General features: G+C 42.1%; 2 protein-coding genes across 3 annotated transcripts in view; both read left to right on the top strand.

Annotated features, from left to right (window-relative positions):
* The window catches only part of prep (prolyl endopeptidase), a 21,576-nt gene extending 14,094 nt beyond the window's left edge, over positions 1 to 7,482 (top strand). The window contains exons 11-15 of the mRNA XM_029734220.1: positions 180 to 316; positions 2,288 to 2,382; positions 2,468 to 2,599; positions 2,831 to 2,987; positions 4,877 to 7,482. Coding sequence (XP_029590080.1) covers positions 180 to 316; positions 2,288 to 2,382; positions 2,468 to 2,599; positions 2,831 to 2,987; positions 4,877 to 5,171 — 816 coding nt within the window. The 3' untranslated portion in view covers positions 5,172 to 7,482. The remainder of the gene's footprint in view (positions 1 to 179; positions 317 to 2,287; positions 2,383 to 2,467; positions 2,600 to 2,830; positions 2,988 to 4,876) is intronic.
* Positions 7,483 to 19,973: 12,491 nt separating this feature from the next.
* On the top strand, positions 19,974 to 60,572 carry lin28b (lin-28 homolog B (C. elegans)). 2 transcript variants are annotated; one of them, XR_003871899.1, is made up of 5 exons: positions 19,974 to 20,207; positions 20,885 to 21,075; positions 41,548 to 41,738; positions 59,232 to 59,823; positions 60,545 to 60,572. XR_003871899.1 is itself a non-coding variant. In XM_029734219.1 (4 exons), exons 1-4 carry the CDS (start codon positions 20,198 to 20,200, stop codon positions 59,521 to 59,523), a joined length of 684 nt encoding a protein of 227 aa, XP_029590079.1. In that variant the 5' UTR covers positions 19,974 to 20,197; the 3' UTR covers positions 59,524 to 59,895. The 2 variants fall into 2 exon arrangements, 1 of the variants encoding a protein (XP_029590079.1); XM_029734219.1 differs by lacking the exon at positions 60,545 to 60,572 and having other exon boundaries at positions 59,232 to 59,895.
* The last annotated feature ends 11,517 nt before the right edge of the window (positions 60,573 to 72,089 follow it).

The raw sequence follows: 72,089 nt of genomic DNA, 5'->3' as shown, positions 1-72,089 counted from the left end.
ATATATCGACAGGAAGGAGCGACATTTTTCTTATGTGTAGTTTTATCTTCCGTTGTTCAGCGCCTCTCCTAAAAAGTTAATTTATTTAGATGATGATCTATACAAATACAAACCACCAGAAATGACTGATACCATGTATGTGTTTTCACACCAACAAGCCCCTGTATCTGTGTGTCCAGGTATTCTACCCTAGTAAGGACGGCACAGAGATCCCCATGTTCATCGTCCATAAGAAGGGCCTGAAGTTGGACGGCTCTCACCCTGCCTTCCTCTACGGCTACGGAGGGTTCAACATCTCCATCACTCCCAGCTACAGGTACCACCACCACCTGGTCCCACCCCCAGCTACAGGTACCACCACCACCTGGTCCCGCCCCCAGCTACAGGTACCACCACCACCTGGTCCCGCCCCCAGCTACAGGTACCACCACCACCTGGTCCCGCCCCCAGCTACAGGTACCACCACCACCTGGTCCCGCCCCCAGCTACAGGTACCACCACCACCTGGTCCCGCCCCCGCCCCCAGCTACAGGTACCACCACCACCTGGTCCCGCCCCCAGCTACAGGTACCACCACCACCTGGTCCCACGCCCCCAGCTACAGGTACCACCACCACCTGGTCCCGCCCCCAGCTACAGGTACCACCACCACCAGGTCCCACCCCCAGCTACAGGTACCACCACCACCAGGTCTCGGCCCCCAGCTACAGGTACCCCCACCTGGTCCCGCCCCCCCAGCTACAGGTACCACCACCACCAGGTCCCGCCCCCCCAGCTACAGGTACCACCACCACCAGGTCCCACCCCCAGCTAAAGGTGCCGTCACCAGGTCCCGCCCCCAGCTACAGGGTCCCGCCCCCAGCTACAGGTCCCACCCCCAGCTACAGGTACCACCACCAGGTCTCCCCCCCAGCTACAGGTACCACCACCACCAGGTCCCACCCCCAGCTACAGGTACCACCACCAGGTCACGCCCCCAGCTACAGGGTCCCGCCCCCAGCTACAGGTCCCACCCCCAGCTACAGGTACCACCACCACCTGGTCCCGCCCCCAGCTACAGGTACCGCCACCAGGTCCCGCCCCCCCAGCTACAGGTACCGCCACCAGGTCCCGCTCCCCCAGCTACAGGTACCCCCACCAGGTCCCGCCCCCCCAGCTACAGGTACCACCACCACCAGGTCCCGCCCCCCCAGCTACAGGTACCACCCCCACCTGGTCCCGCCCCCAGCTACAGGTACCACCCCCACCAGGTCCCGCCCCCCCCAGCTACAGGTACCACCACCACCAGGTCCCACCCCCAGCTACAGGTACCACCACCAGGTCTCGCCCCCAGCTACAGGTATCGCCACCAGGTCCCGCCCCCCCAGCTACAGGTACCCCCACCAGGTCTCGGCCCCCAGCTACAGGTACCGCCACCAGGTCCCGCCCCCCCCAGCTACAGGTACCGCCACCAGGTCTCGGCCCCAGCTAAAGGTGCCGCCACCAGGTCTCGGCCCCCAGCTACAGGTACCGCCACCAGGTCCCGCCCCCCCCCAGCTACAGGTACCGCCACCAGGTCCCACCCCCCCAGCTACAGGTACCACCACCACCTGGTCCCGCCCCCCCAGCTACAGGTATCGCCACCAGTACAGGTACCACCACCAGGTCTCGCCCCCAGTACAGGTATCGCCACCAGGTCACACTGGATGTATCATTCAGTTACTACATGTAATGATGTCGCTTTAATCTTGATTTCTTCTTTTCATTTCCTCATGAAATTGTACTTGTTTACTGCTATACACACAGTGGCTTCCGTAAATATTGGGACTGTGAATATTTGTCTTCTTTTGGCTCTGTACTCAAGCACTTTGGATTTGAAGTGATACAATGCCTATGAGGTTAAAGTACAGACAGTCAGCTTTAATTTGAGGGTATTTTCATCCATACCGGGTGAACTGTTTTAAATTACAGCATTTGTTGTACCCAGTCCCCCCATTTTAGGGGACCAAAGGTATTGGGACAAATTCACTTATGTGTATTAAAGTAGTCAAAATTTTCGTATTTGGTCCCATATTTCTAGCACACAATGATTACATCAAGCTTCTGACTCTACAAACTTGTTGGATGGATTTGCTGGTCGTTTCGGTTGTATCAGAGACAGACGTGGTGTCAGGGGCAGACGTGGTGTCAGGGGCAGACGGGGTGTCAGGGACAGACGGGGTGTCAGGGACAGACGGGGTGTCAGGGACAGACGGGGTGTCAGAGACAGAATAAAGGAAGTAAGGTGATGTTAAATGTTGTTTCCCAGTGTATCACGGCTGATCTTTGTCCGACACATGGGAGGAGTCCTGGCTGTGGCCAACATCAGAGGAGGGGGGGAGTACGGAGAGACCTGGCACAAAGGTAACACACACAACCCCTCTCAACTCAATTCCCTCTGTTTTACACACTTACACTCACACATTGATCTCTGTGTGTTTTTCTCCAGCGGGCATGCTGGCCAAAAAGCAAAACTGCTTCACAGACTTCCAGTGTGCAGCAGAGTACCTCATCAAGGAGGGCTACTCGTCCCCCTCCAAACTCACCATCAACGGAGGGTCCAACGGGGGCCTGCTCGTAGGTACGTTGCGGAATGACGACATCACTTTTTCTTGTTGATGCTTTTAGTCATTGACCTGAAAATCAACCCTGACACTTTCCTAAGCTAACAGTTTTGTTGACATCGGAATGTCTGTGTATATACAGCGGTTTTGTCTTACTGTCTTTGTATCTCCTCGTGTGTGTGTGTGTGTGTGTGTGTGTGTGTGTGTGTGTGTGTGTGTGTGTCTGTCCCGCCCTCTGCCCCCCCCAGCGGCGTGTGTGAACCAGCGGCCAGAGCTGTTTGGCTGTGCCGTGGCCCAGGTGGGCGTCATGGACATGCTCAAATTCCACAAGTTCACCATCGGCCATGCCTGGACCACTGACTTCGGCTGTTGTGAGGTCAAGGAGCAGTTTGACTGGCTCATCAAGTGGGTGCTAGTGCTACACTTCCCTAAGCCTAGCCTGGTTCCAGATCAGTTTAGCTTTGTAGCCAACTTCTATGGTGGTTGTCATGCCAGTAACCATAGGTGTTCGCTACACAGCACAAACAAATCTGGAACCTGGCTACAGTTAGCCTGTTTGGGATATTAACATGAATCTTTCAGTATTCCAGAACCGCTTGATTTAGTGTAATTCCAAAAGTGCAAACGTCAGGTGCAGCTATTTGACATACAGTGCATTCGGAAAGTATTCAGACCCCTGGACTTTCTCCACATTTTGTTACGTTACAGCCTTATTCTAAAATGTATTAAATAAAACATGTCCTCATCAATCTACACACAATACCCCATAATGACAAAGCGAAAACAGGTTTAGAATTTTTTGCAAATGTATTAAAAATAAAGACACCTTATTTACATAAGTATTCAGACACTATGAGACTCGAAATTGAGCTCAGGTGCATCCATTTTCCATTGATCATCCTTGAGATGTTTCTACAACTTGATTGGAGTCCACATGTGGTAAATTAAATTGATTGGACATGATTTGGAAAGGCACACACCTGTCTATATAAGGTCCCACAGTTGACAGTGGATGTCAGAGCGAAAACCAAGCCATGAGGTCGAAGGAATTGTTTGTGAGCGCCGAGACACAGATCTGGGGAAGGGTAACAAAATAATTCTACAGCATTGAAAGTCCAAGAACACTGTGGCCTCCATAGTTCTTAAATGGAACAAGGTTGGAACTCCCAAGACTCTTCCAAGAGCTGGCCGCCTGGCCAAACTGAGCAATCGGGGAAGAAGGGCCTTGGTCAGGGAGGTGACCAAGAACCCGATGGTCACTCTGACAGAGCTCCAGAGTTCCTCTGTGGAGATGGGACAAAATTCCAGAAGGACAACCATCTCTGCAGCACTCCACCAATCAGGCCTTTATGGTAGAGTGGCCAGACGGAAGCCACTCCTCAGTAAAAGGCACTTGACAGCTCGTTTGGAGTTTGCAAAAAGGCACATAAAAACTCTGACCATGAGGAACAAGATTCTCTGGTGAAACCAAGATTGAACTCTTTGGCCTGAATGCCAAGCGTCATGTCTGGAGGAAACCTGGCACCATCCCTACGGTGAAGCATGGTGTTGGCTGCATGATGCTGTGGGGATGTTTTTCAGCGGCAGGTACTTGAAGACAAGTCAGAATCGAGGGAAAGATGAACGGAGCAAAGTACAAAGAGATCCTTGATGAAAACTTTCTCCCGAGCGCTCAGGACCTCCGACTAGGGTGAAGGTTCACCATCCAACTGGACAGCGACCCTGAGCACACAGCCAAGACAATGCAGAAATGGCTTCGGGACAGGTCTCTTAATGTCCTTGAGTGGCCCAGCCAGAGCCCGGTCTTGAAACCGATCAAACATCTCTGGAGAGACCTGAAAATATCTGTGCAGTAACGCTCCCCATCCAACCTGACCGAGCTTGAGAACATCTGTGGAGAATAATGGGAGAAACTCCCCAAATACAGCTTGTAGTGTCATACCCAAGAAGACTCGAGGCTGCCAAAGGTGATTCAACAAAGTACTGAGTACTTATGTAAATACATTTACATTCAATACATTTGCAAAAATGTAAAAACTGTTTTTGCTTTGTCATTATGGGCTATTGATTACCTTTTTTTTTTTAAATCAATTTGAGAATAAGGCTGTGACGTAACAAAGTGTGGGAAAAGTCAAGGTGTGTGAATACTTGAGGATTGCACTGTATCTATTTGCTCCATGTTTGGTGTATTAAAACCTGTACACAATAGTTTTACCGTACATCATCATCCCTGTAGAAATCTGTCAGTGATGGACGATCATCGTCCCTGTAGAAATCTCTTTTTCTTCTTCCAGGTACTCCCCGCTCCACAACATACGCGTGCCCGAGGGCGAGGGCGTCCAGTACCCCGCCGTCCTCCTCCTCACGGGTGACCACGATGACCGCGTGGTCCCCCTACACTCCCTGAAGTACATTGCCACGCTGCAGCACGTGGTGGGGCGCTGGTCGGGTCAGAGCAATCCACTGTTCATCCACGTGGACACAAAGTCGGGCCACGGCGCCGGAAAGCCCACCAGCAAGGTCATCCAGGAGGTGGCCGACACGTACGCCTTCATCGCCCGCTGCCTCAGCCTCTCCTGGGTCAAATGAAGAGGAGGGGGAGGGGGTGGTTCCCTGGAAGTCTGTTTCTAGGGGAAGTGTCTCAATCGGTGTCTTAGTTTCTTACTCGTTCTCGTTCTTTTTTGTATTTATAACTAATCTTTTTGTTCAGCTGTTCTCCTTCCCTCCTCTCAACGCTGCTGTGGACTTACTCATTTGTTCCTGAGCAGTAATCAATCTCTTCCTGCCCGTTTGTCTGGCCTGTATTAACCACACCTCTCTCTTCCTGGTTCTCCCTTCCCTGTGTAGGCTTGCTTTGGGCATGGGCTCCAGGTCAGCCGGACTATACAGTTACCCCTCTTATCCCCTCCACCCCCATGGGCCAGCCCCAGGACTTACCCCCCCGTCTCCACCCTCACCTCACTTATAAGCGATTCACTATATATATCTAGAAGAAGGAAAAAAACATCTCTGAATAAGCTTTGTTGTACAGTTAAAGGTCAAATCCACTGCATTTAAAACAGTCAGCAATAATTTCATGAATTCAGAGTTTGTGTAATTTTACCGAGGCTGAATATATTCCTTCCACAACCATATGACCCACTAATCATTTACATTATTTCATCAAAATAGTTGTACCTGCTTTATTTTCTTCTATAATCACTAATCTGGCTTTCAGGTTTGTCTATAAAAATGTACTTTTTGTTACAAATGTAACCAGAACCATGCATAATGCACATTCACTAATAATGTAGCAGCCATTCTAGAAAATGATCACTGGTCTCATATTACAATCTCTCAAGCACAAGCCCACATGCTAGTTAGTAGCCAGCTAATATTTATATTTCTAGTTTAGCCAACTTGGATCTAGGTATAATTTCACTAGCTCTGAATTCAGCTAACAAGGTAGAACAGTTGAATTGTTATGAACACAACCTTCTGTCCGTCTCCAACTGTTTGAACAGCGTGCTAGCCTGTCCACTTTGTTCAGATGTTGAAATCAAGTGGTCTACCTTATTTCTGAATGAGAATGAGATGACAATTCCTTATAATTATTTTATGCTTATTGCACATTTATAAAACAGACTAGACAGCTAGTGTAACAGTCTTTATTTGACTAAAATACTCCTAGCGATATGTTGTACCGTAATGCGTGCACGACAAACTGAGCATTCATTTTCAGATGAATGTTCATTGGTAAATTTGTTTTAGTAGTGTCTGCTCTGCTCAAAATCTGAGGAGTTGAAACATAAACAGGGTTTCATTAGAAAGGTTCATTTCTCCTCTATTACAGTAAAATAATTCTTCCATGTGTTGTGGTGTCCATATGACCTATTCTGTTGGACCGAACCTCAACTGCAAATAGTGAGTTGAAACCGCTTGTCAGAGAGGAAGAAGAGATCTCTCATCTTTGTTGTGTGTGGCAGGGGGAGGGGCTTGGGAGAGAGGCGAAACGACAAGTGTCACTCCAATCTCCAAGCCCTATGTGCTTATTTTGAACCTAAGCTTGTCTTCTGCCTTGCCACCTTTGGGACGACGACTCCCATTGTTAGGGCGGAGACATGAGCATCTAGTCATTATATACAGATCTCTGGTGTAAATGTACACAGCACAGAAGGAGTGAATGAGACCAAAAAGACATGAGAACAAGACGACATAAACGCTCATAAAAACAAAGAATACGAAAAAACTTGGACCAGCCTCAGGACTTACCCCCCCCTGTTTCCACCCCTCACCTCTCTGGCCCCAGACTCCCCCACCAACCTCAGGACTTACCCCCCCCCCTGTTTCCACCCCTCACCTCTCTGGCCCCAGACTCCCCCACCAAACCTCCCTCTCTCCCCCATGAGCCAGCCATAGGACTTACCCCCCCCTGTTTCCACCCCTCACCTCTCTGGCCCCAGACTCCCCCACCAAACCTCCCTCTCTCCCCCATGAGCCAGCCATAGGACTTACCCCCCCCTGTTTCCACCCCTCACCTCTCTGGCCCCAGACTCCCCCACCAACCCCAGGACTTATACCCCCCCATTAGCCAGCCCCAGGACTCAGCTCTTACTCATGAGTCATTCTCTTCTGTATTGTGGCTCTAATAGGTAAAGCCTTGTTAAAGTGTTAGTTCAATGTTGAGAGATGGGTGATACATGGTTGGACTTAACTTGAACTGTATCGTTTTATCAGCCTAGAGGTCAAGGATCAAGTTGTTGTTTTGTGTTCAGGAGGACTAATGCAGAGTGTGTGTCTGACTGATATTAATTTCTACCTCTTGGCATGCTGATTGTTAGTTTACCTAATAAAGGGACATAAACAACAACAATGTACTACAATGCCACAACTTCAATAAACCGTTTTTTTTTTTAACAGTGCTTTTTTTTGTGTTGTAACTCGTTACTTATCACAACACTTTATGGACCTCGGGTATAAACCTCTAAAATGTATCCAACATTTCTTGGCACATCATCAATTATTGTACTCATTTGAAAATATCTTCCATACAGTCATTATGAAAATGCTAGTCTGATGAATGAAATCCCTAGGAGATTCACCAGGGACGACTGGAAACACTACCATAGTGAGATGTTGTGTTTGTTACAATCATTGGATAGTTCATACTATAGAAAGCAATAGTAATGGCGTCTTTTTGTAGGCTGTAACTCCTCCGTGGTTCGTTGGACAAAGCCTATGGGGAGATTAATGGAGTTTTTCGCTAAACTCTGAAAATAAGGTCTGTGGTAAACAAACACAGGCTTAGGAGATCTTATACATTTTGTTCTATGAGATGAACATCACTTTTTGTGAATTTTCTGTTTCCTATCTTATAAGTTAGGATCTGTTCCTTGACTTCTTCATATTCTCAGAGGCCTGAAGATATGGGGCACAGTCCTCTGAGCTGCTCCCAGGTTAGCTTTTCCTTTTCTGCTGCTGGGGCGACAGACCCAGGGTGAGTCCCCATCACTTCATTTATTTAGCCGGGATCGTCCACTCAGTAAAACTTGCCAGTTGCGATTGGGTTCGATTCCCACGGGGGGCCAGTACAAAAATAATAATAATAAAAGAAAATAATAATACATGAAATGAAATGTATGCATTCACTACTGTAAGTCGCTCTGGATAAGAGCGTCTGCTAAATTACTCAAATGTAAAATGTCCTCTTCGCTCCTCTCTGACTCCAGCCCCGCTATGAGCGGATGGAGCTGCCAAAGCTCAGGACAGAGCCCAGGAATCACTGTGTCTGTAGAGTTTGAGGGCAGGCAGTTAGTCAGGGTATTCTACCCTGTTGTGAGCTCCTCTGCAAATAGTGTCTGACTACAGGTCTGAGGGCTGGTGTTCTGTTCCTTCACCACTACCACTAGTAGTATTAGCAGGGAGAACCAGGGCAGTGAGGATGCAGGGTTAGTAACCAGGACAGTGAGGAGGCAGGGGGGTCTGGGTCGCCACAGCAGGGTTAGGGTTAGTAACCAGGGCAGTGAGGAGGCAGGGGGGTCTGGGTCGCCACAGCAGGGTTAGGGTTAGTAACCAGGGCAGTGAGGAGGCAGGGGGGTTTGGGTCACCACAGCAGGGTTAGGGTTAGTAACCAGGGCAGTGAGGAGGCAGGGGGGTCTGGGTCGCCACAGCAGGGTTAGGGTTAGTAACCAGGGCCGTGAGGAGGCAGGGGGGTCTGGGTCGCCACAGCAGGGAGCAGCTCGGACTGCACACCCTCACCCAAGAGGCCTCTGAATTGTTGAAAGAGTTTCTCTTAGTATTTAACATCATTTTGAATAAATATAAAGTAGATATCTTAAAGGCCCAGTGCAGTCAAAATTAATTTTCTGTGTTTGTCATATATTTATATCGTACAACAGCGGATGAAACTAACACTGTAAAATTGTGGATTTTTTAAAAATCAATGTTATTTCCTGGTTGAAAATACAATCTACACAGAACATTCTAATCAGCAGGTTTGCATGGGCGGGAGTTTCTGCTTTCCATGATGACCTCACCATACTGTAAATTGGTTAATAGACCAATAAAAAAGAGAGTTCCAAATGACTGCCAATAACAGCTAGTTTTCACATCCCAACTCCCGGACAGAATCTGATGTGAAAGAAACTGGAATGGTGGAAGCAAATGCCTAGTAGAACTCTACTATATTGATTTCACCTAGTCTGTGTTTTCACATCAGTGCAGATGAAGGAGATGAGGCGAGAACATAGAGAGGACTCATTATGGATATAATCCATTTTGCCATGAATAGTGCCATTGAGGGCTTCCACCATTTTAAGTAGTTGACTGGGTGGGTATTCTTATAAGTTGGGAGCAATCAGATGATGAAGAAGAAGAAAATGTACCACTTTTAAAATGGAGAAAGCCTCAATGCCCATGCTGTCACTGACAATTATTGTATGTGAATAATTTGTCAAATGTTATTTTGCTCTGTAGTGTCTTATATGCCCATGGGGGGCTGGGCACCGGCAGGTGTAAGATACTTAAATACATAATATCAATCATAAATAAATGCACAGATACAAAGATGAGTTCTCTATGTATCTCTGAGAGAGAAGGAAGCCATTTTGGAAAATGGCCGGTAGGAAGCAATGTATTGTGTATGGCTTCTGTCAGACATTAGATCTCCTACATGTTTCTAATGTTTCCAGGTTCAAACACTTTGTGCTCCTCTAGCGTTTCCATCTACATTTTCTATTTAAGAATGAAGAAACTACAGTCAACATTTGTCACTAGACCTTTCGTTCATGGAAACACTGAAGAACTGTTGACTGAAGTGTCGGTTAGAGTTTTTATTTTTTTTCAAATACAAGATGTGCAAAATTTGATGTAAATGTTTGGAACTGTTAAACTCTACATCAGAACTGGGCTACTACACTTTTTGGATCTTCTGAGATCCCTTACATTTTTACCAGCGTTGGAGTTTCTTCATGTTCAGTGTTTTTCTCCATATACCTGGAAATACACACTAAATTTCTTTCAAGTACATTTTCTATTAGCCATGGATGAATGGTCACTAAGTCCTTTCTCTTGTCAAAACCCCACCAACATCACAATCCTGGATACTTCTGAAATTGTTGTAAATAGATGGGATATACTGTTCAATGCACCTTTCCGTATTTTACACCCACATAGTTTAATACTGATTAAAAAAAACATCAAATATATCTGTGGGACTATTACATGGAACAATAATACAATGGTTTGTTGTGGGAGTTACATACTAGATCAGAAGCTCCAGAGAGAAATAGCCCAAAATGTCAACAGCATGCATGAGGGAATTTTCTTAATCTATGTGGTTATATTAATTCACAAAAACATTCTCATGAAAATAGCAATCCATTAGATCCTAACTGAAAATATGTCACATGAAACAGCTCCATGGTTTTATGTATTTTATTTCACCCTTTATTTATTCAGCTGAACCTCATTGATATAGAAATCTTTTTTTCAAGGGAACCGTAGCCAAGAAGTAGCATAAGCAAGCATATAAAATACAACCACAAAACAAAAAGAAAGACAATGATTTTACAGGACACTGCAGCATATTATAGCAATCTGTAGAATATCATTCAGTGATTAGATACTGTTACATAAAACATGTATTCATTTCATTTCCATCTGGGCAGTTATTGAACACATCAGCACAAAAGAGCATTCTTTAAACAAGTTGACAATTTAAATGGTTGTAATATTTCATTTTTGTCTTTTTTTTTTACCATAATTTGAATGAATCTAATGTGTTTGATGGACAAAATTGTAATGTTAAAAGGCTTCAAATCTCATCACTTTTTTTCAACTTATAGCCTTGTATTTCTTCAATTATCCCAATAGTGTGACATTGGCTTTTATTTTCAATTTTAAAAGCACAATTAACATGCATAAACAGGTATGACAACCTATATCCAGGCATAGCCTACAACACATACTGTAGTTACAAAAAGTCTATCAAAACATTATGGCAAATATGTGAATTTTCCCATGTCATTCTGATAAAACACATGTTTTCATGTAATCTTATGTGAAGTTAATGTGATAACATGAAACTACACATGTAAAGTCTTCCAAAAAAAATTGAAATCATGTGTTTTTTTTTCTGTAAACCAAACCTACTCTTTAATAATTGTTCATTTGCAGTGTTTGAAGAGCATATACATAATTTCTATTCAGATTGTTTTGTTTAATTCAGGGTGATTTAGCCTATCACTCCTGCTCAAATTCCATCAGGTCTATACACTGTTTTTTTATACTTTGACTCTCTTGACTGATGTTCAATGCTATCTGATGTATCACTACTTACTGGTAGTGTATATTTAGAAACAAATATGTGAACGAATACTGGAATGACATTTCTGGCATGCTTGTGAGCAATGTAGATTTTTTTTTATTTTTAAAGGGTAAATAAATTAAGGTCTAAACTTCTATCATGTGTGGAAACAACTTTTTTTCAGCAATCTTAGCCTATATTTGTGTAGTACAAACTACTTTTAGTAGTCCTTTTTAAGTATTATTTAGTGTTGCTAAATGCTAAAATGAGGTGAAACTTCACTGAATATGTATTAGTGGTAGGCCTAAAACAGACTTAGTACAACACTTGGCCTGAGTTAACCATTTGAATGATATTTCAAGATCAGTTTTTCCACTCTAATAATACATGATTTTTATAAAAATGTATTCCCCACGGTATGCTATGTATATAAACATAGACATTTCATCTAAACCGAATTTAATATATTGAACATATAAACATGTCAGATATCCATAAAACAATTCGCGCAAAATGGCAGTTTATAGATAGCGTTCAAAATAGTAATTTCTTGTTTTAAGAATAGAAATGGTTGAAAAAAATGACAAGGTTACACACACAAAAAAATAGTTCAATAACATACATTTTCATGAAACTTGAATAAGCTTAACTTTTGACTGGGATGAAGAGACAAGTTTAAATTCATTCATGAATATAATACGATTTCGAACCGATAGTGATTTTTAAATTGTCTCATTCATGAATTATCTGTCATACAGACAGGGACTACTTTTTCTCAACGCTTAAATGGCGGACCGTTGTAACAGTTCCCCACCACAAGATGACGCATGTGAGCTCAGTAGCCCGAGGATGTCGCCTACACTCACCCACATGTTACAAACGATCCTTCTTCATTAATAAAATAAATACACAAAACTTTACCAATTAAATCGAAAGATATAAGTTTAAATATTCTACAAAATGTACCAGACAGTGAGCGCGCACAGGCGCCCGGAGAGAGGGAGTGAAAAATCAGCGTGAAGCAATAAAAAAATAAAATGTTTAAGTCACCTGGGCCTTTTTGTACTGTAGGCTACCTAAAACATGATAACTGAACAGTCAGTCAACCGCGGACTAAAGGTTACAGGCCACACCGCTCAATAACCCATGACAGACATGTAAACAATGCAGTGTGCTTGACACCAGCACAAAAAGCGAACATTAAAGTTATAGAAGAGGTATTTTATCGAGACCTAATTGAACATGCGAAATAATCTTAGTGTCTGGACTAAATGAAAAATGGTCTATCGGACTAAAAATAGCCTGCCAAGAAATCATGAGGCATGCATGCTGCTGTGAATGCCCATGATAAGCCGTTAGGAGGCGCTATTCTCTCCAATAGGGCCTACTAAAGCTGAGGGCCTCTAGACTCTAGAGGAGCATGCGCCAACAAGCGCTGGTCCAAGACCAGTTGAGCTGATTAAGTCATAGTGTAATGAGATTGGGACAGCAGATCCCAAATCAGTTGATAAACCAGGAGACTTCACAGGCAAAGGCCATATCTGGCTGGACGAGGACAATGTGCCTGATCAAATTCCTGTGTGAAGTGATTTTTCTGAGGTAGCATATATTTTCATTTGTGGAGGGTTCACACGCAAAAAAAAATCTGCTATTTTATTTATTTAGGCAAACTGTTTGTTTTTGCTCTTGTTGCCTCTGAATAAAATAGCATAACATACATTTGAAAATGTATGTGTTAATTTAGGTTAACGCATGAGTTTTCAGTGCACCAGTTGTCATTTTTTAAATGCAGGTGCTCCGTATACTGGGGAGGGGAAGGAGAGGTGTGGGGATCGTTATAAGACTAAGAGGTGTGCTTGTTGGGGGAGGAGGATTATGATGAAATCAAATGTATTTACAAAGTCCAAAAATATTTGTCAGAGTTCTTTACGATGAAACCCAATTTATAGTTTGTCAATATGTAACACAGTAGCTAGCAAAATGGCTTCCCTGTGTGTAATTCAATTAGTGTTTATTTTTGTTTGTATACTGCACTAAAGTTGCATTTATTTTGGAGCATGCAGGACAAAGTAGGTTTGCTTATATGTGAATTAGACTTCAGAGCAGTCTGACTGCGGGTTGGAAGCCTTTTTGCCCGATTCCCCCAGAGAATCTTTAATCCTTATCTGTGGACCTGCTGGCACTCTGATTGTGTACGGCATGAGGGACCATTCAGGTACTGATATAAATTGCCTGTGGGCCTTTGTGGGGAGAATTCTGAGGTGTCGGGAACTGGAACTTGCGTTCTGACCCGGATGTGTTTAAATTTAGCTTGAGATTTCCCTTTCGGGATCAAGTTTTAGGTCTCACTTAAAGGTAGACTTTGATGATGAGATGAAGTTGCCACGAGCAGCACCGCAGATATTGAGATGATGACTTTGCTCTCGTACGGTCACACAGAGTATCTGCGCATGTGTATGGGGGTTCGCTTCACGATGCAACAACATCGGTAGCTACGGGACCAAAACAGCGGCGAAGTGTAGCCTCACGCTTCAACACTCTTAGTTGTTGCGAAAATTGACTCGCTGTGTATACGTCGTGCATGCAACGTCATCTCGCTGAGACTACCTTTTAACATACTAGGCTATTTAAGAAAAACTCCATAAGCACTATAAATGCTTCATAAATCATTGAAGCAAATTCATAGATAACGGGTGATCTAAAGGTCCTCATATTTAGTGCTTTACCAAATAGCATAAATCATTTTGCCATCATTTAAAGGGGCAACCCTTAATTGAAACCATATAAATACATTTTCCCGCCTCTGTTTCAGTAAAAAGCTCAGGGATGTGTCTGGAGAAATATAACCCCTCTAAAATTCATAGAGCTAAGGACTGACCAACATTTTATAGTTTGAACCATGTTTTGAGGAAATACAGGTTTTGATTACATTTGCTTTGTTTACAAACATTGAAGTAAAAAAAGGTTCTGATGTGGTATGATAGTTCAGCTATGTTTACGAGGCATTTCTAAGTTATCAAAACCCAATGGGTATTTTCTTACTCCAAAAACTGATGTACCAACTAAGGATTGCCCCTTTAATGTAATATGACATCTAACTGTTATAATGGGTTTATGAGGACTTCATCAACCTTTTCAAAGTAGTTTGCTTTAAATTGACTTTTTTCCCCCCTCTGGCTGTATCAGGTAGATGTCTGGGAGTTGCCCAGAATGGACAACATTTAAAATGTGTAAATTCAGATAAACCATGTTTCTATCTTTATACTGAACTCCAGCCGACCCTTATAGCCACACCTACTCCCTATAGCTACAGAGCTAAAAGGATAGGTGTAGCCTATCAGAGGACACGATGAAGATAATGCCATATTGTTTAAGCCTATCCAATCCTACAGATCTTCATGTAGTAGCCAACTGGCAATGAGTTGACTTGGACATTTAGAATTGTATGCAGTAAACATCTGTCACATACTAGTTAACGTAATATAGACCTTCAGGGATACAAGAGGTGGGATTTGTGCAGGGGGAAATGTGACACTAGTGCTTGCTGAATTGAAACACCTAGTGTCTGCTTTTGGAACACTCTATAATTAAAAAGGCAACACACTCCATAATCAATGTTGCTTGTATGGCAAATGTCTCCATTTACCTTTGACACTGTGTTAAATTGTAGTGCCATATAATAAAGGGTGTTTAAAGGAATGTTTCAATTGAAACTGTAAAAGTTCCTGCTGTTTATTATTGCAATCAATGACATGGCCTATATTGATACTTGATGAAAAACAGTTTCTGAGCAAAAAGGCTCTACCACTTTTACATTCAACCATCGGAGTCTTTGTAAATACCTTTTTTTTTTTAACTATCGACTCGTTCTCATGGACTGTCAGTCATTGCATCCATAGCTCCATCCACGAATTTAAGAGTTGTTACATTTCCCCAGGCCCCACGTCTGAGTGCAAGGGTCAAGCTGTTGAAATGACAGATTGTGCCTTAAAATAAAGGTTGTGTCTTATTTCCAACTGGCCTATGTGTTGTTTTCAATTCTTTGTAGTCATTGGCGTTTTAGTTTAATGTATTAGCCTAAACCCTCACGTCTACCTGGTAGGGTTGTTGAAGGAGGGTGTTTTCTAAGATATGTTAGGAAAGCTGATAACATAAGTCAGTTAGTGCACGCGCCTCCATTCCAAGCTATAAAACACTATTTTTTTTTCATGACAAAATAATATAAATTAATTTGTAATCTAAAAACCAGCATAGCTTTATGTTTTGAGGAAGAAATCAAAATGACGTAGGCCTACGGTTTGGCTTTCGTCCTCATAAATATTTTAGGTCGTGTAGGCCTATAAGAATGGAAAACACTAGGCTAATTATTAATGTATTAGAAACAAACAAATATTTTAAGACTATCACTGTTACCTTGTCTGTCAACAATCATTATTTCCTCTGACAAATTCAGACAAATCTTCAAGGCTTATCCCGCACGCAGGTCCACTTAAATTACAGTGTCTATAAAATATTCAGCGATGGAAAGTCTGCTTCATCCGCCCGGTAAATAATCTACCGGCAACCGGCAGATAACCAGAAATGCCATTGTAAATATGCCGGTACCGGTAATCGACGTGCATGCTTGAATTCAGTCCACTTCTTTTCGGCCGTAGCCTATGAGCGTGTGTCACTTTGACAGTTTCATTAGTTCAGCACAACAATACAATCAAGTGGACAAAGACATTCGATCAGAACGACGGGTTAATTTGTCCACAGCAGCACGTCTGAAGACAGAGAAAGACGAGGGATGACAATGGCTGTTCCGTCACTCACAGGTTAGTGAATGATCTTTCGGAATATACATTGGTAGACCTTATAGGCTCTCAGCAGAATTATGAATGCTGTCATGGTGAACACACCTGTTCAACACGGCAACAGTTGGGTATAATCAGACTCAATGTGGTCGATATTGTCACCACTTGGAAATGCCATTCCATTGTCCTCTATAGGAATTGTTAGCATATTTAACATTGAACTTCTTGTTTTAGTTAACTAGAAAACAAGATGCATTATTGGGTAGTCCTAACAAATAGGCTATGCATTCTATTCTCAGATCAAACTGTTCCGGTTCAAGGTAGTTTAAAACCAAAATGCATGTATTTTTCCATGCATTTGGCTGTTTTTGTTAGGTACCTGAAGGAATTAATGAAAACATTCAAATCAAACAAGCTAGCGCGGTTTAGCCTATTTCTAAACAAACGTGGACATAGGAAAACAATTACTGACCATACCTATATTTTTACAATAAAATGACGAGAATTCGTGCACAGGCGCTATTCTTTGTTCTATGCCAGGTTTCTGTAAATAGTTGGGCTTTCCCAAGCCAATTGCGTCTTTCTTGCCGGGGGCGGAGAGAGGCGCTTCTCACTCATGTTACCCTCTGACGTCACTGATATTTCATTCAAGTATTTGTCGACTTTGTGTTCTCCCATTTAACATTTATCTCAAATCACATAGCAGCATATGTCGTTGAATGACTAACTCTTAAATAAACAACAGAAAATGTAGTACATGTGATTCATACCATGTGATTCATATAGTTCACACCACTTTCTAGAATGGATTTGTCAATGGGGATTTTCAGATGTCTCTTAAATGTTTTGGGCGTTAGCCTACTCAAAGTAAAGACGTATCAGTTTAAACCTTTGTATAAGTATCCCCATTTGACTCTTATGTGGGGATACTTTGATTTGAATTGTGTAAGCCTACAATTGATTAATTTAGGCTATTCAAAGAATTTCCATCTCTATTGTAGTCTTAAATCCTAATACAGGAAATAGTTCAAATTGATTGCATTTCAAATAAATAACTCTTATTAGAACGAAAAGCTCGTTTAAAAACATTTCATTTAATCTAGATAGCTAGGGTTGGTTTGCTCAAACAAAACACCTACAAGTATGGGCGTTTTACAATCCTTATACTTTACATTTTCGTTTATTATAAACGTCTCTTAACGAATGTTACAAGTAAGACAAGAAGAAAGGGACTTTCTTACATGAAACAAAGTAAAAATGTGCATGTGATTGAAATGTTTCCCAGGTAGACAAAAGTAAATAATCTCATTGAAATAAACGCATGATTAGCTGGTAGGCCTATGTCCTAAACAAATTAAATGAATAAATAAAAAAAACAAAAAAACCATTTACCTTTTGCTTGTGAAATGCTGTTAGACTCCCCAACACACATTTCCTTCCAACAGCCTGGCCTGACCTATAGCTATGTCAACAATGTTACGTCTTTCCTAGCAGTGGATATATAAAAGTGAGGTATTGCTGGCTGGAATACATGTTAAAACGTCGAAATAAACCCACGCACTAAAAGAAGGGAGAAAAGGAGAGAGGAATTGAATAAACCCTTTGAACTCTATTGACAAAAATGCAGGGTATAGAGGAGGCAAACTTCCTTCCCTTTGGGAGCCTGGTTGGTGAGGTGTGGGGGTTGGGTGGGGTTGGTTAGGGTGAAGGAGTCCACCAAATCTCGGGTTGGTATGTTACTATTGAAAAAAAAAACTGAGAAAGCTCTGGAATCTCGATTTGGGATTTGTTTACCTCCTGTGAATGTGTCAGTAAATTTAGGATCATTTTGAACGGTGTAGGCTACTTCTGATCTGTTGGTTTGGCTATGGTTACATTCTTATTTCTCAGTTGACTTTAACTGGTTAACTTTCTTATTAATCACTTCGTTTATGTCCATAAGCCTTTATTTATGGTGAGAATCAGCTTTATTCGCAAATAACATTTACATGTTGCCTATACCAGGAATTTTACCTGTTGAAATGGTGCTGTCAACAACAATAATATATACAGAATATAGACAAAATAATTGACACAATAATTGACACAATCTACAGATTATATTTCTACTCTTTTATGCAGCATTTTAGCTTTTGTAATGTAGGTCTTACCAGGGGATGTGAACCACATAGAATCATAATGTTATTATTGTAGTCTTCAAATGATAGGCTTAGGTTAGCTCAGATATGTAAAATACAGTGCGAGCAGGCCTATTAGTCTACGGTTGTGGGTGATAACATAGCTCTGTCCGATCAGAACAAGCCATACTCGGGATGTGAGTGAGTCGATAACATCCGACACAAGTGGCCGGCCCTGTGACCCAAGCCATAATTTATGTTGCCACTGTGGAGGCCTCCTCACCAGATTTTCAAAAACAGAATTTGCGCGGGGGTTGGGCGGGGACGGTCTGTGTGGGGGTAGGGGTAAACTCATGAATTCCGGAGGGTGGGCTCGTTGGGGTTGCTATGCTGTTGGGTGGGTGGGGATGGGTTGTTGTTGATTCATTCCTTCCCCCATTCACAAGTGCTACCCCTTCATTTTTCTCAATGGAAATATTTGCAGTGTATTAACCATATTGATAGGCTACTACTCCAAATGAAACAAATATCCTATTTACATTTTAGTTCTTTAGCATAAGCTCTTATCAAAAGCGATTTATAGGAACAATTTGGGTTAAGTGCCATGCTCAAGGGCACACAAACAGATTTTTCACCTAGTCGGTTCGTGGATTTGATCGAGCGACCTTTCGGTTATTGGCCCAACGCTCTTAATGGTCCCGCTAGGCTACCTGCCTTTACTTTACTCTAAATGTATCTTCCATTTTGTAATCTAGATATTCAATTGAAGGCCTCCACTTGTTTGGTGTTTGCGTTCTACTACTCAATCTCATTCCAAAGACCTGACATTGTCCCGGTTTCCACCATTGGAGCATAGTAGTTTACGCAAGAGGAGGAATAGGGGGCTGGCCATGTGAACAAGCACTCAACGTAAATCAATTGTCTAAAATGCATATGTAACACTCTAGCTTATTTTATTACTCAAAGGCTAGAACTGACTTGCCTAGTTAAATAAAGTAAAACATTAAAAAAAGGATTCTAATCTGTATTATTTAACGATATGTTGAACGAATTAATTTGCCACTTTAGTAAGTGCAGCAAAAAAATGTGTCCAGCAAACAAATGTAATCTATCAATTCAAATAAACGCCTCAATTCAATCTCAAAGCGATTTTCTATAGGTCTATTTTACCACATGTATCTCGGTGAATCGTAAGGGTTTAGGAACGTAGAAAATAAAATGTAGTACTAGTGTATAAAATAAGCAGAACAGGTTTAATATTTACTACACCAGATGTTTGTTTGCATTCATTAGGTTGTTTCACAGTCTTTATAGTTCCAATTTAGTGCATTCGCTGCTGTTATTCAAATGTCAGCTATTACATTTTAGAAACAGATTTGGCTATTAAAAATGGTATGAAGCAGGCGAAAACCAGGCTGCCCATTAGGCAGAAGGCTACTACTGCCTTTCACACAACTCTTGGCCCAAGTTGTTACATTTGAAGCAATATGCCGCATCCTTCTTTAATAAAGGTGTGTTATTGTGAGGACACGGCTGACCACTTGGACCTAATCGGTTCCGAGTCAGTTTTCTTCGCTGCACTACCGTCCCTAGATCAGTGGTAAAATTAGTAGCAAGAAAGCATGTAATTGACAAAGTCACGTGTCTAGTGCTGGCAGAGGCACAGCCAGTAAGCGAGAGAGAGAGAGAGAGAGAGAGAGAGAGAGAGAGAGAGCGCTCGAAGTAGATTGAACGAGGAAAGGATTGAAGGAGAGAGAAATGACAAAATATCAAAAGAGGGAAAGCACGCTGTACCATGCGAGCTAAATTTGTGACCGCTGTAATTGAGGATGTCGGATTAATGGTGACAATCATAACCCGTTTTCGCAGAGGAAGCTTTTCGATTGGAACTTTCGAACAGAGGGTCCGCGGGGAAACATGGCCGAAGGTTATTCTCCAATTATTTGTAAAAAAAAAAAAAATTGTCCTTACTTTTTCCTTCTGATGGTATAGAGGAGGGCTGCGACGGGCTATTGTTACATATAACATGTTATGTAGCCTACCGCCCACGATTATTGCCATGTGAAAATACATATTGGGGTCTTGTTGGAGCTGTTTGTCAACGATAAAGAGCGTATTGTGCCCAACAGGGGCTTGCATGGTGAACCATGTGTGTACACCTGCCCTTAGAGTTCCATACAATGCTGGTTAGTAACAGTGGTAGATGCACGTAAATATGCTCCAGAAGTTACATCAGTGAACGTGCAAGGGAAAATCGACCAATCAATCGCATATCGCCGTGCGCCATGCAGTTAGAAGCCCCAGAAGTAGCCTGTTTTACACCGCTTTGCGTGATGTTCAAATCATTCTACCATGCGCCAAAAACGTTTACGTGGAGACGAATTCTAGCAAAGATGAACATCACATCAGCCAGTGGCGGGGATTCCCCCACCGCTTAGGCTATGGAGATTTCCAACCAACTGGGCTCCATAAAAGTTGTGTAAAGGTTACTACTAGGCCTACTATCTGCGCAGGCACGGCTATAGGTTAAATACATATGACACATCCACACTCGTCTATCAATACATAGCCTACTGTAGCTTACTACTTTCATATGCCTTTTAGGAGGGGCGGGTAAAGGTGGCGGAGAAGACGAAGCCAAGTCGACGGAGCAGGAAGAGCGAATTCGGCCCCAGCTTCTGTCAGGAACAGGCCACTGCAAGTGGTTTAATGTTCGAATGGGGTTCGGATTTATATCAATGACCAGCAGCGAGGGGAGCCCCGTAGACCCCCCTCTGGACGTATTTGTTCACCAAGTAAGTTCCCCGAACGAGAAAAACCATGTAGGTTGACATTGTGCTGCTATGGGCATTGGGCATCTCCCTCTTTGGTGCAGTCCTTTACCTTGTACGTTGGAGTCTCCTCCACCTTGTTGATGGAAAGCAATGAGTCAGTAGGCTTGGTCAAGCAGCCTAGGCCAATTATTATAAATGAGAAATGACTCGATTTTATAGTTGTATTAACCTCTGTCCTTGCTTGGCAAAACATCACGTGTTATTGCAAAATAGTGACGTTTTTGTAGGCCAGAGTGTTGGTTGCAACATGTGTAGCCTATCTTTTAATTGACCATTTGTCCAAATGTGTTATTTTGTATCATCGTGACGTTTCCCTAGCATGTAGGCTACAGGGCACACAACAACATGCTGTGGTGTTTCCTTAAAGTGGCACTATTCCTGTCCGAACCCTGACTCTCCCTTGAACTGCACAGGAGAACGCTTGTATGACACAGTTTGTAGTTTTTTTTAATTGCCTCATTGACAGGGAGAATATGGTTGATTGCCCACCATATTGGAAACCATGCAAAAAGACTGAGTAACAGTTAAAAACACTCAGTTGATTACGTGTTCATACAGCGTTTTCGTTGAAAGATACTTTTGGTAGTGTTGTGTATGTGGATACCTGCTCGTTGAACATCTCATTCCAAAATCAGGGGTATTAATATGGAGTTGGTCCCCCCCTTTGCTGCTATAACAGCCTCCTCTTCTGCGAAGGCTTTCCATTAGATGTTTGAACATTGCTGCAGGGATTTGCTTTCATTCAGCCACAAGAGCATTAGTGAGTTCGGGCACTGATGTTGGGCGATTAGGCCTGGCTCGCAGTCGTCGTTCCAATTCATCCCAAAGGTGTTCGATGGGGTTGAGGTCAGAGCTCGGTGCAGGCCAGTCAAGTTCTTCCACACCGATCTTGAAAAAACATTTCTGTATGGACCTCGCTTTGTGCATGGGGGCATTGTCAAGCTGAAACAGGAAAGGGCCTTCCCCCAACCTGTTGCCACAAAGTTGGAAGCACAGAATCGTCTAGAATGTTGTTGTATGCTGTAGGGACCTAGCCCGAACCATGAAAAACAGCCCCAGACCATTATTCCTCATCCACCAAACGTTACAGTTGTCACTATGCATTGGGGCAGGTAGTGTTCTCCTGGCATCTGCCAAACCCAGATTAGTCCGTCGGACTGCCAGATGGTGAAGCGTGATTGATCACTCCAGAGAACGCGTTTCCACTGGTCATGAGAACAATGGCGGTGAGTTTTACACCACACCAGCCGACGCCTGGCATTGTGTTTGGTGATCTTAGGCAGACGAGCCGTTCTTGTGCTGACGTTGCTTCCAGAGGCAGTTTGGAACTCGGTAGTGAGTGTTGCAAAGAAACGATTTTTAAGCACAATGCACTAGAGGTCGTCCGATTATGATTTTTCGATACCAATTATTGGAGGGCCAAGGAAAGCCGATACCGATTAATCGGCCGATTTAAATGTAAAAATGCTTTTCGGGAAAAAAATGTTTTTATTTATTTAAATTTGTAATAATGACAATTACAACAATACTGAATGAACACTTATTTTAACTTAATATAATACATCAATAAAATCAATTTAGCCTCAAATAAATAATGAAACATGTTCAATTTGGTTTAGATAATGCAAAAACAAAGTGTTGGAGAAGACAGTAAAAGTGCAATATGTGCCATGTAAGAAAGCTAACGTTTAAGTTCCTTGCTCAGAACATGAGAACATATGAAAGCTGGTGGTTCCTTTTAACATGAGTCTTCAATATTCCCAGGTAAGAAGTTTTAGGTTGTAGTTATTATAGGACTATTTCTCTCTATACGATTTGTATTTCATATACCTTTGACTATTGGATGTTCTTATAGGCACTTAAGTATTGCCAGTGTAACAGTATAGCTTCCGTCCCTCTCCTCGCTCCTACCTGGGCTCGAACCAGGAACACATCGACAACAGCCACCCTCGAAGCAGCGTTACCCATGCAGAGCAAGGGGAACAACTACTCCAAGTCTCAGAGCGAGTGACGTTTGAAACGCTATTAGCGTGCACCCCGCTAACTAGCTAGCCATTTCACATCGGTTGCACAAGCCTAATCTTGGGAGTTGATAGGCTTGAAGTCATAAACAGCGCAATGCTTGAAGCATTGCGAAGAGCTGCTGGCAAAACGCACGAAAGTGCTGTTTGAATGAATGCTTACGAGCCTGCTGGTGCCTGCCACCGCTCAGTCAGACTGCTCTATCAAATATCAAATCATAGACTTAATTATAACATAATAAACACACAGAAATATGAGCCGTAGGTCATTAATATGGTCGAATCCGGAAACTATCATCTCGAAAACAAAACGTTTATTCTTTCAGTGAAATACGGAACCGTTCTGTATTTTATCTAACGGGTGGCATCCCCAAGTCTAAATATTCCTGTTACATTGCACAACTTTCAATGTTGTCATAATTACGTAAAGTTCTGGCAAATTAGTTCGCAACGAGCCAGGCAGCCCAAACTGTTGCATATACCCGACTCTGCGTGCAATGAAGCAAGAGAAGTGACACAATTTCACCTGATTAATATTGCCTGCTAACCTGGATTTGTTTTAGCTAAATATGCAGGTTTAAAAATATATACTTCTGTGTATTGATTTTAAGAAAGGCATTGATGTTTATGGTTAGGTACAGTCGTGCAACGATTGTGCTTTTTTTGCAAATGCGCTTTTGTTAAATCATCCCCCGTTTGGGCAATTTGGCTGTCTTTGTTAGGAAGAAATAGTCTTCACACAGTTTGCAACGAACCAGGCGGCCCAAACTGCTGCATATACCCTGACTCTGTTGCAAGAGGTGACACATTTTCCCTAGTTAAATAAATTCATGTTAGCAGGCAATATTAACTAAATATGCAGGTTTAAAAATATATACTTGTGTATTGATTTTAAGAAAGACATTGATGTTTATGGTTAGGTACACGTTGGAGCAACGACAGTCCTTTTTCACAAATGCGCACCGCATCGATTGTATGCAACGCAGGACAGGCTAGATAAACTAGTAATATCATCAACCATGTGTAGTTAACTAGTGATTATGATTGATTGTTTTTTATAAGTTAAGTTTAATGCTAGCTAGCAACTTACCTTGGCTTCTTACTGCATTCCTGTAACAGGCAGGCTCCTCATGGAGTGCAATGTAAAGCAGGTGGTTAGAGCGTTGGACTAGTTAACCGTAAGGTTGCAAGATTGAATCCCTGAGCTGACAAGGTAAAAATCTGTCGTTCTGCCCCTGAACAAGGCAGTTAACCCACCGTTCCTAGGCCGTCATTGAAAATAAGAATGTTCTTAACTGACTTGCCTAGTTAAATAAAGGTGTAAAAAAAAAAAACGGCAAATCGGTGTCTAAAAATACCGATTACCGATTATGAAAACTTGAAGTCGGCCCTAATTAATCGGCCATTCCGATTAATCGGTCGACCTCTACAATGCACTTCAGCACTAGTTGAGGAGATGGTGGGGTTGGAGGGGAGAGTTGAGAGGGTGGGGTTGAGGAGAGAGTTGGAGAGTTTAGGAGAGAGAGAGAGGGAGGGAGGGAGTTGGTGGTGGGGGAGAGTGGGGGGGGGGGGTGGAGTTGAGGGGCTGAGTTGGGGAGAGTTGAGTGGAGAGAGAGGGTGTTGGTGAAGGGGGAGGGAGTTGGGGGGAGTTGAGAAGGGGAGAGAGAGGGGGGTGTTGGGGGTTGGGGGAGAGTTGAGAGAGAGAGAGGGAGGGAGAGTTGGTGAGAGAGAGAGGGAGACAGAAATAATGAGCTGCTTCCATGTCGACTTTGGAGAGATCTTCCTGGGGGGGCCAGGCATTGGGGTTCCTGTCCAATCACTTCCTCTGTGTGTGCATGTGTGATTCTTCATCAGCTACTACTCTATCAATGAACTGCACACTCCTACACAGCCTTCTGTATGCAGTGTGTGTGATTTACATTTCCTATTTTGGAGGTTCAATAGATGAAGCTTTTAGTAAAAAAAAAAAAATAACGGAAATGAGTCAGCTTTTTCTACTTCAGAAGGGATGCTACAAACAGGATCAAGGAGTAAGCCAGCTTACTTGCATACATATTCTGATCTAGCTTTTTATATTGCAGAAAAATAAGCTTGAAATGGGCATGATCTAATTGATTTGACAAACAAAAATCCAGGTTTACTGTTTTTAATGAACCAGAAAATCAGTAGTTATTTCTGTTTGCTTATCAAAGGTATCTGGCTAACTCATTGATCCTGCTTTGTAGTACACCTCTGGTTCGTTTGCCATTCCTATGGGGGAAAGAATGGGGTTTTGGGATAAACGCTGAAAATAAGGTCTGAGGTTAACACAGGCTTAGGCGATCTTAAATGTTTTGTTCTATGAGATAATCTGTCAGTTTACATTACCTTTATGAATTATGACCTTTATGAATTATGACCTTTTATGTGCTTGTTTTGATTACATAAGTGCTTAGCTGATTAGAAGATTATCTCATGTCGCAGCTCTTGCCGTGTTTGCAGACATCCCCCAAACAAACAAAAACCCACTCTTGGAGAATTGAGAATGAGTTCCCAGCTGGTTAGGGATGGGCATTTGACTACTCTAATAGAGGTTTTATTTTTCGAACACGAGGCCCACACTGGAAAAAATATGTGCGCATTTACCTATATATAAACACAAGATGTAAACCTATGTTTCATGAGCTGAAATAAAGAAATGCAGTATGTGCACAAAAAGCTTATTTCTCTCAAATTTTGTGCAAAAATGTGTTTGCATCCCTGTTAGTGAGCATTTCTCCTTTTCCAAGATAATCCATCCACCTGACAGGTGTGGCATATCAAGAAGCGGATTAAACAGCTTGATCATTACACAGGTGCACCAATAAAAGGCCACTCTAAAATGTGTAGTTTTGTCACCCAACACAATGCCACGGATGTCTCAAGTTTTGCAGGAATGTCCACCAGAGTGGTTGCCAGAGAATTTAAGGTAATTTCTCTACCATAAGCCGCCTCCAACATCATTTAAGAGAATTTGGCAGTACTTCCAACCAGCCTCACAACCGCAGACCACGTGCATGGCCTTGTGTGGGCGAGCGGTTTGCTGATGTCAATGTGAAAAGTGCCCCATTGTGGGGTTATGGTATGGGCAGGCATAAGCTACGGACAACGAACACAATTGCATTTTAGCGATGGCAATTTGAATGCACGAAAATACCGTGACGAGGTCCTGAGTTGCATTTTTTTTAAACTGTCTGTGACCAACAGATGCATATCTGTATTCCCAGTCATGTGAAATGCATAGATTAGGGCCTAATACATTTATTTCAATTGACTGATTTCCTCATATGAACTGTAACTCAGTAAAATCTATGAAATTATTTCATGTTGCGTTTCATTTTTGTTCAGTATAGATTGCAGCAATGCCTAATTTATCATAACCATTACAGATGACAAATCCTCATTGCTAAATTGCCCCATGTACGGTACCAGTCAGAAGTTTGGACACACCTACTCATTCCAGGGTTTTTCTTTATTTTTCCTATTTTCTACATTGTGGAATACTAGTGAAGACATCAAAACTATGAAATAGCACATATGGAATCATGTAGTAACCAAAAAAGTGTTAAACAAGATTCTTCAAAATAGCCACCCTTTGCCTTGATGACAGCTTTGCACACTCTTGGCATTCTCTCAACCAGCTTCACCTCGAATGCGTTTCCAACCATCTTGAGGGAGTTCACACATGCTGAGCACTTGTTGGCTGCTTTTCATTCACTCTGCGGTCCAACTCAGCCCAAACCATCTCAATTGGGTTGAGATTGGGTGATTGTAGAGGCAAGGTCATTGATGCAGCACTCATCTCTCTCCTTGGTTAAATAGCCCTTACACAGCCTGGAGGTGTGTTGGGTCATTGTCCTCCTCAGACCAAAGGACAGATTTCCACCAGTCTAATGTCCATTGCCTGTTTTTTTTTTGGCCCATGCAAGTCGTCTTCTTATTGGTGTCCTTTAGTCGTGGTTTCTTTGCAGCAATTTGACGAGGAAGACCTGATTCATGCAGTCTCCTCTTAGCAGTTGATGTTGATGTGTTTGTTACTTGAACTCTGTGAAGCGTTTATTTGGGCAGCAATTACTGAGGCTGGTAACTCGAATGAACTTTTCCTCTGCAGCAGAGGTAACTCTGGGTCTTCCTTACCTGTGGCGGTCCTCATGAGAGCCAGTTTCATCATAGCGCTTGATAGTTTTTTCGACTGCACTTGAAGATACTTTCAAAGTTCGTGAAATTTTCCGGATTGACTGACCTTCATGTCTTAAAGTAATGATGGACTGTCGTTTCTCGTTGTTTATTTGAGCTGTTTTTGCCATAATATGGACTTGGTCTTTTACCAAATAGGAATATCTTCTGTATACCACCCCTACCTTGTCACAATACAACTGATTGGCTCAAATGCATTAACCTGTTATGACTAGGGGGCAGTATTTTCATGGCCGGATAAAAAACGTACCCGATTTAATCTGATTATTACTCCTGCCCAGAAACTAGAATATGCATATAATTATTGGCTTTGGATAGAAAACATCCTAAAGTTTCTAAAACTGTTTGAATGGTGTCTGAGTATAACAGAACTCATATGGCAGGCAAAAACCTGAGAAGATTCTGTACAGGAAGTACCCTCTCTGACCATTCCTTGGGCTTCTTGGGTCTGTTTATTGAAAACTTAGGATCTTTGCTGTAACGTGACACTTCCTACGGCTCCCATAGGCTCTCAGAACCCAGGAAAAAGCTGAATGATGTAATTCCAGCCGCTGGCTGAAAAAAATTAGCGCCTTTGGTAAGTGGTCTATCAGGGGACCATCAGACTGAGGCGCGTGCACAGGGCGACCTCATGTTTTTACTTTCTCTCTTTGAACTAAAACACAGATTCCCGGTCGGAATATTATCGCTTTTTTACGAGAAAAATGGCATAAAAATTGATTTTAAACAGCGGTTGACATGCTTCGAAGTACGGTAATGGAATATTTAGAATTTTTTTGTCACGAAATGCGTCGGGCGCGTAACCCTTCGTCACCCTTGGATAGTGTCTTGAACGCACGAACAAAACGTCGCTATTTGGATATAACTATGGATTATTTTGAACCAAACCAACATTTGTTATTGAAGTAGAAGTCCTGGGAGTGCATTCTGATGAAGAACAGCAAAGGTAATAACATTTTTCTTATAGTAAATCTGACTTTGGTGAGGGCTAAACTTGGTGGGTGTCTAAATGGCTAGCCCTGTGATGCCGGGCTATCTACTTAGAATATTGCAAAATGTGCTTTCACCGAAAAGCTATTTTAAAATCGGACATAGCGAGTGCATAGAGGAGTTCTCTATCTATAATTCTTAAAATAATTATGTTTTTTGTGAACGTTTATCGTGAGTAATTTAGTAAATTCACCGGAAGTGTTCGGTGGGAATGCTAGTTCTGAACGTCACATGCTAATGTAAAAAGCTGTTTTTTGATATAAATATGAACTTGATTGAACAAAACATGCATGCATTGTATAACATAATGTCCTAGGGTTGTCATCTTATGAAGATCATCAAAGGTTAGTGCTACATTTAGCTGTCTTCTGGGTTTATGTGACATTATATGCTAGCTTGAAAAATGGGTGTCTGATTATTTCTGGCTGGGTACTCTGCTGACATAATCTAATGTTTTGCTTTCGCTGTAAAGCCTTTTTGAAATCGGACAGTGTGGTTAGATAAAGGAGAGTCTTTTGGATTTTTGAGGAATTTGTAATTCGCGCCACGCCTATAATTGGATATTGGAGCAGGTGTTCTGCTAGCGGAACGTCTAGATGTAAGAGGTTAAGAAGGAAAGAAATTCCACAAATTAACTTTTAATAAGGCACACCTGTTAATTGAAATGCATTCCAGGTGACTACCTCATGAAGCTGGTTGAGAGAATGCCAAGAGTGTGCGAAGGGTGGCTACTTTGACGAATCTCAAATATAAAATATATTTTGATTTGTTTAACACTTTTCTTTGTCACCGCATGATTCCATATGTGTTATTTCATACTTTTGATGTCTTCACTATTATTCTACAATGTAGAAAATAGTCAAAATAAAGAAAACCCTGGAATGAGTAGGTGTCCAAACTTTTGACTGGTACTGTATATTCAGTCAATAAAAGAGCAAGTGCAGGACCTCTAATGCAGTAACGTTGAAGCGATCTGACTAGTATTACTTAGCCAACCAGAAGTAAGAAGCTAACGGTAAATGGAACCTACCTCGGCAGGAGCAAAAAAAAATAGACTAAGTTCACATATCTTTAGGCTACATATCGTTACACAGAGTAGGCTACTGAGACAGACAGTAATGTGGCGCTCAGTGGTGAGGCTGAGGCAGGCTGCCATGTATGCAGAGGAGAAAGAGGATAGTACAGGGGTTCTCAAAGTTGGGGTCCACTAAGAGAATTTGTACAAATTTTTATCAAGCATATGTTTCAATATGAGATCTCCACATGGTCTGTCATCTGATCTCGATCGTCCACTGGAGTTTATAGTTTACTCTTTACCCACCTTTTCTTTTACCACTACAAATCAAATCACTGTTTTATTGGTCACATACACGTGTTTAGCAGATGTTATTACGGGTGTAGCGAAATGCTTGTAAAACTACATTGCTGATATTAATACAGAATCATAAATAATATTCAAATAATTCATGTGAATGTGATTATACGATCATCTGTGTGCTCCGTTGATGTCTGTCTGTGCGGCGCTTGATTAGTAATGCCTAGGAATACAAATGTGAACATTGTCATTCGATAAAAGAGATCTATTTACAGAGTTGATGATTTGATCCAATTCATCATTACAACTGATTGAACAGTCGCTGATGCTACACGGTTCTCATATTTCCCCCCTTTCAGGGGTATAACATTAGACTTGTACAGCTAACAGGCTAGGTGTTTGTAGATGGACTGAGGTGAATGAACCTACAGCAGCCAAGGTGATAATGGCTGGAGTCATTTTGGCTTGTTTTTGCTGTTCTCCAAATTAGCATTTTAAAGTGTTTCTAATTGTATAGAAATGCAGTAAATGAGCTTCAACTTTAAAAAATAATTGCCTAGTTCCGGACCTTACTGAAACCCTACTTATGCCCCTTTGTGTGTGTGTGTGTGTGTGTGTGTGTGCGCGCGCGTGTCAGCTTTCCAACCTTTCATAGCAACTATGTCATAAAAGTGATTTCAAGTCAGGCAGTGTGGAACTGTGTTCTCGCGTGGGGGTTGTTCCTTCCTCAGGCACTCTTTTTAAAACAGGAATTTGTTTAAAGACTAAAAAGGGAAGGGGCCTAATTTGCTGTTCTCCCTCTGCTGGGGATCAAGTCTAAAAACGTTGAGCATGGTGTGCTGCTGTACCGGCCCTTCCTCCATCGGAAACCTCCAAGTGTGTGTTTGCACAAGTGCATGTGTGTTTTTTGGTTTGTTGTTGCCTTTTCAGCCGTTCCTGCCTGGTCCACTCCGTAATAATAGTTGAGCACTTGGAGGTTTTGTGTGTTTGCATGTGTGTGTGTTTGTGGCATAGCAGAGGTTAAAATGGGCCCCTAGTGAGATTAACCTCTGACCCGTGTCACCGTTTGGCATTCAAGCCCCACCTCTCCCCAGTCCCTGCCTCTAGATAGCCAGTATCAGGCTTTGTCTCTAGTGCTACAGCCACACACCATCCTTCTTCCCACCTCCCCCCTCTTTATTTCAACGCTTCAAAAAAACGCTTCATTTTTTAGTAGGGGATGTATTGTATTGTCTAGAACACAGAGATGCTTCGCGGAGGGTTTGGTTTTGGCAGTGCTTCTGAAGAAGCTTGGTGGATTTGAATGCGTCTTTGATGTACTATGTTTTTGTGAAATTGTATAAAGAGACATTTTGTATTTCAATGTAATAATGTTTACTTCAGGATAATATATATTTTTTTATAAATGTGTATTTGGACAGTATAAAATATATTTTGTTCTCAATGACCTAAGACCCTGGATCAAATAGAGTTCTTGGTTTGTGTTATTTTGTCATTGTCAAGTTGCATTTCCCTTGAAGTTATGGAAAGAAATTGGAGCAACAAACTGTTAAGACCATTCAATTTCCCAGCTTAGTTTTAGCAAGTAGCCACAGTATACTTTTTCATGTTTTTATTACCAATAGTTTGTTTACAGGGCTTACATTGATAATTAGTTTTGGTCATACATTTACTTATTGCAGAACCTGAGTACTAAATGCTGTTTTAATGCAACCAAAGCTAGCATTTAGATAACATTTAGCTAGCATTCACTTTGCATTTAGCTAGCAATGACCACAAGCCTTTATGATCTCAACCCATCTGGTGGGTTTTCTTTCTTTAGAAACAGAACATGTATGAAAATAAATGATATACCCAAGGGCTAAAGATAATTACTGAGGAATAAACAGAAAGGGAAACCACAGCTTTTATAATTGTGTGTAAAAAGGTCAAGCCAGTAATTTTTCAATAGTTCTGAAATTTGATTTGATAATAGGCAACTTGTTTCCGAAACCATCTTAAGTCGTACAAATCCAGTCGCTGTCTAAAGTTTGTTTTATGTGCCCCGATTGAATGAATCCAACAGTAGGTTTAATTCTGGTTATTTCCAAGTTAAATCGTGAACATTGATCCATCTTAGTTTATATACCGATGATACTTAACTTTTTTTTGTGAAGACAAAGTATTGTCAATGAAACCAAATGAAAGCCGTGATAGGACAGCTGCAGGTAACAGTCATTTCCTTTTCCTAGTGGTTCTTGAAGAATACACTTCAGAAATATCTGAAATGGCTTTACTGCTTTCTTTTATCATAATCAGTATAGATGTGTGTTGCATGGACCTGAAGTTGTTATTGGTAACGCTGTCAACCAGTCATGATGTAACCGGCTCAATCACCAGTCAAAAAGCAACCTTTTTAGTGTTTAAAAACATATACAGTTGAAGTTGGAAGTTTACATACACTTAGGTTGGAGTCATTAAAACTCGTTTTTCAACCACTCCACAAATTTCTTGTTAACAAACTATAGTTTTGGCGAGTCGGTTAGGACATCTACTTTGTGCATGACACAAGTAATTGTTTACAGACAGATTATTTAACTTATAATTCACTGTATCACAATTCCAGTGGGTCAGAAGTTTACATACACTAAGTTGACTGGGCCTTTAAACAGCCTGGAAAATTCCAGAAAATTATGTCATGGCTTTAGAAGCTTCTGATATGCTAATTGACACTATTTGAGTCAATTGGAGGTGTACCTGTGGATGTATTTCAAGGCCTACCTTCAAACTCAGTGCCTCTTTGCTTGACATCATGGGATAATCAAAATTAAATCAGCCAAGACCTCAGAAAAAAATTGTAGACCTCCACATGTCTGGTTAATCCTTGGGAGCAATTTCCAAACGCCTGAAGGTGCCATGTTCATCTGTACAAACAATAGTACACAAGTATAAACACCATGGGACCACGCAGCCATCATACCGCTCAGGAAGGAGACTCGTTCTGTCTCCTAGATATGAACGTACTTTGGTGCGAAAAGTGCAAATCAATCCCAGAACAACAGCAAAGGACCTTGTGAAGATGCTGGAGGAAACAGGTACAAAAGTATCTATATCCACAGTAAAACGAGTCCTATATCAACATAACCTGAAAGGCCGCTCTGCAAGGAAGAAGCCACTGCTCCAAAACCGCCATAAAAAAGCCAGACTACGGTTTGCAACTGCACATGGGGACAAAGACCTTACTTTTTGGAGAAATGTCCTTTGGTCTGATGAAACAAAAATAGAACTGTTTGGCCATAATGATCATCATTATGTTTGGAGGGAAAAGGGGGAAGCTTTTAAGCCAAAGAACACCATCCCAACCGTGAAGCATGGGGGTGGTAGCATCATGTTGTGGGGGTGCTTTGCTGCAGGAGGGACTGGTGCACTTCACAAAATAGATGGCATCATGAGGTAGGAAAAGTATGTGGATATATTGAAGCAACATCTCAAGACCTCAGTCAGGAAGTTAAAGCTTGGTTGCAAATGGGTCTTCCAAATGGACAATGACCCCAAGCATACTTCCAAAGTTGTGGCAAAATGGCTTAAGGACCACAAAATCAAGGTATTGGAGTGGCCATCACAAAGCCCTGACCTCAATCCTATAGAAAATGTGTTGGCAGAACTGAAAAAGCGTGTGCGAGCAAGGAGGCCTACAAACCTGACTCAGTTACAACAGCTCTGTCAGGAGGAATGGGCCAAAATTCACCCAACTTATTGTGGGAAGCTTGTGGAAGGCTACCTGAAATGTTTGACCCAATTAAACAATTTAAAGGCAATGCTACCAAATACTAATTGAGTGTATGTAAACTTCTGACCCACTGGGAATGTGATGAAAAATCAATGTGAAATAAATCATTCTCTCTACTATTATTCTGACATTTCACATTCTTAAAATAAAGTGGTGATCCTAACTGACCTAAGACAGGGCATTTTTACTAGGATTAAACGTCAGGAATTGTGAAACCTGAGTTTAAATGTATTTGGCCAAGGTGTATGTAAACTTCTGACTTCAACTGTATATTTAATTGGGGGAAATGTATATCCTCAGCTTGATATTTAGCTCTATTCCCAAGTGGAAATGTCACATGTCTTACATTTGATTGAAAGTCTTTTTAGACCGGGGTCCCCTTCATTAGGCACCAAACCGAAGAGAACCGACTGAAACACAGAGCGACTACCTGGACGCTCATTTTCCTTTTCTGTTGCAAAATGTTTTCAGTTGTGTGACCTAATAAACACCATCTAACTGTAGGCTTTATCACATTCCTGTTTGTTTTTCAGTTCCAATTGAGAAACAATTATTTTTATTTAATTTATTTTGGGCAGCTGGGCTTCTTTCTCTTTTAATTCATGAAGGTCGATTACATTTCATAATATACACATTTAATACCCACGACAACAGCAGAAAACAAAACAAACAAATACATTTGAAAGAGTGTCAATTTGTCTGACAGATGTCAAATGTCCATAAGGTGCCGTGTTACTGTTCATTTTTGTTTTCTGTCCAGTTTCTTTTCTTAGTTAGGTCATTATTTGTCTGAAGACACTTCTGCTTGAATTACAGTTATGACCATTATTCTCCACAGTTTTGCGCTTCTCTCCAGTCCCATACTGTACCTCAGCTTTACAGCAATGCAAGAAGCAGGGCTGCTGTTTCTTTATGTTCAAAAATACAACTCTATTTGCAGTGTTGCCCTGTGCTTCTTACCTTTTTTCCCTTTACTAGGGCTCCTGTTTGCTGAAGTGAATTAAGGTTGTCACCCTGCTACTGCTAGTTCTTTCTTTCTCCCCAGCCACCTCACCTTGGTTCTCTTCTCCCACCCAGCCACCTCACCTTGGTTCTCTTCTCCCACCCAGCCACCTCACCTTGGTTCTCTTCTCCCACCCATCCACCTCACCTTGGTTCTCTTCTCCCACCCATCCACCTCACCTTGGTTCTCTTCTCCCACCCATCCACCTCACCTTGGTTCTCTTCTCCCACCCAGCCACCTCACCTTGGTTCTCTTCTCCCACCCATCCACCTCACCTTGGTTCTCTTCTCCCACCCAGCCACCTCACCTTGGTTCTCTTCTCCCACCCAGCCACCTCACCTTGGTTCTCTTCTCCCACCCAGCCGCCTCACCTTGGTTCTCTTCTCCCACCCAGCCAGCCGCCTCACCTTGGTTCTCTTCTCCCACCCAGCCAGCCGCCTCACCTTGGTTCTCTTCTCCCACCCAGCCAGCCACCTCACCTTGGTTCTCTTCTCCCACCCAGCCAGCCACCTCACCTTGGTTCTCTTCTCCCACCCAGCCAGCCACCTCACCTTGGTTCTCTTCTCCCACCCAGCCAGCCACCTCACCTTGGTTCTCTTCTCCCACCCAGCCAGCCACCTCACCTTGGTTCTCTTCTCCCACCCAGCCAGCCACCTCACCTTGGTTCTCTTCTCCCACCCAGCCAGCCACCTCACCTTGGTTCTCTTCTCCCACCCAGCCAGCCACCTCACCTTGGTTCTCTTCTCCCACCCAGCCAGCCACCTCACCTTGGTTCTCTTCTCCCACCCAGCCAGCCACCTCACCTTGGTTCTCTTCTCCCAGCCAGCCAGCCACCTCACCTTGGTTCTCTTCTCCCAGCCAGCCAGCCACCTCACCTTGGTTCTCTTCTCCCACCCAGCCAGCCACCTCACCTTGGTTCTCTTCTCCCACCCAGCCAGCCAGCCACCTCACCTTGGTTCTCTTCTCCCACCCAGCCAGCCAGCCACCTCACCTTGGTTCTCTTCTCCCACCCAGCCAGCCACCTCACCTTGGTTCATTTCCACCCTCCTTCCGTCCTGATAAACCCATAGCAGAATGATCTACCTCTTCCCCAACCCTGCCCTCTGATCAAATATGGTCCGGTCCATAATCAGTGTGCGCTAGCGGTTAGCATGTTGTTAATTTGGGCCAGGGGGGAAATGGGAACACTCTTAAATGTTTGATGGGGGGTTTGGTTAGGGGTTAGTGGCTGTAATGAAAACGTGTGGATGAGGGCGAGGGATGTCAGCGCGGGGAGGTTTCGTATTTTGGTGTGTTTTTAAAAAAAAAATGATATGCATCCTGTTGGGTCACGTCCATCTGTGACAATCGGGGCCAGCTTTGTCCACTTAGCATTTCCTGTGTGTAAAAAGATACTTAATGGCACCGCACCACATGGTCGTCTCACACACACACACACACACACACGGTTGTGCACATGGACACAGTCCCCCCCCCCCCCCCCCACACTGCTTCCAATAGGCTACTTCACTCCGACCAGCAGCTCCATCCCATAATTAGCCCTCACACAGCTCCTTTCTTGTTCCACTTCCTGCATCGATTACCGCGACTGGTGATGACGATGCTTAGGACGCTATTTTTATCCAGGGCGCTGGGTTTATTATTTGCTTCCTTCGTAGTTTGCACACACTCGCATGCACGCTACGCATGTACACACACATTCTGGAGGTAGTCTTATGAGCATAATAAGTACATAATCATTTTCTCTTCCCAGGTTGCTGTGAAAGACAATGTCTTCTCAGCGTTTCTTGCAAATTAACGATGAAAAATAGATGAACACACACACACTCTCAGACCAAATCCTTATTATTTGTATGTGGAAATGGACATAGCACATGGGTAACTCTCAGAATGGGTAGGCAGTTTGAGGTGTGGGGGTTGGTTGGTTGGTGTGTTCCCTGTCAGTGGGTCCTCTTTCTGGGGCGGAGGGGGTTATGCACTGACCTGCAAGGCTGCTGATCAAATGGAGGTTTTGTTCCTGGTCATTCCTGGTCCCTCCCAGGCCTGATCAAATGGAGGTTTTGTTGCTGGTCATTCCTGGTCCCTCCCAGGCCTGTTCAAATGGAGGTTTTGTTCCTGGTCATTCCTGGTCCCTCCCAGGCCTGATCAAATGGAGGTTTTGTTGCTGGTCATTCCTGGTCCCTCCCAGGCCTGATCAAATGGAGGTTTTGTTGCTGGTCCCTCCTGGTCCCTCCCAGGCCTGATCAAATGGAGGTTTTGTTGCTGGTCCCTCCTGGTCCCTCCCAGGCCTGATCAAATGGAGGTTTTGTTGCTGGTCCCTCCTGGTCCCTCCCAGGCCTGATCAAATGGAGGTTTTGTTGCTGGTCCCTCCTGGTCCCTCCCAGGCCTGATCAAATGGAGGTTTTGTTGCTGGTCCCTCCTGGTCCTTCCCAGGCCTGATCAAATGGAGGTTTTGTTGCTGGTCCCTCCTGGTCCCTCCCAGGCCTGATCAAATGGAGGTTTTGTTGCTGGTCCCTCCTGGTCCCTCCCAGGCCTGATCAAATGGAGGTTTTGTTGCTGGTCCCTCCTGGTCCTTCCCAGGCCTGATCAAATGGAGGTTTTGTTGCTGGTCCCTCCTGGTCCCTCCCAGGCCTGATCAGGAGTTGCTCCTCCATTGGAGCTGAACAGAATGTGCTGGAGGCATTTCTCTCTCGCCTCCCCTCCTCCCACTCGCGCAGCACACCCCCACCCTGCTCCAGGCCACTCTTCCATTTTGTTCTCTCTCTTTCTCTCCTCTGACCATGCCCTCTCTTGACCTCTGTGTGTAAACTGAAACCAGGCAGGACACCCGCCAGGTCACCTGAGAGGACACCCGCCAGGTCACCTGAGAGGAGGGCACTCGGGTTGCAGGTTCTGATTCTTCAGGTTGACACACACACACACACACACACACACACACACATATATGTACGTACATGCAAGCACACACACAGACACACAAACGCACATCTGGCATAATATGCATTCCTTTGTCCGGAATGTATTTTATTAGGGAATAACTCAATTTCATTCATCTGATTTAGTTCATAGTCGAGTAGCTTGAATAAAGTCCTACGGCACTTTGTAATTACTGACACATTATTTTACACACGAGATACTGTGGTTATATAAAAAGCCAATTGTATATCTTTACTATCATTTCCTAGATACTAGATATTCATTAAAGTATCTAGGAAATGTGAGTTTACATATTTCTAGTGGACAAAAGGACTTGTGTGGTTTCCTAACTGACAATCACTGGACCAGTGTTATGAAGGCTCAGGGGGCGGGGATGCGGGGACCACTGAACTTTGACCCGGAAACACATGCTGCTTTCATAAAATGATGACTGGAGCGGACGAGGAAGGCTCTCATTGATTGGCTGAGCCAGAGGATCAATGACAAGTCATGATTATGCCTTGAAAGAAAGAGAAGCAGTTCTGCTCAATTTTTATTTTTAGTTACAAGATATTTTAAAATGCCCGTAATATTTTAGAATTTATAATAATATATCCATCATAAAGTCGCTGGGATTGAAATAATTTATTAGCTATTTGAAGTTGTGGTTTTAGTTTGTTTTAATGCTGTTGTGGTTTGTACAAAAATGTATAATCCCCTGAAGTGACCCACTACAGCTGAAACAGACATATAATACCCAACTTGGTTGTCATTCGCAACTTGTATGCATATTAATTCAGTTCACCATGACATCACCCTTTTCTTCCATTCTCTGTCCTTTTCTTTCCCCTCATCCCTTGTTTTGTGGTGAATGTAATAGAGATGTAGAATCTTGCTGTCTCTCATTCTTTCCCTAATCCTTTCCTTTTCCTCACAGCATATCCAGAACATCCAGAACGGTCTCCTACTTTCAGCTAGCTGGAGTGAGCTGAGCTAATCACCTACTGCTTACTAGCAGGAGACGGAATGAATGAGTGAAGGGATAAATGAACGCATGAATACATTGTGTGAAATCATGTATGATTGAGGAGTCTTTTTCACCCTTCATGAAACCACAAGTTATTTAAATGATGAATGTGTAGATTCCCCTGTCCTTCATAGTTATGGCATTTTCCCACCGATATTCTTTAGAAAGAGTTTGTTGTGCTTTTAGTAATTCGGTTAGTAGTGGTGATGTCTTTTAGTGATGAGGTTCACGTCTTTATTGTCAAGAAGCACAAAGATTTGTCCTCACCAAAATGGCAAAATTATATGTATAGTGAAATCTCTGATTGAACTACTGTGCTGATTTTGATCACTTTGAATTGGTAGGATTAGATATATTTTGTAGTTTACAGTACTTTAAGTAAAATGTGACATTGTAATTTTAGAGATGCAGTTGTTCTAAGTATTTCAATTAACCATAGAGTTTTACATGTATTGATTTCAATGGGTTATCCCAAGATGTGTCTGTATAACAGAAGGATTTGTTTCTATGTTATCTGAAAACAATTAGTGCTAGAAATGATGCAAACTGGTATTTTAGATATATTTTTTAATGTGAATATATTTAGAAAAGTCACTGAATTAGAAATAATAAAATATATTAAAATAATTGAGTGGTTTAGAGATTTGAATTATATCATTTACTTGGGTATTTGGACTGCCTTTTTGCCCCTCCCACTTGTACAATTTCATTGGTTGAGGGAAATTGCTGTCTTTATTTCAAGCAATAAATGAAATGTAAGATTACTGTAGTGATTTTAAATAATTGTTAGATATATCATCAGAATAAGGGTCTAAATGTAAACTAGGACAGTTAGTAGCTGTTACTAGTGGCATAATAATGACTGATTTTCACATTAAAATCATTAGTAGATAATGAATTCATGTTGATTAGTCAATAGACATCACAATTTCCATTTTTAGAAAGGGTATGTGAGATGATAAAAACACCATTATAAAGATATTCAAGCTTCTATAATAGCTTTATTGTGTTCTTAATTCTAAGCAACATTTTGTGTGAAATATTAAATGTATTATAGCAAATATACAAATATAAATCTATGTAAAAAACGGGTTAATTCATAAAGAAATTCTTTGTTTCATCTTAGAAGAAATAAGCTGTAATAACTTTAGTGCAACTATTATTTCTCTTTCCTATTGGTTTACAAAGATAATATTTAACTAATAATATATCAAAGATTAATACAAAATAAATCTATACATTGGACCAGATTTATTATATTTTCATGAAACATGAAATGATTGTTACTACTTTGTTTGGATTGTCAGTAGGGCACCTACAGATGGACTACCTTCTAACCTTAACCCTTATTCAAATACCAACCCTAACCTTAACCCTTATTGAAATACTAACCCTAACCTTAACCCTTATTCAAATACTAACCTTAACCCTTATTCAAATACTAACCTTAACCTTAACCCTTATTCAAATACTAACCTTAACCCTTATTCAAATACTAACCCTAACCTTAACCCTTATTCAAATACTAACCTTAACCCTTATTCAAATACTAACCCTAACCCTTATTCAAATACTAACCTTAACCCTTATTCAAATACTAACCTTAACCCTTATTCAAATACTAACCCTAACCTTAACCCTTATTCAAATACTAACCTTAACCCTTATTCAAATACTAACCCTAACCCTTATTCAAATACTAACCTTAACCCTTATTCAAATACTAACCTTAACCCTTATTCAAATACTAACCCTAACCTTAACCCTTATTCAAATACTAACCTTAACCCTTATTCAAATACTAACCCTAACCCTTATTCAAATACTAACCTTAACCCTTATTCAAATACTAACCTTAACCCTTATTCAAATACTAACCTTAACCTTAACCCTTATTCGAACCCTAACCTTAACCCTTATTGAAATACTAATCTTAACCCTTATTCAAATACTAACCTTAACCTTAACCCTTATTCAAATACTAACCTTAACCCTTATTCAAATACTAACCCTAACCTTAACACTTATTCAAATACTAACCCTAACCCTTATTCAAATACTAACCTTAACCCTTATTCAAATACTAACCCTAACCTTAACCCTTATTCAAATACTAACCTTAACACTTATTCAAATACTAACCTTAACCCTTATTCAAATACTAACCTTAACCCTTATTCAAATACTAACCTTAACCCTTATTCAAATACTAACCCTAACCTTAACAAGCAGTTGCTTATCAACAGATGGATAGTTTGACGATCTGTAGAGGTTCTACAGATGGAAACTCCAGGCCATACAAATAAAGTGTTACCAAAGAGTTTTATATGCATGAACTTTAATGGTTTATAGTCCTATTTTGTCTTAGTTTTATCTTTTGAACTTGTTTACCATAGATAAACACAAGCAACATTTGCACTGTTGTAAATGACTTAGTAAAGGTAACCCAAATAGTAGCCATTCTTCCCAACTACTCTGTTTATACTATCATTCAGCCCCTCTCTCTCTCCTGGCAACATGCTTGTTTGATAGCTCTTCATAGGCCTGCATACTGTTGGCTTGCTCTGACACTCCTTCAACAGCATGTATACATTTTGATGGTGTGTGTGTTTGTTCCCCTCTGCTAAATTCGGTTATGCGTCTGGTGCGATCCGTAAAAGATACACGATATCAGTCATATTATGTTGTTGTCAAATCATAAATCATTGATTTATATGTAGCCTTGTGTTTCCGTAGTAACCAGATGAATCATTTAGATGGAACTGATAAAGACAGACATTACTTGTGTAGAGGGAAGTGACAGCATTGGGTGCGAAACCCTATTCCCCCTCCCTGTCAGAAGAAAACTGTCTAAGTGGGAACTAAAATGGGAGGGATGAGCAAGGGATGCACCTAAGCTACCAATTTTTCGATTGAATTACATTTTTTGTCATTTGATAAGCAATAACATTGACAATGACTTGAATTAAATAGTCGACATTCTAAAGGTTTGCTATAAATGCTAGTCCAAAAATCATTAATTAACAGTGCAGTGTTTCTAAAAAGGGGTGGTCTGGATGAAATTGTAATTACATGGTAATAATTCAGTATCTTTTAAAGGATGGTCTGGTCGTATAATTCAAATTCTATGGCAGCATTTCTTAAAGGGCTGGTGTGTTGATTTTTTTTTCTCCACAGAGTAAACTGGTGATGGAGGGCTTCCGCAGCCTGAAGGAGGGCGAGCAGGTGGAGTTCACCTTTAAGAAGTCCTCCAAGGGCCTGGAGTCCCTATGGGTGACGGGGCCGGGCGGGGGACCGTGTGCGGGCAGTGAAAGGAGACCCAAAGGGAAGGTCCCACCCCAGAAGAACCGCAAACCAAAGGGAGACCGGTGAGTACAAGAGCAAAGCATGCTGAGAAGGCTCTGATTGACAGAAAGTACAATGTGGATGGAGCTTTGCTGCACAGGACTTTAAAACGACATGGGCGAAATGGCTGTTACTTTGGGAAAGACCAGGGACATCACGATACGATATCACGATACGATATCACGATACGATATCACGATACGATATCACGATACTTAGGTGCTGATATGATATGTATTGAGATTCTCACGGTTCTATAGGATATAGGTACAGCCAACTAGCTGTGTTGCTTTGTTTGGTTTTTGAAACCAGGTTTGCTGTTCACTTGTGCTGTATAAGATGGAAGGGAGTTCCATTCAATCATGGCTTTGTATACTACTGTACTTTTCCTTGAATTTATTCTGGACCTGTGGACTGTGAAAAGATCCCTGGTGGCGTGTGTTTTTGTGTGTCAGTGCTGTGTGCAAGTCACGATACAGATGTAACTGTATTGACCCCCCCCCATCACTACTGCTTATGGAAACCAACATTTAAAGTAACGTGAACAACAAAGAATTAAAAAGGCTTAGCTGATTAGTTAACATTTAAAAAGTAATCTGTTGATTTACGCTCAAATTTTACTGACGAAAAAACTACCGCTTTAAAAAAAAAAAAATGTTTTGTTGTTGATGGGTATTAATATGGAAGGTCATTTTAGTATTAGCCTTACAAATCTGTATGTTTCTGCCTTCATCAGTTGGATAGTTATCAGGGGGCCTGGATTGTAGATTTAACACAGATCTAAGTACACGGCGATTGCCATGGTTATTCGGCTTGAGTCATTCATTGAATAGGGCACTTTTCCCGCTATTCAAAGTCAATTTATCACCTTCCACAATCTTAAAATTGTGCCTGGGTAGGTTTGTGTGAATCTCAATGCATTTTACAGCAGGCATTATGACTATATCTGAATACTGTCTGTGGTGTTGAGCTGGACTATTACAAGACTTTCAGGAGTAGTGAACGTTAAATGTGAACTCTTTCCCGACATCAACATTTAACGTCTTGTTTAGTCCCCAAGGCTTATATGGAACTCGCTGAAATAGTTTGATGCTTGCTGTATCTATGCTCTACCTCTCTGTTCGTCTTCTACTGAGAAAACATGCAGTTCCTCCTCCTCTCCGTGTGTCAGAGCACCTGGTGCTGCAGCGAACACAGAGACGGACTGGGATGGAGCTATATGTGGCTGCCATCGTGGGAGGCTGCTTCACATAGTTACTGTGTACATTAAAGCCAAAATCTGGAGTTTGTGTATCCACAAGCAGTAAGCTGAGGGATGGGGGCTGGAGAAATGTAACCTAACTACTCTCAAATTCATACACGCAACTCAAGTTATTCTTCAAGAATCTATGAATATAGGGCAGGCTGTCATCAAAGGACCATTGAACAAGGAAATATCCCAGATTATTCCTTTTTTTTTTTTAATTGAGCTATGTGCCTTTAACGTTTGCGATCTCAAGGCTTATGTAATTCTTTCCCTACAATGGATGTAAGATGGACAGTGCCTTCAGAAAATATTCATACCCCTTGACTTATTCCAAATTTTGTTGTTACAACCTGAATTCAAAATGGATAACACAGATTTTTTTTCTCTCACTCATCTACACACAATACCCTATAATGACATGGAAAACATGTTTTTAGACATTTTTGCAAATGTATTGAAAATTAAATACAGATCTAATTTACATACAATAAGTATTCACACACCTAAATCAACACGTTAGAATCACCTTTGGCAGTGATTACAGCTGAAAGCTTGAGCTTTGCACACCTGGATTGTACAATATTTGCACATTTATTATTTAAAAAAATTCTTCAAACTCTGTCAAGTTGTTTGTTCATTGCTAAACAGCCATTTTCAAGTCTTGCCTTAGATTTTCAAGCTGATTTTTAAGTTAAAACTGTAACTAGTCAATACAGATCCAGGTTCGATCCCGGGCTGTGTCGCAGCCGGCCGCGACCAGGAGACCCATGAGGCGCAATTGGCCCAGCATCGTCCGGGTTAGGGAAGGGTTTGGCTTGCTAGGATGTCCTTGTCCCATCATGCTCTTGCGACTCCTTGTGGCGGCCATGTGCATGCACACTGACTTCGGTCGTCAGCTGTACAGTGTTTCCTCCAACACATTGGTGCAGCTGGCTTCTGGGTTAAGCGAGCAGTGTGTCAAGAAGCAGTGCGGCTTGGCGGGGTCGTGTTTCAGAGGACGCATGGCTCCGGACCATCACCTCTCCCGAGTCCCATCGCTGCAACTCCCATACGGACAAGACTGTAACTACCAATTGGATATCACATAATTGGGGAGCCAAGGGGTGGAAAGTACCGCCCCCCCCCAAAAATCTAATCTAATAAAAAAAATGTTTTTGTCACATGCACTGAATACAACAGGTGTAGTAGACCTTACAGGGAAATGCTTACTTACAAGCCCTTAACCAATAATGCAGTTAAGAAAGAAAGTGTTCAGGTATTTGCTAAAATGAACAAATGTAAAAAATGTAATAATTAAGGAGCAACAATAAAGTAACAGTAGCGAGGCTGTATATGGTACAGAGTCAATGTGCAGGGTCACCGGTTAGTCGAGGTAATATGTAGGTAGAGGTAAAGTGACTATGCATGGATAATAAACAGAGTAGCAGCAGCATAAAAATTGGGGGTGTGTTGGGGACAAGGCAAATAGTCCGGGTAGCCATTTGATAAGCTGTTCAGTAGTCTTATGGCTTGGGGGTAGAAGTTGTTAAGAAGCCTTTTGGACCAAGACTTGGCGCTCCGGTACCGCTTGCCGTGCGGTAGCAGAGAGAACAGTCTATGACTAGGGTGGCTGGGGCCTTTGGCAATTAGTTTGGGCCTTCCTCTGACACTGCCTGGTATAGAGGTCCTGGATGGCAGGACGCTTGGCCCCAGTGATTCCCCCAGTGATTCACTGATTCACCTTCTGTAGTGCCTTGCGGTCGGAGGCCGTGCAGTTGCCATACCAGGTGGTGATGCAACCCGTCAGGATGCTCTCGACGGTGCAGCTGTAGAACTTTTTGAGGCTCTGAGGACCCATGCCAAATCTTTTCAGTGTCCTGAGGGAGAATATGCGTTGTCGTGGCCTCTTCACAATTGTCTTGGTGTGTTTGGACCATGATAGTTTGTAGGTGATATGGACACCAAGGAACTTGAAGCTCTCAACCTGCTCCACTACAGCCCCATCGATGAGAATGGGGGTGTGCTCGGTCCTCCTTTTTCTGTAGTCCACAATCATCTCCTTTGTCTTGATCATGTTGAGGGAGAGGCTGTTGTCCTGGCACCACACGGCCAGGTCTCTGACCTCCCTATAGGCTGTCTCATCATTGTTGGTGATCAGGCCTACCACTGTTGTGTAATCGGAAAACTTGATGATGGTGTTGGAGTCGTGCTTGGCCATGCAGTCATGGGTGAACAGGGAGTACAGGAGGGGACTGAGCACACACCCCTGAGGGACCCCTGTGTTGAGGATCAGCATGGCATATGTTGTTACTTACCCTTACCACTTGGGAGTGGCCCTTCATTGTCTCCAAGTGTCTGGAAAGCAGGCTGAACCAGGTTTTCCTCTAAGATTTTGCCTGTGCTTAGCTCTATTCCGTTTCTTTTTATCCTAAAGAACTCCCTATTCCTTGCCAAGGACAAGCATACCCATAACATGATGCAGCCACCACCATGCTTGAAATTATAAAGAGTGGTACTTAGTGATGTGTGGTGTTGGATTTGCCTCAAACATAGAACTTTGTATTCAGGACATGAAGTCAATTTCTTTGCCACGTTTTTTGCAGTTTTACTTTATTGCAAAAAGGATGTATGTTTTGGAAAACATTTATTCTGTACAGGCTTCCTTCTTTTCACACTGTCATTTAGGTTAGTATTGTAGAGTAACTACAATGTTGTTGATCCATCCTCAGCTCTCATATCAAAACCATTAAACTCATGATGAAATCCCTGAGCAGTTTCCTTCCTCTCCGGCAACTGAGTTAGGAATGACACCTGTATCTTTGTAGTGAGTGGGTGTATTGATACACCATCCAAAATGTAGTTCATAACTTCACCATGCTCAAAGGGATATTCAATGTGAACGTTCGCCCCAGTCTGAGGTCCTGAGCGCTCTGGAGCAAGTTTTATTATGTATAAAATGGAAGAAGTTTGGAACCACCAAGACTCTTTAATGTCTGTTTTTTTCTTCTTTAGGCTTGCCATATCAAAGGGATTGAATACTTACTGACTCAAATTTCAGCTTTTCATTCTGAATTAATTTGTAAAAAAATCTAAAAACATAATTTCACTAACATTATGGGGTATTGTGTGGAGGCCAGTGACACAAAACCTAAATGTAATACCTTTTACATTCAGGCTGTAACACAACAAAATGTGGAAAAAGTCAAGGAGTACGAATACTTTCTGAAGGCAATGTATATCTGCATAGACCAAATCATTGTGTGATTGATATAGCTTTCTGGCTATCCAATCCCATTCTTAATCAGGTGTGAAAATAATTAAGGTTTCCTCTTTAGTAAGAAAATTACCTGCCGAAAGGGTTCCTTGGATGTTTTACACCAGTGAATAATTCAGTGTATTTAGTAGAGGTCGAGCGATTAATCGGAATGGCTTATTAATTAGGGCCGATTTCAAGTTTTCATAACAATTGGTAATCTGCGTTTTTGGACACCAATCATGGCCGATTACATTGCACTCCACGAGGAGACTGCGTGGCAGGCTGACCACCTGTTAAGGGAGTGCAGCAAGGAGCCAAGATAAGGTGCTAGCTAGCATTAAACGTATCTTATAAAAAACTATCAATCTTAACATAAATCACTAGTTAACTACACATGGCTGATGATATTACTAGTTTATCTAGCGTGTCCTGCGTTGCATATAATCGATGCGGTGCCTGTTAATTTATCATTGAATCATAGCCTACTTCGCCAAACGGGTGGTTTAACAAGCGCATTCGCGAAAAAAGCACTGTTGTTGCACCAATGTACCTAACCATAAACATCAACGCCTTTCTTAAAATCAATACACAAGTATATCTTTTTAAACCTGCATATTTAGTTAATATTGCCTGCTAACATGAATTTCTTTTAACTAGGGAAATTGTGTCACTTCTCTTGCGTTCTGTGCAACAGAGTCAGGGTATATGCAGCAGTTTGGGCCGCCTGGCTCGTTGCAAACTGTGTGAAGACTATTTCTTCCTAACAAAGACAGCCAACGTCGCCAAACGGGGGATGATTTAACAAAATCGCATTTGCGAAAAAAGCACAATCGTTGCACGAATGTACCTAACCATAAACATCAATGCCTTTCTTAAAATCAATACACAGAAGTATATATTTTTAAACCTGCGTATTTAGTTAAAAGAAATTCATGTTAGCAGGCAATATTAAACTAGGGAAATTGTCACTTCTCTTGCGTTCATTGCACGCGGAGTCGGGTATATGCAACAGTTTGGCCCCCTGGCTCGCTGCAAACTAATTTGCCAGAATTTTACGTAATTATGACAACATTGAAGGTTGGGCAATGTAACAGGAATATTTAGACTTAGGAATGCCACCCATTAGATAAAATACAGAACGGTTCCGTATTTCACTGAAAGAATAAACGTGATAGTTTCGAAATGATAGTTTCCGGATTCGACCATATTAATGATCTAAGGCTCGTATTTCTGTGTGTTATTATGTTATAATTAACTCTATTTGATAGAGCAGTCTGACTGAGTTGTGGTAGTTAGCAGCAGACTCGGAAGCATTCATTCAAACAGCACTTTCGTGTGTTTGCCAGCAGCTCTTCGCAATGCTTCAAGCATTGCGCTGTTTATGACTTCAAGCCTATCAACTCCCAAGATTAGGCTGGTGTAACCGATGTGAAGTGGCTAGCTAGTTTGCGGGGTGCGCGCTAATAGCATTTCAAACGTCACTCGCTCTGAGACTTGGAGTAGTTGTTCCCCTTGCTCTGCATGGGTAACGCTGCTTCGAGGGTGGCTGTTGTCGATGTGTTCCTGGTTCGAGCCCAGGTTGGGGCAAGGAGAGGGACGGAAGCTATACTGTTACACTGGCAATACCGAAGTGCCTATAAGAACATCCAATAGTCAAAGGTATATGAAATACAAATGGTATAGAGAGAAATAGTCCTATAATTCCTACAATAACCTAAAACGTCTTACCTGGGAATATTGAGGACTCATGATAAAAGGAACCACCAGCTTTCATATGTTCTCATGTTCTGAGCAAGGAACTTAAACGTTAGCTTTTTTCATGGCACATATTGCACTTTTACTTTCTTCTCCAACACTTTGTTTTTGCATTATTTAAACCAAATTGAACTTGTTTCATTATTTATTTGAGGCTAAATTGATTTTATTGATATATTAAGTTTAAAATAAAAGTGTTCCTTCAGTATTGTTGTAATTGTCATTATTACAAATAAAGTAATTAAAAAAAAAAATCGGGTGATTTAATCGGTCCTCCAACATTCAGTATTGGCGTTGAAAAATAAATCGGTCATCCTCTAGTATTTAGGATAATTGGGGCTGCTTTGTGGTTGGTTATCTCCATGGTGATTTGGAAGGGGGGCTACTTAGTGGTTGGTTATCTCCCATAGTGATTTTTATTGTGTTGAGGATTGGAATCTGTGTTGGTTGGTAGCAGGTACTTAAGTTTGATTACACCTCTTGTTCTCTGCTGTTTAAGCCTTACCCTATTCTTCCACGGGCTGGACAGAACTATAACCATACTTGAATACAGTGTATAAGTCCTGCGTCCCAATTCTGTCCTTTCTCTTAAAGTGTGCACTTGTTCACTTCCCTTCATGGATTTAAAAGGAAAGGACTGTCAAAAGAAATATGATGGAAACTCATCACACTTTATTTGGATACTCCAGATAGTCCGTTGATAGTATGATCATCTGTTGACAAGCAACTGCTTGATAAGGTTACGGTTGGGTGTAGGTTTAGAGTAAGGCTTAGGAAAAGAAAAGGGTTACGTTTTGGGTTAGTTAGTTATTTGAAATGTTACTGACAGCCATGGGAAGATGTTTTGAGTTGGGTGGAGGCGGGTATATAGAGTTCAGAAATCTGCATTTTCAAAACGCAGACCATCCAGAAATCTGCGTTTTTTTTAAACCATTTCACTTGTGTTTTATATTAAAGTCAAGTGTTTTTTATTTTTTTCTTCAATAGAGTGACCTGGGGCGTGTAACTAAGAGTTTTCCTTGACATGAAATGCGTTCGGTAGAAAATAGCTTAATTTATCAGATGACAACAGAAGTGCACCGCAAAAAAGCAAGGTATTTAAGGAAAAAATTATGCATGGCCATCATATTTCTGTTGATCATAGAAAGAATTCAGCCAGCTAAACTCAGCAAAAAAAGAAACGTCCCTTTTTCAGGACCCTGTCTTTCAAAGATAATTCATAAAAATCCAAATAACTTCACAGATCTTCATTGTAAAGGGTTTAAACACTGTTTCCCATGCTTGTTCAATGAACCGTACCTTAGGTATGCTGCAAGGAGGCATGAGGACTGCAGATGTGGCCAGGGCAATAAATTGCAATGTCCGTACTGTGAGACGCCTAAGACAGCGCTACAGGGAGACAGGACGGACAGCTGATCGTGGCAGACCATGTGTCACAACACCTGCACAGGATCGGTACATCTGAACATCACACCTGCGGGACAGGTACAGGATGGCAACAACAACTGCCGGAGTTACATCAGGAATGCACAATCCCTCCATCAGTGCTCAGACTGTCCGCAATAGGCTGAGAGAGCCTGGACTGAGGGCTTGTAGGCCTTTTGTAAGACAGGTCCTCACCAGACATCACCGGCAACAACGTTGCCTATGAGCACAAACCCACCGTCGCTGGACCAGACAGGACTGGCAAAAAGTGCTCTTCACTGACGAGTCGCAGTTTTGTCTCACCAGGGATGATGGTCGGATTCGCGTTTATCGTCGAAGGATAGAGCGTTACACCGAGGCCTGTACTCTGGAGCGGGATCGATTTGGAGTTGGAGGGTCTGTCATGGTCTGGGGCGATGTGTCACAGCATCATCGGACTGAGCTTGTTGTCATTGCAGGCAATCTCAACGCTGTGTGTTACAGGGAAGACATCCTCCTCCCTCATGTGGTATCCCACCTGCAGGCTCATCCTGACATGACCCTCCAGCATGACAATGCCACCAGCCATACTGCTCGTTCTGTGCGTGATTTCCTGCAAGACAGGAATGTCAGTGTTCTGCCATGGCCAGCGAAGAGCCCCGATCTCAATCCCATTGAGCACGTCTGGGACCTGTTGGATCGGAGGGTGAGGGCTAGGGCCATTCCCCCCCAGAAATGTCCAGGAACTTGCAGGTCCCTCTTGGTGAAAGAGTGGGGTAACATCCCACAGCAAGAACTGGCAAATCTGGTGCAGTCCATGAGGAGATGCACTGCAGTACTTAATGCAGCTTGTGGCCACACCAGATACTGACTGTTGATTTTGACCCCCCCTTTGTTCAGGGACACATTATTCCATTTCTGTTAGTCACATGTCTGTGGAACATGTTCAGTTTGTCTCAGTTGTTGAATCTTATGTTCATACTAATATTTACACATGTTAAGTTTGCTGAACATAAACACAGTTGACAGTGAGAGGACGTTTTCTTTTTTTGCTGAGTTTACATTTAATGTTTTGCTCGAAGTTGGTCTTGCAATTTAACAGAGAAAAGTAGGCTACACCGAGAAAATGGCCAGAGAAAAGTAGGCTACACCGAGAAAATGGCCAGAGAAAAGTAGGCTACACCTCAGTAGAACGCTGTCTGCTGATAGAATGCCCGTTTGTGAATTCTCATCCAAGTGGTGACATGCAATTGAAGAAGAAAATTAGTCTGACGCCAATCAGAAATGACAATAAGAAGCATAATCGAGCTGCGTTTACAATACGGAGCAAGATATTTCTTATGCGTTTTATATTTTTTCCTGTGTGAAAACCGTGTAATTCTGCTTTAATGCAGCCCCTGCTTAGTAATAAAGCATTGCATGCGTCTACAGTACCAGTCAAAAGTTTGGACACATAGTCATTCAAGGGTTTTTCTTTATTTTTACTATTTTTGACATTGTAGAATAATAGAAGACAAACTATCAATTAACACATGGAATAATGTAGTAACTAAAAAGGTCTTAAACAAATAACAATATATGCGAAGTTGTCAAGGCAAATGGTGGTTACTTTGAAGAACCTCAAATATATTTAGATTTGTTTAACACTTTTTTGGGTTACTACATGATTCCATATGTGTTATTTCATAGTTTGATGTCTTCACTATTATTCTACAATGTAGAAAATGGTGAAAATAAAGAAAACCGCTGGAATGAGGTGTCCAAACTTTTGACTGATACTGTACAATCGCATTTGTGTAGTGTCATACCCCATAATGAGAAAGCAAAAACAGGTTTTTATTTACATTTGCAAAAATGTCTATCACATTTACATAAGTATTCACACCCTTTACTTAGTACTTTGTTGAAGCCCCTTTTGGCAGTGATTACTGCCTCAAGTCTTCTTGGGGATGACGCTACAAGCTTGGCACACCTGTATTTGGAGAATTTCTCCCATTCTTCTCTGCAGATCTTCTCAAGCTCTCTGAGGTTGGATGGGGAGCGTCGCTGCACAGCTATTTTTAGGTCTCTACCGAGATGTTCGATCGGGTTCAAGTCCGGGCTCTGGCTGGGCCACTCAAGGACATTCAAAGACTTGTCTTGGCTGTGTGCTTAGGGTCGTTGTCTTGTTGGAAGCTGAACCTTCGCCCCAGTCTGAGGTCCTGACAGGCTTTCATCAAGGATCTCTCTGGTCTTTCCTCCGTTCATCTTTCCCTTGATCCGGACTAGTCTCCGAGTCCCTGCCTCTGGAAAAACATTCCCACAGCATGATGCTGTCACCACCATGCTTCACCGTAAGGGTAGTGCCAGGTTTCCTGGAGTTCAATCTTGGTTTCGTCAGACCAGAGAATCTTGTTTCTCATGGTCTGAGAGTCCTTTAGGTGCCTTTTGGCAAACTCCAAGTGGGCTGTCATGTGCCTTTTTACTGAGGAGTGGCTTCCGTCTGGCCACTCTACCATTAAGGCCTGATTGGTGGAGTGCTGCAGAGATGGGAGAACCTTCCAGAAGGACAACCATCTCCACAGAGGAACTCTGGGGCTCTGTCAGTGACCATCGGGATCTTGGTCACCTCCCTGACCAAGGCCCTTCTCCCCCAATTGGTCAGTTTGGCCGGGCGGCCAGCTCTAGGAAGAGTCTTAGTGGTTCCAAACTTCTTCCGTTTAAGAGTGATTGAGGCCACTGTGTTCTTTGGGACCTTCAATTCTGCAGCCATCTATAGACAGATTTGTGCTCCCTTTTCAGCAGAGCTGTTTGCTTTCCAAACGGTAGGCCTACATTTTTCTCACAATTGTATTTTGAAATTTGTGAAAAACAAACTGACATCCGCAACCAACTAGAGAAATATAATCCATAGAAGGCAGTTCCCATTCCAGTTAGGATTGGCAGCCATTGCTACTGTACTCATGAGTTTAACAGTCAAAGTGCCAGGGTTAGAGGTTCCAAAATCATTCTATCAATCATTCAGCGCAACAAGCTGTTGTAAATTTGGCTCGCATGCTGCCCAAATTGTGGCCTTCCTGACTCTTAAGAGCCTGTGATAAAACGTAATCCACAGGTATTTTATAGAAGCTATTGATCCTCTGTAGCTAAATTATGCACTCTTATTTTATTTATGTAGGTTCATAAATAGATGGTCTTTATAGCATCTACAGATGGACTATCCAAATAAAATGTTACCGGAAACTCTGTTTAGCCCGTACTTTCACCAATCAAATGCTTTAAAATGCACGGGGAAGGAGTGCACAAGTACAAACATTGAGAGAAGTGACATACAGTTCTTAGTTCTTTCACTAAAGTTGCCAGTTGATATTATTAGATGCCAAACTGTTAGACAACCCTAACCCTAACTCATTATACATCAGTATAATGTTAGGGGTTTAGGATATGCTGAGAAGTGCTATATTAGGGTGGCAGGTAGCCTAGCGTTTAATAAGAGAGTTGGGCTAGTAACCGGAAGGTTGCTGGTTTGTAAATAACAATTTGTTCTTAACTGACTTGCCTAGTTAAATAAAGGTTAAATGAATGAATCACCTAGCTGACTAGGTGATAAACCTGTGGATGTGCCCTTGAGCAAGGCACTTAACCCTAATTGCTCTGGATAAGCTAAATTACAAAATAAAGAAAGATTTGCAGTTTAACGTTGACTCAAACAAAAGGAATATTTCACCACTCAATCCATTTTAAGTGAAACAGTAAACCAAAGTTGAAAATAGGTATAAATGACCTCTCAGCAGTTGAGTTGGTCACATAGGATTTATATTGTCCTGTTTCAGCTCATATCTGTCACAAGTTATGTGGTTGCTATGGTTACTTTCTGGTACTCACTAAGGAGAATTGGGATTCGGTAACTTTACCTTCTGAGCAATAACTGTTGCTTGTTTTGCTCCATCCAAATTAGGGTTGAAAACGTCTGCTAACTGTTTTTACGTTAGGGGAATCTTTTTAACCGGGACTTCTGGAAAACCTAGGAATTTGTGGAACGTTTTTGCAACCCTAATCCCAATAATAAATGGTACAATAATTTTACCATCACCAATTTATCTTGGCATAAGGCATATTCATTAAAATATAAAGAGTTTATTCTCAACACTCAGAGTTAATTTAACACTGAAACAGTGTTTACTGTCATTGTTAAATTTACACTGACACATTTGCTGTCACCATGAATTCATAACGGTATAAAAGGAGAATAAGTCATTTGATGCCCAACAAATGTTTTGTCATTGCACCAATCCCAGGGAGGAATATTGCGGATGGTGTGTCCACACTTCTCTGAGGAGGCAAGGACAAATGAGGCGGTCTAGGCTATATTTAGGTCAAGTCCCAAATGGCAACCTATTCCCTATATACAGAAGTGCACTACATTTGACCAGATTCATATGGGCCCTGATCAAAAGTAGTGCACTGAATAGGGAATCGGGGGCTATTTTGGATGCTGCCATAGGCCAAGTATTACCGTGGTAACCACCACAAGCGCCTTAGTAACCCACAAGGTCCCAGTGAAGTGTGTCTAAACCATTTCATAGCTCGGTAAGAGCACATAATAGGAATATTGAGATAATGAGATCTTATTGCTTAACTAAACAAGATGTCTGAACCGAGGTCAATTCCTGTTTAAGCCTGTTTGGTTATTGAATTGGTTATGGAGTTTGTATCACACAATTTTTTTGTTTTGTTATTGCATTGCCCTTTTCTATTCAGTTTTCTCAGGCAGTTCATTTGGAATTGAAATGTACTTGAGCCTTGATCGGCACATTATGTTTTTAATGAGAGAGAGAGAGCTCTCAACGGTTCATCTCAACATCCGTCGTTAAGTGCAGCATTCTTTTAAAACATTTCTGCTGCTGTGCTCTTTATTTGTTATTTAGTGATTTGTTGGTCTTTAACAAGGGATCTTAAAGACTCAACGAAATGCACCAAGGCTAGTTTCTAATGCTCACCATCGATTGTGTCTGAGGATCAATGCAATAGAATGCCAACTGTTGTTTTCCCTAGCCATAATGTCTTTCAATACAATGCACCAACTGTGTTCCATGCAACTTTGAGAAAGCTCCCTATATGAGGATTGTATTGAGAATTGTCTTTGATCCAACTTCAAAACTTTTGGTACTAATAAATATATATACACACATACATACAGTGAGGGGAAAAAATAATTTGATCCCCTGCTGATTTTGTACGTTTGCCCACTGACAAAGAAATGATCAGTCTATAATTTTAATGGTAGGTTTATTTGAACAGTGAGAGACAGAATAACAACTAAAAAATCCAGAAAAACGCATGTCAAAAATGTTATAAATTGATTTGCATTTTAATGAGGGAAATAAGTATTTGACCCCCTCTCAATCAGAAAGATTTCTGTCTCCCAGTGTCTTTTATACAGGTAACGAGCTGAGATTAGGAGCACACTCTTAAAGGGAGTGATCCTAATCTCAGTTTGTTACCTGTATAAAAGACACCTGTCCACAGAAGCAATCAATCAATCAATCAGATTCCAAACTCTCCACCATGGGCAAGACCAAAGAGCTCTCCAAGGATGTCAGGGACAAGATTGTAGACCTACACAAGGCTGGAATGGGCTACAAGACCATCGCCAAGCAGCTTGGTGAAAAGGTGACAACAGTTGGTGCAATTATTCGCAAATGGAAGAAACACAAAAGAACTGTCAATCTCCCTTGGCCTGGGGCTCCATGCAGGATCTCACCTCGTGGGGTTGCAATGATCATGAGAACAGTGAGGAATCAGCCCAGAGCTACACGGGAGGATCTTTTCAATGATCTCAAGGCGGCTGGGACCATAGTCACCAGGAAAACAATTGGTAACACATTACGCCGTGAAGGACTGAAATCCTGCAGCACCCGCAAGGTCCCCCTGCTAAAGAATACATATACATGCCCGTCTGAAGTTTGCCAATGAACATCTGAATGATTTAGAGGACAACTGGTGAAAGTGTTGTGGTCAGATGAGACCAAAATGGAGCTCTTTGGAATCAACTCAACTCGCCGTGTTTGGAGTAGGAGGAATGCTGCCTATGACCCCAAGAACACCATCTCCACCGTCAAATATGGAGGTGGAAACATTATGCTTTGGGGGTGTTTTTCTGCTAAGGGGACAGGACAACTTCACCGCATCAAAGGGACGATGGACGGGGCCATGTACCGTCAAATCTTGGGTGAGAACATCCTTCCCTCAGCCAGGGCATTGAAAATGGGTCGTGGATGGGTATTCCAGCATGACAATGACCCAAAACACACGGCCAAGGCAACAAAGGAGTGGCTCAAGAAGAAGCACATTAAGGTCCTGGAGTGGCCTAGCCAGTCTCCAGACCTTAATCCCATAGAAAATCTGTGGAGGGAGCTGAAGGTTTGAGTTGCCAAACGTCAGCCTCGAAACCTTAATGACTTGGAGAAGATCTGCAAAGAGGAGTGGGACAAAATCCCTCCTGAGATGTGTGCAAACCTGGTGGCCAACTACAAGAAACGTCTGACCTCTGTGATTGCCAACAAGGGTTTTGTCACCAAGTACTAAGTCATGTTTTGCAGAGGGGTCAAATACTTATTTCCCTCAGTAAAATGCAAATCATTTTATAACATTTTTGACATGCGTTTTTCTGGATTCTTTTGTTATTCTGTCTCGCACTGTTCAAATAAACCTACCATTAAAATTATAGACTGATCATTCTTTGTGAGTGGGCAAATGTACAAAATCAGCAGGGGATCAAATACTTTCCCCCCACTGTATGCCTGGGAATTTTGGGAGTTTTTCTTAAAATAAGTTGGCTTATAACAGTCAACCTTTTTTGTGGGTTACATATAAAGCAATTCTAGGTCTTGTGGCATATTTTGGTTAAACTATCCCCAATGAAGCTGGTTGAGAGAATGCCAAGAATGTGCAAATCAGGGTAAAGGGTGGCTACTTTGAACAATCTCAAATATATTTTGATTTGTTTAACACTTTTTTGGTTACTACATGATTCCATATGTGTCATTTCATAGTTTTGATGTCTTCACTATTATTCTACAATGTAGAAAATAGTAAAAAAATAAAGAGAAACCCTGGAATGAGTAGGTGTCAATTTGACTGTACTGTGTGTGTGTCCATATGTATATAGAACAAAAATATAAATGGGAACATGCAAAAATGTCAAAGATTTTACTGAGTTACAGTTAAGAGAAGGAAATCAGTCAATTGAAATAAATCCTAGGCCCTAATCTATGGATTTCACATGATTGGGAATACAGATATGCATCGGTTGGTCACAGATACCTTAAAAAAAAGGTAGGGGTGTGGATCAGAAAACCAGTCAGTATCTGCTGTGACCACAATTTGCCTCATGCAGCACAACACATCTCCTTCGCATAGAGTTGATCAGGCTGTTGATTGTGGCCTTTGGAATGTTGTCCCACTCCTCTTTAATGGCTGTGCAAAGTTGCTGGATATTGGCGGGAACTGGAACACGCTGTTATACACGTCGATCCAGAGCATCCCAAGCATGCTAAATAGGTGACATGTCTGAGTATGCAGGCCATGGAAGAACTGGGACATTTTCAGCTTCCAGGAATTGTGTACAGATCCTTGCGACATGGGTCTGTGCATTATCATGCTGAAACATGAGGTGATGGCGGCGGATGAATGGCACGACAATGGGCCTCAGGGTCTTATCATGGTATCTCTATGCATTCAAATTTCCATCAATAAAATACAATTGTGTTTGTTGTCCGAAGTTTAAGCATGCCCATAACATAACCCCACCTCCACCATGGGGCCACTCTGTTCACAACGTTGACTTCAGCAAACCACTCGCCCACACGACACCATACATACGGTCTGCATCAGATGACCAGGCCTCCACAATCACCTGACCTCAACCCAATTGAGATGGTTTGGGATGAGTTGGACTGCAGAGTGAAGGAAAAGCAGCCAACATATGTGGGAAAAGCTTTCCTCATGAAGCTGTTCGAGAGAATGCCAAGAGTGTGAAAAGCTGTCATCTCGGCAAAGGGTGGCTACTTTGAAGACCATAAAATATAAAATGATTTGTTTAAAAATATATAATTTGATTTAACCTTTTTTTGTTTACATGATTCCATATGTGCTATTTCATATTTTTGATGTCTTCACTGTTATTCCACAATGTCTAAAATAATAAAAAAATAAAGAAAAACCCTTGAATGAGTCGGTGTGTCCAAACTTGACTGATACTGTGTGTATATATATATATATATATATATATATATATATATATATATGTATAAATATAGATGAAACTGATAGTAGTGACAATAGTTTCTGGCTTTTCAAAAGGATTTATGGCCTTTGTTATGCTGCCATCTAGTGGAGGAAAGAGCACTTGTACAGAAATCAAAGGTAATCCTGGATAAGGCCCCAATAATCTCCACCTCAGTACCGGTGGTGGAAAAAGTACCCAATTGTCATACTTACGTAAAAGTAAAGGTACCTTAATAGAAAATGATTCAAGTGAAAGTCACCCAGTAAAATACTACTTGAGTGAAAGTCTAAAAGTATTTGTTTTGAAATATATTTAAGTCTCAAAAATAAAAGTATAAATCATTTCAAATTCCTTATGAAGCAAACCAGACGACACAATTTTCTTGTTTTTAAAATGTACGGATAGCCAGGGGGAGTCTCAGACATCATTTACAAACAAAGCATTTGTGTTTAGTGAGTCTGCCAGATCAGAGACAGTAGGGATGACCAGGGATGTTCTCTGTTTAGTGAGTCCTCCAGATCAGAGACAGTAGGGATGACCAGGGATGTTCTCTGTTTAGTGAGTCTGCCAGATCAGAGACAGTAGGGATGACCAGGGATGTTCTCTGTTTAGTGAGTCTGCCAGATCAGAGACAGTAGGGATGACCAGGAATGTTCTCTGTTTAGTGAGTCTGCCAGATCAGAGACAGTAGGGATGACCAGGGATGTTCTCTGTTTAGTGAGTCTGCCAGATCAGAGACATTAGGGATGACCAGGTATGTTCTCTGTTTAGTGAGTCTGCCAGATCAGAGACAGTAGGGATGACCAGGGATGTTCTCTTGAGAAGTGCATGAATTGGACCCAATTTCCTGTCCTGCTAAGCATTCAAAATGTACTTTTGGGTGTCAGGGAAAATGTATGGATTAAAAAGTACATTATTTCCTTTAGGAATGTAGTGAAGTACAAGTAGTCAAAAGATAAGCCGTAAAATACAGATACCCCAAAAATGAAGTAGTACTTTGAAGTATTGTTACTTAAGTACTTTACACTGCTGCTCAGCCCATAGCACTGGGTTGATGTCAGGAAATTGCTTTTATTCTTTTGGGGAACACTTTACATAAAGCTGACTGGTATAATGCATTTTTACATCTTATAAGATTGTATGAGGCTTTATAATGTCTAATGTCTATAATGTCTTGTGGGGCTGCAGGTAGCCTAGTGGTTAGAGCGTTGGACTAGTAACCGAAAGGTTGTTCTTAACTGACTTGCCTAGTTAAATAAAGGTAAAATAAATACATAAATAATAATTAGGCTTGTAATATGTCACGTCTCTCTATGTAATACATTTTCATCTGATGTTTAGTCAAGATTACTTTGACGATAATAACAGATAAAAACTAATGACAAGACTTGCTGTGTATTATAGCTCCATCGTAATACATTATACCTGTTGACTCCTATTAAAGCGGTATCCAAATATTAATTCATTCTTATTTGAGTCATTGAATGTTGTTTTCATACTAGTAGCAAATTGGGTGACTACGTTTTATGTCCTTTACCTGTTCCTCCTTCTCTCCCTCCTTCTCTCATCCTTTTATCTCCATTCCACTCCTACTGTCCTCTGTCCAGCTGTTATAACTGTGGAGGTCTGGACCACCATGCCAAGGAGTGTGGCCTGCCCCCCCAGCCAAAGAAATGCCACTACTGCCAGAGCATCAGGCACATGGTGGCCCAGTGTCCCCACAAGGTGCTGGCGCCCCCCACAGGCTTTCAGGACCCACTGCACCCCTCTACCTCGGCCCACCTGTACCCCGCCGACGAGGAGCAGCGGTCGGGCTCGTCCCCCCTTGAGGGCCCCTCGCCCTCCCCAGAGGAGCTACCCCAGTCACATCGCGTTGGCCCCCAGAGGGGGAGGAAATAGGGGGAGAGCTGTACCTCCTGACTCCCCTCACCTAAGGAACCCCTCTTAACTCCCACCCATATATCTACCTCGCACTTGTGGAAATAATAGGTCTATTTTTGGCGGGACCAGCGCAGCTATGGCAACGATCATCAGGGGTACGGATGTATGTGAATGTGTGTGACTGACTGGCTGTCTTCCAGTGGCAGCTATGACAACCATTGCTGGGGATACGGATTCATGTGAATGACTGTCTCTTTGTGTGTGACTGGTCTCTATCAGTGCAGCTCAAGAGATGATATGGTCTTAAAGAGAAACAAGGTTGGTGGTGAATCTGATGACTCTCTGGGTTAGATGACTCTCTGGATTAGATGACTCTCTGCGTTAGATGACTCTCTGGGTTAGATGACTGTGTTAGATGACTCTCTGGGTTTGATGACTCTGGGTTAGCTGACTCTCTGGGTTAGCTGACTCTCTGGGTTAGATGACTCTCTGGGTTAGATGACTCTCTGGGTTAGATGACTCTCTGGGTTAGATGACTCTCTGACTCTGGGTTAGATGACTCTCTGGGTTAGATGACTCTCTGGGTTAGATGACTCTCTGGGTTAGATGACTCTCTGGGTTAGATGACTCTCTGGGTTAGATGACTCTCTGGGTTAGATGACTCTCTGGGTTAGATGATTCTCTGACTCTGGGTTAGATGACTCTCTGGGTTAGATGACTCTCTGGGTTAGATGATTCTCTGACTCTGGGTTAGATGACTCTCTGGGTTAGATGATGTCATCCATAACTCTTTCTGTGGCAATTTCTGAATAGGACTCGCTTCTCTTAGATTTTGGTCCACCTGGTTCATATTTATATTATATGACCGTTCCAAAGGTCATGATGTGGCGATCCAGCAGAGTTAATTTTAAGCATTAAGGATTTTAAATAAGGCCTTGATGTAGGCCAGTGCTTCTTAATCCTGTTTATTTTAGTTTTATCCTTAGCATCTACACACTAGATTCAACTAATCAACTCACCACCAAGTGTTTGATTATAGTTCTACCTGGCACCAAGAAGGGTTCTACCTGGCACCAAGAAGGGTTCTACCTGGAACCAAGAAGGGTTCTACCTGGCACCAAGAAGGGTTCTACCTGGCACCAAGAAGGGTTCTACCTGGCACCAAGAAGGGTTCTACCTGGCACCAAGAATGGTTCTACCTGGCACCAAGAAGGGTTCTACCTGGAACCAAGAAGGGTTCTACCTGGCACCAAGAAGGGTTCTACCTGGCACCAAGAAGGGTTCTCCTATGGGGACAGCTGCAGAACTGTTTTTTTTCTAAGAGTGTGGGATCAGGATTGGGAAACACTGATAGGCCCTGTATCAAAACAATGGAACCTCAACCAATCAGAAGCAAAATGATTCTTTAATGTGGCCTATCCAATCAGTGTAGAGGAGATTACCATGGATACCAGAGTGAACGTCATCCCAACCAGTAGCCTAACTGTCACTCCTAATCCACAGAAGATGACACTTTCGAGTTCAGTGGTACTGACAATTGACTGCAGAGTACATAGCATTGAATCCAGGCATGTGTGCATACATGCTTGTGTGTGTGTGTGTGTGTGTGTGTGTGTGTGTGTGTGTGTGTGTGTGTGTGTGTGTGTGTGTGTGTGTGGGGTTGTGTGTGTGTGTGTGTGGGGTTGTGTGTGTGTGTGAGTGGGGTTGTGTGTGTGTGTGTGTGAGTGGGGTTGTGTGTGTGTGTGTGAGTGGGGTTGTGTGTGTGTGTGAGTGGGGTTGTGTGTGTGTGTGTGTGAGTGGGGTTGTGTGTGTGTGTGTGTGTGTGTGTGAGTGGGGTTGTGTGTGTGTGTGAGTGGGGTTGTGTGTGTGTGTGTGTGAGTGGGGTTGTGTGTGTGTGTGTGTGTGTGTGAGTGGGGTTGTGTGTGTGTGTGTGTGAGTGGGGTTGTGTGTGTGTGGGGTTGTGTGTGTGTGGTTGTGTGTGAGTGGGGTTGTGTGAGTGTGTGAGTGGGGTTGTGTGTGTGTGTGAGTGGGGTTGTGTGTGTGTGAGTGGGGTTGTGTGTGTGTGAGTGGGGTTGTGTGTGTGTGAGTGGGGTTGTGTGTGTGTGAGTGGGGTTGTGTGTGTGTGAGTGGGGTTGTGTGTGTGTGAGTGGGGTTGTGTGTGTGTGGGGTTGTGTGAGTGGCGGTGGGGTTGTGTGTGTGAGTGAGTGGGGTTGTGTGTGTGTGTGAGTGAGTGGTGGTGGGGTTGTGTGAGTGGCGGTGGGGTTGTGTGAGTGGCAGTGGGGTTGTGTGTGTGTGCGAGTGGGGTTGTGTGTGGGGTTGTGTGTGTGAGTGGGGTTGTGTGTGTGAGTGGGGTTGTGTGTGTGTGTGTGAGTGGGGTTGTGTGTGTGAGTGGGGTTGTGTGTGTGTGTGTGTGTGTGTGTGAGTGGGGTTGTGTGTGTGTGTGTGTGTGAGTGGGGTTGTGTGTGTGTGTGGGGTTGTGTGTGTGTGTGGGGGGTTGTGTTGAGTGGGGTTGTGTGTGTGGGGGGGGGTTGTGTGTGTGTGTGGGGGGGGTTGTGTGTGTGGGGGGGGGTTGTGTGTGTGTGTGTGTGTGTGTGTGGGGGGGGGGTTGTGTGTGTGTGTGTGGGGGGGGGGTTGTGTGTGTGTGTGGGGTTGTGTGTGTGTGGGGTTGTGTGTGTGTGTGGGGGGGGGTTGTGTGTGTGAGTGGGGTTGTGTGTGTGTGTGGGGGGGGGGTTGTGTATGTGTGTGTGAGTGGGGTTGTGTGTGTGAGTGGGGTTGTGTGTGTGTGGGGGGGGTTGTGTTGAGTGTGTGTGTGGGGGGGTTGTGTGTGTGGGGGGGGTTGTGTGTGTGTGAGTGGGGTTGTGTGTGTGTGTGTGTGTGTGTGTGTGGGGTTGTGTGTGTGAGTGGGGTTGTGTGTGTGTGTGTGTGTGAGTGGGGTTGTGTGTGAGTGGGGTTGTGTGTGTGTGTGTGTGTGTGTGTGTGGGGTTGTGTGTGTGTGTGTGTGTGTGTGTGTGTGTGTGTGTGTGTGTGTGTGTGTGTGTGTGTGTGAGTGGGGTTGTGTGTGTGTGTGTGTGTGTGTACGAGAGATGCTGTCCCTTTCGTAAAACAACAGTGGCGGATGAGAAGTTTCATCTTTGAGATTAGGGGCCAACCTCTAGCTGGACTTGCTATTAACAATAATATTTCATATCCTACACATGCCTCAGATAAGAAACCATATAATCAATATCCACCGATAGGTTTGTTTCAAAACAGAAAAAACTGCATTATTTAATTGGACTAGATCTAGAGTTGGGTTGCTGGCTAATTAGTTGAACAGTTTATAAAGTCACAATATATGTCAGTAATATATGTATGAAAGAATAGCATATTATTAAAATGGTATTAACTTTAAGTAATATTCTAACATAGTTTAAGAAAGCTCTGTATTGTGCGTAGGATTCTTTATTGTCAAGTTAACACAGCGTTAAGCCAAAGCACCATCACACCCCTCTCTCCCTTTGACCTGTGACATCACTATCTCCTCCTTTCACTCTACCTACCCCTCTCTATCCCATCTATCCCCTCTCCTCCTTTCACTCTACCTACCCCTCTCTATCCCATCTATCCCCTCTCCTCCTTTCACTCTACCTACCCCTCTCTATCCCATCTATCCCCTCTCCTCCTTTCACTCTACCTACCCCTCTCTATCCCATCTATCCCTTCTCCTCCTTTCACTCTACCTACCCCTCTCTATCCCATCTATCCCCTCTCCTCCTTTCACTCTACCTACCCCTCTCTATCCCATCTATCCCCTCTCCTCCTTTCACTCTACCTACCCCTCTCTATCCCATCTATCCCCTCTCCTCCTTTCACTCTACCTACCCCTCTCTATCCCATCTATCCCCTCTCCTCCTTTCACTCTACCTCCCCCTCTCTATCCCATCTATCCCCTCTCCTCCTTTCACTCTACCTACCCCTCTCTATCCCATCTATCCCCTCTCCTCCTTTCACTCTACCTACCCCTCTCTATCCCATCTATCCCTTCTCCTCCTTTCACTCTACCTACCCCTCTCTATCCCATCTATCCCCTCTCCTCCTTTCACTCTACCTACCCCTCTCTATCCCATCTATCCCCTCTCCTCCTTTCACTCTACCTACCTCTCTCTATCCCATCTATCCCCTCTCCTCCTTTCACTCTACCTACCCCTCTCTATCCCATCTATCCCTCTCCTCCTTTCACTCTACCTACCCCTCTCTATCCCATCTATCCCCTCTCCTCCTTTCACTCTACCTACCCCTCTCTATCCCATCTATCCCCTCTCCTCCTTTCACTCTACCTACCCCTCTCTATCCCATCTATCCCCTCTCCTCCTTTCACTCTACCTACCCCTCTCTATCCCATCTATCCCCTCTCCTCCTTTCACTCTACCTACCCCTCTCTATCCCATCTATCCCCTCTCCTCCTTTCACTCTACCTACCCCCCTCTATCCCATCTATCCCTCTCCTCCTTCACTCTACCTACCCTCTCTATCCCATCTATCCCCTCTCCTCCTTTCACTCTACCTACCCCTCTCTATCCCATCTATCCCCTCTCCTCCTTTCACTCTACCTACCCCTCTCTATCCCATCTATCCCCTCCTCCTTTCACTCTACCTACCCCTCTCTATCCCATCTATCCCCTCTCCTCCTTTCACTCTACCTACCCCTCTCTATCCCATCTATCCCCTCTCCTCCTTTCACTCTACCTACCCCTCTCTATCCCATCTATCCCCTCTCCTCCTTTCACTCTACCTACCCCTCTCTACCCCATCTATCCCCTCTCCTCCTTTCACTCTACCTACCCCTCTCTACCCCATCTATCCCTTCTCCTCCTTTCACTCTACCTACCCCTCTCTATCCCATCTATCCCCTCTCCTCCTTTGCCGTCTAGGGCCTGGAGGTTCTCCCTGACTGAATTAGGTAAACCTCAGCATCCTAGATAAAGGCCAGTAACAGTCAAGTCACATACCCTCTAGATCTGTGTGATGTCACAATCCCCCTCAAAACACCGCTGCCGTGTTTCAAATAGTCCAGAGATTTACTAAGACAGGAAGGAGCGAGGCAGAAAAAAACTAAAATGCTTGTTTTCGTATGACGTGAATCCTCTGCGAGTTTCCAGTAGCGCTTATACTAATGAAACGTGACAACTCTTCTCTGACCATATTGAATGTGAAAATAACTTCTCTGAAGTGGCACTCCACCCAAAAGTTAATGTGGGTCACTTTGGAATTGTACCTTAATGTGCTGACAAATCAAATGACTTTGTATGATGATATCAAACTAGCTTGTGTTTTCTAAAGCTCTAAAACAAACTATGTAGGCAACCAACAGTTTTTGGTATACATTTCTGTACCAAAGAGTATGGCTTTATTTGAAGGAATTTTAAAAGTAGGACTTGTCGCTTTGCTGTTCCTGCTCCTTTGGAATTTCTAGGGACTATTGCTGAAAGTTCAACACTGAGGTTGTTTATGTATATCTTTGTGAATGTGTGACGTGCATCGAATCAAATCCAACAAGTGCACAACAGAGAGAAAGAGAATGACCAAACCACACAACGAGCACAGACCAAGCCAAGGCAACCTCTCACCTGGATAATATTACGTTTTTGGTACAATGTTTTTTTTTATTTTATTTTTACCCTCAATTCCTCTCAGGATGATAAACTGTTCTCAGGGAATAAAAAAAAAATGTTTTTATTCTTTTGGGAATCATCCACCAAGTTTTAACGTTTCTGTACCTCATGTACTGATATTAGTTAACTACCTCTTGAGTTATGCATATTTGTGCATTTTTTTTCTTATGTTTTGTATTATTGATCTTGTATGAATAACTGTAGGACTACATTGTACTGAGGCTTTGTGTGTTTTTGAAGGGCCCTTTGTTTTGCCACACACTTCCTGGTCTTACTTCACAGATTTTTATCAGTCATTTCTTTTCTTACTACAATACTGTTTTTTGTTGTTGTTGTTTCCAGCAAAATCCTACCTCATTTCCTGTGTTTCTTCCCGGCCCCTCCTACCACCTCTGTGCAGGTTTTTGTTACAAGCCGGCGCTGTTGTCACAGGAGTCACAATGCCGTTTCAATCAATCACATCACTGAAATAGCAGATCGGTTGTGACTATAACAATTTTTTTCACATCAAAGTTTTTTTAGGCCTTTACTTCGGTTTGAAATGGGAGTGTTAATCACCACATCCAGGGTGAATTCTCTCTGCCAGCTAAGTGTGTGTGTGTCAGCTTTTCCGAACATAAAATAGTGTTGGCTTAGCTGCAGACAACCACCAGTGAGGAATCCTCCGTTTTGGGCTAGCTATATAGGCATGTCATTGGTCAAGTGTTTATACACCATTTTTATCCTAACCTCATTTGAAAAGGATTTGACTTTGTTGTAAAATAAAAAAAAAATTCTCATTGTTTGTAACCACTTGATAATGACCGGCATGAGGTGGACACGAGTAAGATTGTACTGCGTATTCGCACAAGGAGATGGTGCCTATCGATGTTTTGTCTGTGTAGTCCCACCGCATTACCAAATAGCTATTTTTCTCTTTGGGTTCGTCAGTAAGTGACCTAAATGTCGGCCATTTTGACAACCTCCAAAAATCGCAAGTTGTGTTGGCTCAAGACGATCATTTCTTTTTGTAAACGACACTATGTAGTTATGAGTGGCATTAATAATACTTAACACGAAATATGTCGATTTTTATAGTAATAGTGACCATGCATATGTAGAGATCCTTTTTTTTTATTGAATTCTTATTTTTGGACTGAAAAAGCATCTACTCTGAGATTAAAAGACAGAGTTTTTGGGTGAAGGCTGCAGTATTACAGTATAAATTCACCTCATAGTCTTACAGTTTGCAGTACATGATCGACTAGTTTTCGCCGAAATATGAACAAAAAGTTCCACAGTTTCTTCAAATCATTGTAACTACTGATTTTGATTATTGTCTCATCTTGCTATCATGTTCAGTATTTAACAGTCAGGTAGGGAATTATATTATGTGAACTGAGAACCTCTCATAGGCTCTGTTCAAATGCACGTACGAGCACTCCACTTTGAATACATGTCCAGTAAGGTCGGAAATTGGAATATGTCACATTCAGTCATTTATAAAACACAACTGGAGACACCTTGTCATTTTTTAGGGATCTGTGACACAAAGGTGTTACGGTAGCTAGTAAAAGAATAGGCTTTTAGGAGCGGTTGGTGACTAACTGTAAATATTAACTTTAGCTAGCTGTTGGCCGATTTGACTTATTTGTAGTTAGTTCGCTACAGCAGTGCTTTTTGTAAGCAAACATAACGCTGCCTCCAAAACTGATAGGGTGTAAACCAGTACATTTTGATGTTTGTGACGTCCCCACTTTCCTAGCGTGTACATGCCCAATACATCGGTTCATACTAGGTGGGATCAAGGTGCTAGTGTGGAATGTAGAAGAATACGGTCTCTCTAAAGTGGTTGTGTTCAGATTAGCCTTCTGTTGGGGACTGAGGCACCATATGATTACTTGTCTAATAGGCTGCATTCAGGAGCATTGAATCTGTGCGAATGTTTCACACACTTGTGTATGATGTACTTGACTACCATCTTCACTGTCAGCTGCCAAACCAGGTTGACACTTGATTGACACATGCTTGAGAGTAGAGACCTAAATCAGTGGCACGTTATTCCAGGTTCATAGGGTCTTTTCCTTCGATCCCGTTCAAGACCAAACCAGTTTGGAACATTATGATCCTGAATGCACCTGTTCTGTGTTATTTTAACATCCTTATTTGAACCAAAACCACTGCTTTCAGAACCACTGCTTTCAGAACCACTGCTTTCAGAACCACTGCTTTCAGAACCACTGCTTTCAGAACCACTGCTTTCAGCTCTGAGTTTCAGGCTTCGGTCTGTCAAGCTGTTTATCTCAAATCATTATTCTACTGGTGATGTGCCCCAAGTTAAGACTTTTACTTGATCAGATAAAGCCTAGTGGAGGAAGATTAATTCCAAATCGACCCCTTGTCCTTAATCCTTAGCCACTCCTAGGAGAATTGTACAGATGGATATTTGGCAACATTGCCACCTAGCTAATCTGAAGGTAAAATTAAGAGGTCACCATTGTTTCCACCAGGGGTTGGAACCAAAAATGTTTTCCAATCGTTTTGTTTATTTATTTATTTTTGCATTAAATGACTTCACCAATCAGTGTGTATAGAGCAGCTTGCTGTGGAGCGGGCAAGCTACACTTGTTTAAGCCTAGGCAGTGGATCGGCTGCCTAGCCTATAGTTGTTTTCATGCACAACCAAGTGTAGGGCGAGAGATGCTACTGAAATTTAGCAGAGAATTATACCTACGGAGCAGCGTCTTCTACAAAACAACTTTGAACTTCTGAGAGTTGGACCAAAGCAAGCTAGCTAACAAGCTTGTGTGTGCAGAGCGGAACCAGAATTAAAAACACGTCTTACCTTTTGTAGTTACTAAATCCAATGTTAAATGTGATAACTACTGAATCTCAAACTAGCATTGAAAAAATGTATCCATTCTTTAATTAAAAAATCTCCCTAATTTCTGAATCATCACGCTTGTAACGTCAGTAGGCTACATTAGCCTCGGAGGGGCACATTGCCAACACACTCACAGTGATGCCCACTTAGCAATTTTGTTGCTAGATTTAGTAACTTTTCAGAGTACCCTGGCAACTTTTGTTTAAACGGCACCTAGCAACAAATTTAGCTACTTTTAAAAATGTATTTGGAACTTTTAGAAAGTTTTGAAAAGTGACTCAAACGCTAAAATGCACACATTTTCCCTCTAAATGACACAAGAAATTATTTTCTCAGTCACAACACACGTGCCTGGCTGCAAAAGTGCATTGTGAGTGACGTCAGCAGCAGGCGCTCAGCTCGTGCACAGCCAGCAGTAATTCCAGCAAATTGCAAATCATTGTTGGCTGACTGCAGCAGCAGTAGTATGCGTTCGACAAGACAAACCCAATGAATCAAGTTGGACACGAATGTTTGATCTTGAACAGAACTTACAACATCAATCAGCATGTCTCAATCAAAATTGTACAGCCAGAAGTACAGAAAATAGTGGGAGTCTGTACATGAACAAATGTCAAATCATATTTTTTGGCCAGTCAATTTGAGTAACGTTATTGTGTATTCTACGTAATGACGCAGTTTGACGTTATCACGCAATGACATCACAACGTCATTTAGCAACTTTTAGCAACAAATCAACCTGCCTCTAGCAACTTCCCCTGAAAATGAGTTGGCAACACTGCACACTCACACATACTGGCAAAGATTTTCAGCTGGCAGGCAGACATTTGTATAAGCTTCTGAGTAAGAGAGTGAGGGCTTTGGCATAGGTGCGTTGTTGCGTTGAAAAAAAAACGCCCGGAACGTAAAATAAGGGTTCTGTTCCGGAACAGCATAGATCACTTTCATTCCCTTTTATTATTTTGATCCTCAAATAATGTCTTTATTTTCCATTTGTCTGTTCTGTTCTCTGAACTGGTTCCAACCCTTGGTTTCCACATATCCAATCCTCTGAAATATACCGGAGTACCTAGGGTGTAGGGACTAGGGTCTATTTGTAATTCAGCATTACTCTGGTTGTCATCCAGTATTGAGTCAGTTCTAGAGGTCTGTAAAGCCTTCAGAAACAAGACTTATCCATGTTGTGATGCTAAGAGGGGGACACTAAAGCACACAATGTGGGTGAATTAGGAAATGACCGACGATGACGGAAATGCACATACCTCGATAGCCATGGTGGCTGCTCTGTTCTTGGCCTGTTTTTGGGAACATTAATGTTTACTCATCCTTATATCATGTTTGATTCACAGAATGTCTATACACAATAAAACCTCAATAAAACCATACTGGAATAATGTGGATCTATGAGGAAATAGATAACACAATGCTTTAAACCTTAATGTTGTCAATATAAACCTATACCTTCTTGTATTTCCAAGACAACCCAATGCTTTAGAGATCAGTTTTAAAGTGGTATATATATATATATATACCAATATCTCCTTGTATTTCCAAGACAACCCAATGCTTTAAACCTTATGTTCCAGTAGCAGATACCTCTTTGCATTTAGGTACCAATACAGGTTTAGCTTTTGATTTGATTAACTTCACTTTTCTCTTGTTGGAGTTGTTCATTTTTTATGTTTTTTCTCTGCCCGTAGTGGCTGAAGGGGTGCGTGTTCTCACCCCTGTCCCCTCGCTTGTGTAAGTTGAGAACCCAAGCACTGATTGAATTTATTGATACAAAAATTGTATTTTATGTGCATATCACTCATTATTATAGCCTGAATATAAACATAATGCCTTTTTTTTTACCTCTGTGAATCTTGGATTTAAAAAATGACTTGGATGTTTTACTTGATTTGAAAATAAACCTATTATGTTGGCATTAAACTCAATTGTGGGTTGGTTCTTTATAGTGAAGAAAAGGTTTGTTACAGGTCTAGGTATAGAGACTTAATGAAGCTGATCCTATTGGTTCATATCTTATAAGGGGTATTAGTCAGATTCCGTTGCAAAATGTTTTGCACACGAGTTTCTATTGGACAAATTCAGGTAGGTCCCTCCCTGGGTTGGATGGAATTTCTGCCATTTTGCGTACACCTATCCAATCCCTTTTCAGATCTAGGAGTAACTAGGGAGATGGGCTACCTTCCTATACAGTGTTAGCTAATGTTAGCTTAGCTACAGTGATGTCGTAGTGGAAAGAAATTATGTTAGTAAACAGATCGCTGTAAGTAAAATAGGCTAATGCTTCATATACTGTCAATGCATTTTTTCTGCATAAGGTGGGTGTGAGACCCAGTGATAGGATTTTACAGTGAGGAGGCAACTATACAGAACTGATTTTTCTTGCCAAGAGTGAGGCTTTTTATTATCAAACGTGAAGATATAGCCATCAAAATGTACAAGTATTTACAAAAAGAATAAACGGGATAAAATAGAGCTCTTCAAAACCAAATCTAGCAGCGTGCCAACCTTACCCCATCTCTGTTCTATAAAACAGTGAGAGGACAGGCTTCTTATAGTAATACCCATGAAGCAACTGACCAATGGGAAACCCTTTCACATATCTGGTCAGTTAACATTCAAAGGACATGAAATACCATACATGTCCAGATAATACACTTAAGCACTTAGGCCTATACTAGCACACATATCAATAACTGTGCTTAACCCATGCTTAAGAGAATACATACGACGGGATGTGAACATGTTCGTCCCCCGGGATAAGCCACTACAGCCCCACCCTACCATTCATTAACTATGCGCTCCAGCGCACCACATTTGTCCGTCAATTCTCTGAACAGGAAATGAACAGAACCCTCTTCAATAAACAAGGAAATACAAGGTAAACTAATAATACACATTTCTGATGATCTACTTTCACGTTTTAATTAGTAAACAGAACGAATGACCAGAAATAACCTATATTGTTGGGAGACGCACAACAAAATGTTCCGGCGTCAAACCAATTGCCAGCGCTCCCAACTCTTAACACACATTTCTCTTTTTCAGGTGACCAACAATCAAGAGGACATCTCTAACCCACGTTATTATCAATAAATACATGTGCTTCTCATAAACAATAATAATATTAATAATAATAAAAGGCTTTAGATGATGTGATGGAGGACATAAGGACAATCTTCATAGTGGGTAACATTTGTGCAAAATAAAAAAGGTGATTTATCAACTCTAAACTATAATTTCCAAAACAATATCTTACCTTGGTCATATTGATGCAAATATGGTTGTAGTGTGATGTATTTCAAAAAATTTCTTTCAAGCACACTGACCAGTGGCAGTCTTGACGTTTTAAAGTTGTTTTGGTGTTGGTAACTTTTACGCTTCGAAACACACCCACAGCGTCATTGCATTTTGGTACACCAGAATTAAATTCATTTCCAATGAAACGCTGCGTTTGTCTTGCAGCAGTGTGGTGCATACGTTGGATTTATAGAACGTATGCATCAAACTGTATGCGTTAGTGGCTTAACAGAAACGCTAGCAGAAGGTGAATGTTGAACTTTTGTTTCACACATATCCTGATGATGCTGCGTATAATTTTGCACAATAACACTGTTGGTGTGTTCTATGCGTTGCAGTTTTGTTGCTACAGCTGGCAGCAGAAGATGAACAATTTCTAAAGTTGTGCTTGGCTTTCAGGAAGCACACCTAATAAAATTACATTGTCCATGTGAAAGCTTAATTGATGGTGAGACTCCTTTAGCAAGTTCAGCTGGTTCAATAAGCTTGCCATGTTTTGGCTTTCAGGGAGGGCAGAAGTATGAATAGGTTACACAGGGTTTTCTCTTTTTCCTTTCATATCAAATGGCAGGTGAAGATTAACCTGGCTACCCAATCACATCGCTCTGGCCAAATGCCATGCCCACTAAAGTTTCTTCTCCACGATAAGTCAGGATTTATTCTTCTCTACAATGACCTTCTCAAATGGGAACACATTCAAACCATTCTGACTGGTCCCAGAAACGGATGGGTCGGGCCAGAGCCACTTCTGAAAAGCGGTG

This window comes from Salmo trutta, chromosome 35 (genome assembly GCF_901001165.1).
Source record: "Salmo trutta chromosome 35, fSalTru1.1, whole genome shotgun sequence".
Classification (NCBI taxonomy): Eukaryota; Metazoa; Chordata; class Actinopteri; order Salmoniformes; family Salmonidae; genus Salmo; species Salmo trutta.
The sequence above is the reverse complement of the archived record's forward strand: the minus strand, read 5'-3'. Positions and strand labels throughout refer to the sequence as shown.

What these genes read in the sequence shown, in the direction of transcription:
- lin28b (XM_029734219.1), top strand. An exon ending in TGGACGTATTTGTTCACCAA is followed by an intron (nt 21,076 to 41,547) that starts GTAAGTTCCCCG and finishes TTTTCTCCACAG; the next exon opens with AGTAAACTGGTGATGGAGGG. An exon ending in CGCAAACCAAAGGGAGACCG is followed by an intron (nt 41,739 to 59,231) that starts GTGAGTACAAGA and finishes TCCTCTGTCCAG; the next exon opens with CTGTTATAACTGTGGAGGTC.